Source organism: Lynx canadensis, chromosome A1 (genome assembly GCF_007474595.2).
Source record: "Lynx canadensis isolate LIC74 chromosome A1, mLynCan4.pri.v2, whole genome shotgun sequence".
Classification (NCBI taxonomy): Eukaryota; Metazoa; Chordata; class Mammalia; order Carnivora; family Felidae; genus Lynx; species Lynx canadensis.
Genome location: NC_044303.2, coordinates 221,901,674 through 221,973,762, shown reverse-complemented (window position 1 = coordinate 221,973,762; position 72,089 = coordinate 221,901,674).

Below are 72,089 nucleotides of genomic sequence, written 5' to 3'. Positions count from 1 at the left end.
TCCAATAGTTCACCCTACGTTAAAAATTCTCCCACCTTTCTTTTCAAGGAAGTTGGATTTAATATCTCTTCTCTACAGCAGTCGTCTTTAATAAAATCTCCCTTGCCTATTAAACTTGTCCAGTGCAATTTTTCTTTGATAATACACATGTAACAGAGACTCACAGGATTAATTCTTTAATACGTATATTTTCACATAACCCAAGAGAGAAGGACTAAGTTAAAAAAACAGGGATCGATGAGAGAAAAGCACATTTCTTCCTTATAAAAATTTATAAATATATTGAGAGATATATAAGAATATAACAATTTAATTTCCATAACAGGTCAAGAGGGTGGCAGATGAAACACAGCGTATTCTGTGGAGAGAAACCATGATGGCATTGCCCAGGAGGTCCTGCTAGAATGGAAACTTGAACAATGACTGTAATTCTTTTAGGTGACCATACCAGAGAAAGGCATTCTCAGCTTTTCTGTCAAAGAAAAGAGGCATCTGGGAGGTGCCCAAGTGGCTCAGTTGGTTGAGCGTCTGACTTTAGCTCAGATTACGATCCTGTGGTTCATGGACTTGAGCCCCACGTTGGGCTCTATACTCACAGCCTGGCTCAGAGCCTGGAACCTGGTTCAGATTCTGTGTCTCCCTCTCTCTGCCCTTCCCCTGCTCTTTATCTTTCTCTCAAAAAGAAACATTAAAAAATTATAAAGAAAAGAAAAGAGTCATTTGGAAGTGATCATCTAAACCAACAAATAGAGGCTCTGGGAGAATGAGAAAGGAAAAATTAACAAGAAGTTGAATGTAATCTATAAAAGTCAATTTCAGTTGGGCAATCTCTTCTTAAACTTAGAGAAAGCTCTAGTCAAGGTTTCATCAGCATTATTTTCTTTGGGTCTAACTTGAACTATAGTTAACAGCACAATCATTGAGAATGATATATCTTAATATTTTTACATAAATGGCAAAAAAGTCAATAATATACCGAGTTAGTGGCTTGCATTATGAAGATTAGCTGACTGTACTTGAATTAAGTTAATTAATCTCAACCTTTTTTGGGGGGGAAACGGAATTGATAGTAACTTTTAAGTACATAATTTTTTATCATGCAGATTGTAAATATTTTTTTGAAGATTATTTATTTTGAGAGAGAGAGTTTGAGAGCTGGAGGAACAGAGAGAGGGGGAAAGAGAGAACCCCAACCAGGGTCTATGCTGTCAGTGGGGAGCCCAAGATGTGGCTCAATCTCACAAACTGAGCCAAAATCCAGAGCTGGACACTTAACCGACTGAGCCACCCAGGCACCCCATGTAAAGTAAATATTTTTGCTAAAATTATTTATGTCCTAAAAAAAAATTAAAGAACTTCAAAGTTTGCAATGGTGGACTGAACTTATTTCCACTTATTCCTAAGAGATCACTACAATTGCAATAAAGGGAAAACATTGGTAAAAACCAATAATCATGAGGAGAATTAAGAGACATGACAAGCAAAGATTTCAATGAGCTCATGGAAGAGATGGAATGATCAGTGGATGCAATGATTAGCCAGGACCAAGAGCATATGCAAAGCGTTAAAGCAGAAGTTTCTGCAAAACAGAAAGATTTTTAGACACATAAAGACAAATACTGTGCGATCTCACATATATGTTGAATCTAAAACAGTCACACTTACGAACAAGAATATAATCATGGCTGTCAGAGACTGTAGGGTGTGGTAAATGGGAAGATGTTGGTTAAGGATACAAACTTTCAGTTTTAAGATGATTAAATTTTGGAGATCAAATTTACAGCATGGTGCTGATACTTAATACTATTGTATTGCATACTTGAAATTTGCTAAGACAATAGATCCTTATTTGTTATCACCACACACACAAAGGTAACCACATGAGGTAATGTCGGATGTGTTAATTAAATCGGCCGTGGCAATCATTTCCAGCATATACATCTACTATATCACGTTAGTACACTTTAAAAAATAGCACCTTGTACAACCTAAATATATACAATTTTATTTTTCAGTGATATCTCAATAAAACTGAAAAACACACAAACCAGAAAGGCTTTTGCATTAGAGGTAGCAGTTACATGAAAAGGTGGAAATGATGCTCTTAAGAGAGGGATTAACTGAAAGTGAGTGATTGGAACTGCAGATATCCGAGGGCCTAGCACTTACGTCAAAGGAATAAAGAGACTGTTAGATGACGGGGGAGGTGCAGACAGGGAAGGGGCGGGGAGGAGGGGTGCTTACAAAATACATTAAAAGAAATACTTGGGAAAAAAGGTAGCTGTGGTGTGTGAAGCCATTTTCTTCCAGCATTTGGGAAGACCCCCAAGGATACGACTGGCTGCTGATTTGCCAAGTACAAAGTGAAGTCTGCAGGGGACAACTCTCACCCCCTAAGGGTTAGCCTTTGTGTGGCTTCATTCTTAACTATAAAGAGGGAACATAAAGTGAATAGGGATCCAGAAGACCTGCAATATGAAATAAAAACACAAAAATAAACAAAGAGAGAAAAACCCAGTACTCAAGGAAATGAGGCTAATTTAGGAAACTGAAGAGAAATTTAAAATCTCTCACTAATCATATAGTTAGTGGCACGCAATTAATATGTCCAAAGCTTGGAAAAGAGAAAGGAATGAAGAGAAAAGAAGGATTGCCCTTATTTTAAAAATGGTGAGTAGAAACCATTTTTTTTTAACGTAATAGGGAAGGGAGAGGTGTAACCAAGATAATCCTTCCTCTGAACCATGGGAAAGCAATGAACAATATGTAGAGTGATAGGAATATTACCTAAAGAAAGGATCTTCAGTAATGGAGAAAGAAAAAGAGAGGCCAGTCCTCACATGTTTGTTTGTTTTTTGAAGGCTGAAGTGACTGCCTGCACTGCGTTCTTTCTCTCCCTTGACTCCTGACCACCCCCCTCTCAGACTGCCTGAAGCCCTAAAGTTCTGAGGACTGGGAAACTAGCTGTAGATTTGTTGTTCAAATAAAAATAAATAGGTTATTCTTCTAGTCCTGATAGTGAAGCTGGCAGATAAGTAACTTTATCCCATAAAACAACTTAAAGGTCATAGGGACTACTGGCTAGGTTGTATACAAATCCCAATAAAATGGAAATCAAATAACAGAAGCGAAAACAACAGCAGAATAAAACTTCTTGACTCTGTTGCACTTCGCTTCGTGAACATATATCAGAAAAATGCCAAACTACATAGATTTTCAATTCAAAATTATATAAACCATTTTGAAATGGTTCTGTGAATCCTTTTATTTTATTCCAAAAAATAAGAACCAACCAAATACTCACAAAAGAGAGGCGTTTATTTCTTTGTAATTGCTTGCAATATTCCACATGGATAAATATCTGTGTTTTCCTCTCACTACTTTTGTAAATTTTAACACTCTAACAATTAAGACAGTTGCGCATACAATCACAAAGGAAACACCGAAAGACAAGGCAAGCTAGCATTTGCTACTACCATCTCATTACATTTTTTGACAATAGTGTTTCTCAAGTATTATTGAGAAATGATAAACTTAAACTGTGTCACATTTCTAAGTTATTAGTCAAAGTGGCTTTCATATTTTTATATATTACATCACATATGATGCAATCCATAAGGATCTTTTAGCCCCAAATATTTATTTTATTTTTGTTTTCTGAAGCAATGCCTTTTTGTCCTTTATCTTTCATTAAGTAGACTGTTGGAAATGTAACTCAGAAATATGACCTTGAAGTATTATTCACTACTTATGTGTATACCAGCTACTCTCCAGGGTCATTGGCAGTGAGAAGCTGTACTTTTTGTGATTACTGATGTGGGTGAAGGAATCTTTAAGCTGATAAAGGTATCTTCAAAATTGCTTCAGTTTTCTTTATTTATATAGACTTAATTGGAACGTTTGCCTCCTCACTTACCATATGGTTAATGAAATGCTGAAAACAAAAACAATAACAGCATAAATTTAAGATTATCTGAGAGGCATCTAAAAAATAAAATAAAATCAATTCCTCTAAGAACCTTCCTAAAATAAGAAGGAAGAAAGGATGTAATGTGTTGCAAATGTCAAGTTTGGGGTTATCTCCTTTATAAAGATGTTTAATTCATTTTATATTAAAGTGTTTTAGGAAAACTCTTGATTTTTACACCTTATATAACATTGTGGACTTTCTAAGAGTAGAAAATGGCTTTCTTTATTTAGAGTTGAACCACAAAGCGAATTACATGCTTCCTAGAGCAGAATGCTGTTTTGTGTACAACTAAAAGTCTTTTACCTGGTGCACCATAGGTGAGGCTCCTTGGCATTTTGCTGTGGCAAGAGACGCAGAAGATGACAATGCTATATTTTGCTATTTGTTACATCTAAAATCATTCTTCTTTTGCATTAAAAAAGGAAGAAAAAACCAAACTCAGGAACATTTATTTACTCTAAATTCCTAAGTTGAAAAATAAATTTCGTTGTTTGAAAAACAGAGGTTTTAAACAATGCTATTTGTCAGTATTTTTGTATCTTTTTCAAGTTCCAAAGTGGCTTTGATCAAAGCTGTCATATTTGAAGACATTCAACATTCAGAAAGTGCGGTAAGTCGGCTAAGCTGCATAAACGCTGTAGGTATCTTCGACAAAAACTAGTTAGCTAGGAAAACTTGTTCATCTTACCCACACATAGGCACAGTCCCTTCTTTATTCAAATATCCAGGTCCCTTCATCATTTCAATGGTGCATATGCTAACCTACACATATTTATAATTTATTATAATTTAATTTGAAATAACTATATAGAATTAAAACAATTATATATGTATAAAATATACATAAATATGTATATATACAAAATGTATGTGTGTGTATATATATATCTATATATATACATATATATGTGTATATATATCTATATATATATATATATATAGATATATGTATATCATATATAAATGTAAACGAACTAATACTGATTAAAGGCAGAGCTAGGTCTCCAAAAAACAATCAATCCATGATTTTTTTTTCTTTGTATTCTTTTTAACCTCAGGGAGTTGAAAGTAATTCTTTATCCTATTTTTTCAGCCTGGTGGGGATTTCACATTATAAATGAGAGTTTCCAGAATATGAAGGCTACCTAGTACATATAGGCAAAAATTCACATCCAACTTTGAGCTAAGTGAGTTATAGAGAAAGATGAGAATAGCAATTTTTGCCAAAGGAAACGGAAGTCAAGAGGGACCTAAATAGAATCTGGAATGCAGGATCTCTAAATTGCATACAGAGCATAAAATTTTAAGTTAGCAGTATGTCACTTACTGCATAAGAATCACATCTGTGCGAGCTTTCCTAAGGTAAGAACTGGGCATTACCCATGCTTTGATCCTACTATATACTATCATGAATGGTAAACATTAAAGATTTATTAAACAGAAACATCTTAAGGTAAATGGAAACATAAATGGATTAATCTCATTATTAATGAAAAATAGGCAATACAGTGTTCCAAAATTGAAATCATAGGACAGAATAATGCAGTATAAAAAGACACTTTTTCAGTATAATTTAAATGTTGATAAGAAGTAACAATGCAAAAACAAATGGGAATTCTGGGAATAAAAAAAAAAAACAAGCCCCATTTATTAAGGTGAATATGACAAAATAAAAAACAAAATGAAATTGACAAGGCTGGTCTTCCCTAACCATCAAATAAATATACAGATTCCAAAAAAAAAGAAAATAAGAAAACCCTGTGTCAGTGAAGAAACCTGACTTTCTGGAAATTGGAAACTGGGAGGGATTGATTTTCTTTTTTTTTCATTTAAAAATAACAGGCATAGAAAAAAAAATTAGAATATAGAGATTAAAGTGGGAAATGTTTTTACTTTCTCAACAGAGGGAAGATAAGCCAGTTATTCACTCCCTCTTTTTAAATAAATTAGTAATTGAGGAATACCTGAAAAATGTCAAGATAGGCATACAAAAAACTTGGCCCCAGAGGAAAGAGAGGTAATAGAGGATGAAGAAGGTAATTATATTTTTAACCTAGTATGTTAAGAGGTATTCCAGAAGAACGCTCCTGAATTAAGTAATCATTTCTTAAGGATTAAAGTAAAAATGTGTAAAACAATGAAAGAAAAACTAAAGTCAAAGAAACCTGGAAGACAGAACAATGAACAGAGGCGTGGAGGGGCCACATTTGTGAAAATGAGCAGGTAGAGAGGGAATGGTACCCATCCTCATTCCGTCAACCAAAACTAACAACCTGAAAACTGAGTATGCAAAGTTATGAAGCCACATGCATTGTTTTCCATTGTTTAGAGTATACTCTTAGTCATAGTGAAATCAGATTTTTTTAGGGGTGCTACAAGTAACCTAAATATTACTCCCAGTGATATTGTAAAAATAAAAGTGTAATTGAAAAATTTGAAGGGGAAAAAACAGACACATTTCAGAGAGGTAAAAAAAAAAAAAAGGCACCAGGGGTGCCTGGGAGGCTCAGCTGGTTCACCATCTGGCTCTGGATTTCAGCTCAGGTCTTGGTCTCACAGGTTCAAGCACTGTGCGGGGCTCTGCGCTGACAGGGTGGAGCCTGCTTGGGATTCCTGCTTGGGATTCTCTCTCTCCACCTCACTGTGTTCTTCCCCCTCTCACACAGTGCACTTGCTCTCAACATAAATAAAAACACTTTTTAAAACATTTTCACAAAATAACGAAAAAGACATTCGCATGCACATTTTTAATGTTATTCAGATTACCAAGAGAAAAATAGGACTGACAGAAATATCAAATTTGTATTGAATAAGAAAGGGGGAAAAGATTATTAAATAAATCTTTACATTTTTCATCTGCAAGGTTGACTCGTTGGAGGTTTATAAATAGATATATGTATGTACATACATTCAAAGTTATGAAAATAATCACCAGTAGCAATTTAAAAAGAATTGTCAGGGCACCTGGTGGCTCGGTTGGTTGACCATCTGACTTCAGCTCAGGTCATGATCTTGGGGTTCATGAGTTCAAGCCCCACATGAGGCCCGCTGCGATCAGCATAGACCCCACTTTGGATCCTCTGTCTCCCTGTTTCTTCCCCACCCCCTGTTCACGTCGTCTCAGAAATAAAATGTATTAAAAAATAAAAATAAAAAAAGCATTGTTTCAAATGTTTTTAGGCATGAACTCCTTATAGTTTGCATGCTATTTTTAACTCATTTACTTCAATAAAAAATTTACAGTCTTGCAAGTATATGACACAAAACAACAACAACAACAAATTTATAATTAGCTGTCCTCCAAACTGCTTTGATGATGTTACCCAATGATATGCTTTGATTTGTTACCCAAAACACGTAAGTTTTCTTTGCTTTAGAGAAGAAAGGGAAGAAAGAAAAGCCATATTTAAAGAGCTCTTATTGAAGCAGCTGGGTAGTTCAGTCAATTGAGCATCCGACTTTGGCTCGGGTCATGATCTCACAGTTAGCGGGTTTGAGCCCCACCTCAGGCTTTGTGCCAACAGCGTGGAGCCTGCATTGGATTCTCTGTCTTCCTCTTTCCCTGCCCCTCCTCGGCTGGCACACTCTCTCTTTCTCTCTCTCAAAAACAAATACACATTAAAGAGCCCTTATTGAGTGCAAAACTCTCTTCGAGGTATTTGCATATGCTACATCACTCACATGTGACAACACCCTGACTTATCAGATCAGAGCTGACAATAGCTATGGCAAGGCCAGGCACCTAGTGGAGAGAAGTGGTCCACAGAAGTGGACCATCTGAACATCAGAACCATCTGAACATCAGTGGTCCACAGAAGTGGACCATCAGAACAGAAGTGGTCCATCTGTTCTGTAGTCTCCATGTTCTTTGACACTGCTTCAGTATCTTTGGTGATTGTGAAACTCACCGTTTCGTATTGTTTTCCATGATTCTAAACTAGATTTCACTCTCCATCAAGACACAGAGATGACATTCTATGAAGCAGTAAGTAAGATGGAGCTTTAAAAAAAACCAAAAGAAATCAGGAAAAGATGAGATCTTGGATCTGGATCACTATGGATGCCTGTTCCGAAAGTTCCACTATTTTGAAAGAAGTCATTAGCCTCCATGGTTTCCTTTCCCTATTTGTAAATGGAGTGCGTTGGACTGATGCCTGAAGTATGCTCCAACTTCCATTCAGGGAGCAGAGCAGATGAATGACAGTATTTAAAGGAGAAAAACCCAAAAGAATAGGTTTTATGAGCAGATTGCCAAAGAGAGATATTAAAGAGAAAAAACTGAAAGTATTTGCACAAGTTATGTGTCTTTTAATTAGTTGTTCTGTAACACAAACATAGCTGTGATTCTCATAAAAGCAAAAAAGGAGGCTTCTCAGGATCTTTTTTTTTCCTTTTTTCTTTTCCTCTCTCTGCTTTTCTGGTCTATCGACAAGCAAAGTGAACAGATGTACTTCCAGAATCTAAGCCCTAATTAGGATATTTTGAGATACTTACATGTCAAATTAATTAGTAAAAGTATTCAACAGTTTAGACCCGGGGCGGGGGAGGGGGGGGAGTGGGAAACACTGTTGGATAATAAGATGCTGTAGATGTCTGCTACACTGTTGCCGTTCTTTTGTGTGTTTTAATAACACACTTGACAGGAGACATTCACAAGCAGAACATTCTACGATGTGCCCTACCTTGCTAAGGCTGTTTCCTAAGTAACTTTGCCTATGACTCTGACCATTGTCCTCACATTGGTTTTGGGACACACAAGTACTATGTCGTGACAGATGAGAGGTGACTAACGCACTAAGCGAGGGGACTGCAGAAGATTTAATCCATACAGTAAGTATGGCCCCTATGACCAAAGGATATTTTTTAAATACAACTTCTGGTATTTTTTAATATAATCGTTGTAACATTGAAGAGTAATCATTTTCAAGCTAACTGTAACAGCTACGTATCAAAAAATCTCCTCAAGGATGCCTCCATCAGCATCATTATTCCAAGGTTTTGAGTCGTCATGTTATGTCAAAGTCACTTGGAACCACTGTGCAGAAAATGTGCTAAAGAGGTACCAATGTAGGTCATAATCAATCCGTAAGTCCATTTTGAAAACCTAAAACCAGAAATACCATCTCAGAAGATTTTCAAAGCAGTGCTGTTTGCTCCACAGCAGGTTGATCAGCATGGGCATCTGTCCCTTGTCAGGGCTCATTTCCCAATGTCAGTGTACAAGGCAACCTATTCCATTTAATGGGTACCTCCCAATTTTCTCACATCTTTTTAAAACCACATAGAGTTTAGGGTGATTTTTAAGTGCTTTCTCAAACAATTTCTCAAGGCTTGGAAAGTTATTTGACCAAGTGGTACTTTATGGAGAGATTATATTTTCTGTTACAATTGATTCTCCTTAGTTACAATAATCAAATGCAAACCTTTTCTTTCTTTTGTTTTCCCTTTTTCTTCAAGTGCATAAATGGCAAGTGACAAAGTCTGCTTTGATAACTATTGATTGAGCAGATTCTATTTGCTAAAATTTGGATTAGTTACCAATTGGCGATTGGTACTTAGTAAATACTTGTGTGTGTACTTAAACAGTCACAGGTATACTATCAGCATACCTTATATATTGTTAAGCACATTTCCTAACAGTTATGTCCTATGTCATATTTGGACTTATTCTTGCCATCATCAGCCCCACTGTGTACCTGAGTAAACCTAACATGAACAGTAATTCCCTGTTCCTCAACACAGATAAACTATCATTGCTTAACTTCTTCACTGTTTATAATATACACCATTTTGCAAGAATGGTGCACTTTATTTCTATGTAATTTTATATATAAATGTTAAAATGACAATGTAATGTAAAAGGCTTTGACTTATTTCTAAGGCATTGGGGAAAAAATAAGTGGATTGTGCTCTAGATACTAATGGCTCTTTGAACCCTACATAAATCCTTTTGGAATTTAAGATGCTTAAAAACCTATGCTAATGAGCATGTGCTGTCAGAGTGTCAGCATAAGATTAAAGAAATACAATAAAAATGCTTTATCCTATAATTTTCCTTTAATGCACTGTTTACTTTATTTGAGAACTTATTAAATTTATTTGAGACCCAAGCTGTCAATTGCATGTCTGGCTAAGTGCTTCTAAGAGTTTTATGATTCTTTAAAGGTGGCAGCATCTCAGGGGTAGAATACATGCAGAGTAAACCTGAGGACAGAATGAGACTAATTTTGCCTGCAGTTTTGGCTTCCTTGTCCTTAGATTCAGCCAGAATTGCTTCAAATACTTGTAAACGGGGAAGACAATCCCTCTCTACTCTGACGTGACATGTAATTTTGCGTGTTAAATAGTAAGTGTATGCACCCAAATTCAATAATTGCTAAGTGATATAGGCAACAGAAAGTTATAGAAAGCTCTTAAGACAAATACTTTTTAAATAGATTCAATGCTAAGAACACACGGGGTCCTAATAACAAAAAGTAACTAAATAATAAATACCTTAATAATTAAATTTAAATAATAATTTAATATGGTATCATCTCTCATAGGAATACAGTCAAGGGATTGCCATATAATACCCTATCGTGCCCTCCACACCTACCTTACTGAACAAAATCAAGATGCTGAAAGGTCTAGTATATAAAATGAGATATAAGGTCTTTTTTCTTTAACATTTAATGCTAACATAATTACTGGCGGTACAATATTTTTCTTCCTTGAAAATTTATTTGACAGAAATATGCCAGTATTAAGTAATTAAATCAAAGGGACTGTCTCTTCTCATTACTTGAATATAAGAAAACCCATACTTATTTTATTCCTTTCACAAAAGCATTTGGTGGAACATAATTGTGCACACAAGGGTCCTTTTCTTTTCCCTCTAATTCCTTTTCCCTGGGGATTATTATTTTTTTTTTCAGACAGTAACAAGGTTTTCAAATCCTTACTTTGAACTCATTTTAAAACTGTAAAAAGCAAGGATTGTCATATTGGATTTGTAGACGTCTCAGGTTAACATCAATTCCATTTAGACATTAGCATACAGAGAAAAAGACACTTGTTTTTCAATTAAATAGTGTGAGAGCTAAGACTCAGAATTTCCTTCTTCTCATCTGATTTCTAAGTAAATTCTGTACCTTACTAGTTCTGGAAGAATAAAGGTAGATTCAAGAAGTAGTACTATATTTTTATTGGGTGTTCTATTAAAAGGACCTTTCTTTACACAAATCCAGAAACATATCTAAATGCTATCCTCATTCATCTCTCAGAGACACAGCAGGTGAAAACAACTGTTTTACATCCTCAGGACTGTCACCAGGCATCGATCTATTTTATTTCACCCCCAAGTGGTCCCACACAGTCTTGAAAACTGAAATGCTTTGCATTTTTAAAAAATGACTAATGAAAATAGAGAACACAAAACTGTGATGTTTATTTTGCCTCAATGCAAAATGTCCCTCTCCAAGATTCATGAAATATCTTGTTTTGCTGATGTGACAAATTTTCAAAATTTGCAGTACTGGTGTAACGTGCGCTAACAAAAGGCAGATTTCCTATAGGAGCCACTAAAAGCTGTTTTATTGCTCCTTTAATACAAAACACAGTGTTCTCATCGGAATGTTATTTGAACACAGTTTTTTGCAACATGATCCTCTTGTTCATCAGTGCATTTATGTATGTAAAGATGTATTTATATAGTTTTATAATACACACCCATGTGCACACACACACACACAGACACACACAGACCCAAGTATGTTTGTGTGTGTGTGTCTGTGTGTGTGTGTGTGTGTGTGTGTATGTGTGTGTGCGTTTGAATGTATATCTATATTTTTAAAATTCAGTTTCCAGGTCTCAAAGACTTCTTGGGAGTTTTAATATAAAATTGAAGGTTGTAAGTTCAGTTTGGGAGAGGATTTCCCCAAACTGAACAAATGAATTAAAGTTTATTGAACAACATTTAGATATAAATCGCTGCTCAAATATGCAATTGGTGTCATACATGTTTAAAAGAGGAAGAAAGAAAAGAAACAAGGAATAATGACCAGAATAAATTTTGACTGGAACATATTAACTCGAATTGACTTTTGAAAGAAAGAAATCACTTCTAAAAATTAAAAGTTTGGCGTAAATAATTCAGGTAAATTGTGATGTTACAATGCTATGACTTTATTTGAACAGACTATTTAGCCCTATATATTTTACATGTGCACACACACACACACACACACACCAAGACATTTATTTTTTCTTCAAATGTTTATGTTTATTTCTTAAGATCTCTGATGAGCAAAACATTAGATAGGTTCCTTGATATTGGGGATTCTGTCTCCTCTCCCTAAAATCCAAAACATGTGCTGGACTGTGGGCTATCAATGCTTACTGTTAAGATACACAGTGTGCCCTGTCTAAGCTGCTGAAATAGAATTTCTGTTTGGGAGAAACTAGATTCTCCAGTAAAGTGTCACAATGAATGGGACTGGGCAGTGGTAACTCTCCTTGAAGTACAAAAGACACTTTTTATACGAGTTTCTTAGGTAATATTTGATAAAACTTTATAAGCTCTGCCTTTCCTCTTTCCCCTGCTTCCCTTTTTTTCCCAAAATTAGAAAAAGATTCTTGGACACTATGCCCCCAACAGTATCCCCTCACAGAGGAAAGGCAAAGTCAATGAGAGAGGTCACTAGGAAACTTTCTTAATTCACATTTTCTATTTATTCACATGGAAAGCCTTAAAGGTAAGGAATTAGGAATTCCTTAGGTAAAGGTAAGGAATTAGGAAAAAGGAATTAGGTTCCCTAGAATAGAAGGTTATGTCAAGAAAACAGAAACATTAATTAAAAATAAACTACATCATAAAACTATCATTTTTCCCAAAGCACGTTTTTGTAATATCAATTCCTATTCCAACCTTAGATGACAAATGCTATCCTACGCTTGTCTTCAAACTGCTTCTGGCTAGATCAGGGAGCTCCTTTCTGACTTTTTTTTTTTCTGTTTTCCATTTAATAACACACTTAGTGCTATCTCTTTATTTATGGCCTATTAGAAAACATAACGCTTACATAGTGGGTTAAGTATAATTAGAGGATTTGTTGTTGCTGTTTTTATAAATATTTTTTGAGAGAGATATTTGCTATGTGTCTATTTTTGAACGGACTATGCGGGAATTTAAAACATATTTAAACATGGCTTTTCCCCCCTATGATCCATATTACTTGCCATCTTACAATCTGTGCTGCTGCTGCATTTAAACTTGAGGATTTACTAATACGTTAGTGAGTATAAACCTGTGTGTAATTTTCCTTGACAGGAAAATTCAAATCATTTCCAATCTCTCCCTACAAAGATTATCATAGCTAAAAGTTTGCTGGGTCTTTAGATGATTTAATGTCAAATACACTTGGGCACACACGTGGTATGCTTATAAAACACAGTGGTAACTTCTTGCACTTAGAATAAAATCCATCTGAATTCCTCATGATGGCCTTCAGAAGGCCATGTGATGTGATTTCTTTTCTGAACTCATTCCCTCACTTTTCCCTTTGTTCTCTCTTCTCTAGCAACACTGGCCCTGTTATTCTGCAAGGACATGCCCCACCTAATTCTTCATCCTCTTCCTCTTTCGCATCCTTCCCTAAATGTGAGTTGATTGCCTTTTGTGCACTCTGAACTGCAGAGATGAGCACAACACTTCCTTACATTTTGGTAAACAGCCACTGCCCAGAGATTCTCAAAGTTCCCATCCCATTTGCCATTCCCCTGAGACTGGCAAACTTGAAGTGGATCTACAAACTTAAAGTGCAATGTCTGTCACAGCAGGGGAGTCTTGGACCCCGTTTCAGTGCGGAAGCCGGGATAATTTCTGATGGCATGACAGCCACGTCCAGCCACCCACTGAAATATCCCACCAGTGGGTTTGTGGGCTTCACCACTGTCTTCTTTCTCATATCTTAGGAAGTCAAGACATGTACACACACACCCCTCCAAATTTCACCCTGTTCAGAGAGGCTTGGAACATGGACTGGTTGGAGAAGGGAAGGCGATCTTCAGGCTGGTATTGTGTACCCAAGCGCATATCCTCACCACCAGTTGTTAGAAATTTTGAATAGCACACCAGAAGGCAAGTGAATAAGAGATATCTATTACCTTTATAGGAGTGGAGAGAAATAGATATGTAATAACGTACTTGCTTCAATGTTATGTTCCATACTGTTTTGTGTATTAAGCAGGTTCTTTAACCCAGCCTTAGAAGTAAAAGAAGCAGAAGAAATATCCCTTAAGGATAGTCCTGAAGGCAGCAACCAGGAAAGTCAGGTGTGGTATGGAGAGGACAGAGGGGTCATCCTATGTAGGGCTCCCAGAGGATCATGGTCCTAGAATCTTGGGACAACAGACAGTGGTTCGGTGGAGCAAGCACTGGGATTAGAGGGAAAGCGTGGAGGTGGAAGTGAGAATTGGGGTGTGGCTTCCAATCTTTTCTCCAGGTCTCAGCAGTGTACTTTCTGAAACTTGATTCAGTCCCTGAACTTACAAGCTGTTTCGGTTACTCCTCATTTCCTAAAGGTCAAATACATGTCTGCACCTGGATTTCATTAGAATAATATGTACAAAATGTTACTTTTTTTTTAATGTAGAAGGACTGCCGTTCTTTCTACCTATCATAACATTTAAAAGGGTATATTATGGTAGTAGGAGCATTGACCCTGGAGCCAGGCAGCCTGGAGAGGATTCTAGGTTGTGCCCCTGATTAGTTCTATGATGTAAAAGTTACTCAACCACTCAACTCTCATCTATAAAACACAGATAATCATAGAATATGCCAAGTGTGGAGGAGACCGCTTGACCCAGAGCAAGCATTCAGTACATGTTAGCGACCACTGATTTTAGTTAAATTACAGAACGGTACCATGGAGATGGTTACAAAGGAAAGCCATATCGTATTTTTTTTCCTGAATAACTATTTCATTGCAGAATAATAACTCGTTCCAGGTACTGCACGGTGTGGACAGCCTGGAAGGCAGGAAGTTATGAGGGCTAAATTTAAAGTCATGTCAGTCAGGCAAATTAACATATTTTAATAACTTCCTACATCATAGTAATAAGCCTGAAGCAGCTCCAGAATGTGTAGGCTGAGGTGGGGAGGCAGCCCAGAAGGAAACTAGATAAAGCGTAAACAATTCCCCAGATTATCGGCAGTTAATAGAATGGTGAGAATAAGATTGTATCTTCAATTTAAGAGGACACCCGGAGATAATTTAGGTAAATTAGACAGTTAGCAACTATGACCAGGTAACAGCAAACATATTGAAGTGCTGACATAATGCCAAGTTGTTTCTATCTTCAGAATCATCTACACAATGCTCATCAAGGAAAGTGGCTGTGTTCATAATAATTTGTGACATGACCTAAAATTTTCTTTACTGCAGAGAAAACTTGATTGCCTCACAACCTAAAAGGAACAACTAACCTAAATTACAGCTGGAAAACTGCTTCCCTATGTAGTCCCAAATTAACCTCTGTAAACAGTTTAGTATGCTCAAATATCACAAGGGACATAACTCTAAACTCATTTAAATGTATTAGCTTTTGTAACAACCCAGCTAGGGGACAGAAGTATGTACTGTGTAGCCCCATATCAGGAAACTATAAAGTCTATCAAATTTTCTCATTTTTCACTACCTTTACATATTTATTACTAACTGGAGGCTTTATTTCAGCTTCTTTTCACCTATTTCTAATAAAGGACAACCAATCAATCAACTAATAAGAAAAACTTCCATAGCCATTGCCTGAAGTATCAATGTTTTCACTTGGGATTGTTTCTCATGCATTTGCATCTTAGGATTGTTCATGTTCCAGAAGGGACATGAAAATTGCACCTTCTAAGTCTGCATTACTTTTGTCTAAAAGCCTGGTGTGAACTATCAGCATTTTTCTTTAATGAAATGGGAGGGGCATGTTCTCAGTATATTAGTACAAGTTAGTAATTTAGCCACTATTATGCTTTTATGTTGTAGCAATTTAAACTATGTGCAACTGCTCGTAAAAAAAGTCTCACTTTTTTTTATAGAATATGGTGTCAGATTATAAATACGCCTAAAGGCTCAGCGAAGGGTACTGACTATAAATTTACAAGAAATAAATAAATAAACCAGTTTCCATTTCTTCCAGAAATTCAAAATCGCTCCTTTTTAACAGCTCTGAGTTCAGTGTGTTCAGAAAGGAACTAGAACATACTAGCTATTTGTTGTTCTCCTTCCTCATCTTTTTTTTTTTTTTTTTTTTTTTTTTTTTTTAAGAAATACGGCTTGAATACACATTTCTCCAGAAGGGAAATTAAACTGCTATTTAATTTGACTTGATCATTTCTGTCCTGAATTGTTCCTTCTCTTGTATTGCTGTATTTTAGGTTCAGAGTTCAATTAGGCGAAATTATAGTGTTGTTCTCCCGTGGTGAGTGCCTTTTAAATAAAATGATTTAACCAAGAAACTGCTTTGTGAGTGATAAAATTTATCTCAGCATGCATTCTGGTTTTCTCTGGTTTAGACAACTAGGGACATAACAAAATCCTAGAACTTCCGTCATTTCTACAAACTATAGTGCTCAACATCAAGCATTTAAACCCCTAACCCCCTCACCATGTAAATGTTCCCGTTCCTGTATACAATTTATAATTATGATGTCCACCTAATTCAAAGCAGGGTGCTTAAGAACAGTGGTTTCCATTTGCTTGTGTGCATGCCTTCCTGGGTGACACTGTCTCTAGTTCAAGGATACATTTAAAAAATGAGAAAATAAATCTATCCATACATGTCTGACATTATATATAAATATATATATATATTTATAACCCATATATATATATATATATATATATATATATATATATAACCCATTCTTTTGCTTATGTATTTTTCTGTCCTAAGAAAACTCAAGATCTGGGAGACATAGTCCAACGGTTGGACTGGAGACATTCTGATTACATTTTTCAATCTTCTTACCAAATTACTATGGAAAAACAAAATAAGTATGGGCTGACATGTCCATTAAAAAATAGGGGAAGTGGAAGAGTTTCACCAAGTTTCGTTCCTGAATTCTTTTACTAGCATCTTGAAAAAAAAAATTTTTTTTTTCTGAGAGCATTGAAATTCACAGCAAGTTTTATGAGAGCAAGATGGGCTGGTGCCTATCAGGCAACAACTAGAAATGGGGAAATATCAGAGACATTAAGAAGAAAATAGGGTACATTTTACATATGAGCTAAGCTCAACTTTTATTCTGAGGAACATTATGTGATGCCTTAGAAGAGATTAACACTTATGACATTTAGAAAGCAGTAATGACTAAAAGAAGCTATTCTCATGCCTGACTAAATTTCATTTCTTTTAAAAGTTATTGTGATATTTAGAGTTATATAAGTAATATGCATGTATAGCCTGAAGATTAAAAAACAACAACAACGGATACATGTGCCTACCATCTGGCCACAAAAACAACACCCCCCAGAGACCTTGGAAATTCCAGTGTCCTCTTCTCCCCCTGTTTCTACGGATGCCTGCACCCCCCCTTGTTTGCCATTAGCTCAATCTTTATATTCTATATTATATTGCAGTGTATATATGTACTTCTGAATTTATTAACCAAAGCTATATATATTTTCTCTTTAATGCAAATGGCCTCAAATTTTATCTATTCTTATGTAACTTTCTTCCTATTAACTGCATATTCCATTACCGTAATGCAACCATAGTGATACAGGAAGCAATAATTTATGAATATGACAAAATATATTAATCCATTCTAATGTTAATATCATTTGAACAGTTTCCAGTTTTTTCCCACTAACAATAATACTTTGAACTTCGTTGTACATGCTTCCTGATCAACGTATGAAGTCGGTACATACAGGGCTTGAATTACCGAACGACATGGAACCTGTATTTGGAACTTTAACAAATAGTCCTAAATTGTTCCCATGGAAGTGTAGTAGCATTTCCATTGTCCCACATCTTCAGTAACATTTGTTATAATCACACTTCTAAAATGTATCTTATCTGTTAGTGGCATATTGTATTGTCAAATCGCATTGTGGTTTTAATTCAATTTCCTTATCAGTATGATTTCTTTGTAAATTACTATTTAACATTTTAGCCAAAAGAAACATTGAGCATACTTGTGCATCCTGAGTTCAAACAATCCACTGCAATTCTCTTATGTTAGCTTGAAAGACAGGATAGACAAAATGTCATTTGAATTTGTCAAACTGGAGGTAGGAAAAGTGGGTTTTATTTAATTTTTTTTTTCAACGTTTTTATTTATTTTTTTGGGGACAGAGAGAGACAGAGCATGAACGGGGGAGGGGCAGAGAGAGAGGGAGACACAGAATCGGAAACAGGCTCCAGGCTCTGAGCCATCAGCCCAGAGCCCGACGCGGGGCTCGAACTCACGGACCGCGAGATCGTGACCTGGCTGAAGTCGGACGCTTAACCGACTGCGCCACCCAGGCGCCCCGGAAAAGTGGGTTTTAGACTCTTGGTTTTGTGTAGTTTTTGTTTGTTTTGTTTTGTTTTGAATCTCTACACCCAACGTGGGGCTCAAACTCACGACCCTGAGATCAAGAGGTACATGCTCTTCGGACTGCCCCAGCCAGGAACCCCATGGACTCTTGAATTAGTTATTGGCTATGGGCCAGCATGATATGGAGCGATATAGTCCCCTAAGAGTGACATTGGCCCCTAGTAATGAAGCTTGGGTTTCTAGTGGGCCATCTCCCCTAGAAGAGTAACAGCTTGGCTGTTAGAGGGAAACAGACAGATTGAAACAAGCAGAGAGGTACACAGAAATAGTACCAAGAGTTCCCAGGCATCTGAGCCCAGCACCAACAGCGTCCTCTACAGGTGATTCAGGGAAGCTTGCTGAACTGGAAAGAGGTCCTAAGCAGTGTCCTCAACTGAGAACGGATTCTCTGAAGCTCTCTTTTTTTTTTTAATTTTTTTTTCAACGTTTATTTATTTTTGGGACAGAGAGAGACAGAGCATGAACAGGGGAGGGGCAGAGAGAGAGGGAGACACAGAATCGGAAACAGGCTCCAGGCTCTGAGCCATCAGCCCAGAGCCTGACGCGGGGCTCGAACTCACAGACCGCGAGATCGTGACCTGGCTGAAGTTGGACGCTTAACCGACTGCGCCACCCAGGCGCCCCTCTGAAGCTCTCTTTATGAACCCTGTTCTACACCCAGCTGTAGTCAACATTTTGATCAATCCATTTAGTGAAGGCATAGAAACTATACATATAAAATACGAAGATAACTTCAAACTGGGGAAGATAGCAGGTCAAAAATTGGTCAACGTGAGATTCCAAATCATCTCGATAGGCGTGAATGGCAGTAACCAAGAAAACAAATTTTAAAACTATTATTGATATTTTTAAATTTGCCTACATAAATACAGAAAGGAGAATTGGCTTAAGAGAAATTGACGAGTTTAGCTCAGCAAAATTGCCTAGGTGAGTCAAAACTATTCTGAATTGGCTAAAATAAAGTGATGGAATAATCAGATTCCTTTAGTGGAAGCATACTATCTAAATCAATTCAGTTCCATTGTTCTGTTTACATTATACATTATACTGAGGTGGTAATTTGTCTTGGGGTGCTATGGCTTTTCAGAAATAATATTAAATAAAAGTCAAGCAGAACGAAGAGTGGCATGAAAACAGTGTTGAGATCTGGAAAGAGGTTACAGGAAGAAAAAAATGTCACAGAACCTGAGGATATTTAACTTGGAAAATAGAATTATTAAGACAGAGGACTCTTCTTGGGGCACCTGGGTGGCTCAGTCGGTTAAGCGTCCGACTTCGGCTCAGGTCATGATCTCGTGGTTTGTGAGTTCGAGCCCCGCATGGGGCTCCCTGATGACAGCTCCAAGCCTGGGGCCTGCTTCGGATTCTACATCTCCCTCTCTCTCTGTCCCTCTCCCGCTGTCACTCTGTGTGCATCTCTCTTAAAAATAAGTAAACATTAAAAAAAAAAAAAAGGACTCCTCAGTAGTTTCCAAAAAGTTTCATAGCTTTCTTTTTTTTTTTTTAAGTGAGATCAAGAAGGAAAATGTACTGAGCTGTTATTGTGAAATTTTACAAAAATTAATCAACACTCTTAGGTTGTGTAGACATGTCTTATTCGTGAAATACAATATTATCAGCTTCCAGTAGGAAATACAAGTGTGGCACATCCCAATCAGAATGGACTCATTTCTCCTAGAGTAAAACATATGCTAATATTTTTTTTCTGGTTCTGCACTAATGTATCCTTAAATAACACTGTCTCATTTTTCTTAATTTTGAATTTTATATAAATGGAATCATACTGTGTTTCCTTTAGAGATTTATTTCTTTCACTCTATGCTATTATTTGTTAAAGATTATTCTTTTATTTTTTAAGCTATAATTCACTTATTTTTATTGCTATACAGTTTGCCACTTTAAAAATAAACTATAATTTACCTATACATACTAATGTGGATTGGCATTTCAGTTGTTTTGAATTTTTGCTAATTGTGAAGGGTGCCATCATAAATATTCTCATTTGTGTCCTGTACACATGTGCAAGGAGTTCTGAGGGTATATAACTAGAAACAGATCATCTCACTTTGTGCATTTGATTCATTTTGGTCATGGTGTTTCTCTACAGCCTTTCTTTCTTTTCCTCTTATGTCCTGATTACTTTTGTCATTCCGTTCTTTCTCTTCTCTGTTAGTGATAAATTCTGTTAGTTTTCATTTAATAGGTAGCTAAAAAAGAAAATATGCATAGTCGACTTATAATAGCTTAATGATCACCATTTTACCCTCCTAACAGATACTGCAGCAGCATAGATTTTTAACATCATTTAACTCCTTTGATTTGTGAGATATTGTCATTTTTTTTAATTCTGCCATTTAAAAAATACTTGTAAGAGAATACTACTATTTAATCTAGCCATCTTTCACTTCAGTTACAAACATATATGGTTTCTTTCTTCAGGCTTCATGGACCCCTCCATTTAGGGTCAATTTTTTTCTTTAGTTAGGATCTTCTAATAGAGCAAGCTTCTCATTTTATTGTTTATTTTTGTTTTGTTGTTGTTCTTATAAAAGTAGCATCATTTAGGGGCACCTGGGTGGCTCAGTCAGTTAAGCTTCCAACTTTGGCCCAGGTCAGGGTCTCGCAATTTGTGAGTTTGAGCTCCATGCCGGGCTCTGCTGATAGCTCAGCCTGCTTCGAATTTTGTATCTCCCTGTCTCTCTGCCCCTCCCCTGCTCATTCTCTCTCTCTCTCTCTCTCTCTCTCTCTCTCTCTCTCTCTCTCTCTTTCAAAAATAAACAAGCACTAAAAATAAGTAAAATAAAATAAAATAAGCATCATTTAGTCATTTTTTGAAAGACTTTTCCAAGTACAGAATTCTACACTGGAGGATATTTTCTTTCAACATCCTGCCTGCTTAATCCCACTACCTCATATCATCCAGTGTTCATGTTGTGATATAAGAAATCTTTCTAACTGCCATGTTCTGGAAGGTACTCTTCCTTCATTTTCTTGGTACTTTTAAGATTTTCTTTTTGTCTCTGATTTTCTGCAGTATTATTATGATTTGACTGGGCTTGGAAATCTTCTATGTTTTCTGTACAGGATTTGTCAGGCTTCTTAAATCTATGGATCAGTGTCTCTAAACAATTCTGGGTAATTATTAGCAATAATCTCCTTAAATCCTCCCTGTGCCTTGTTCTCCCTCTGTTCTTCTGGCCCCCTAAGTAATACATGTTACATCTCAACATTCTATTCTCTCAGTCTCTACACTTTTTCGTGAATATTCAATGCCACTGGCTCTCTATGTTGCATTTCAAAACTTTCTTCTGACCTGTCTTTTAATTTACCAACTGTCTCCTCAACTGGGGATAATTTACCTTTAAATCTGCCCAGTGATATATTCATTACAAATTTTTCAACTGTTTTTTGTTGTTATTTCTCAAATCTGCTTTGTTCTTTTTTGTAGCTTTTTGGTCTCTACAGATTTATAACATCAAAATTACTTTAAAATTCTTTATTTTAAACCATAAAGTAATTATTCTTCAACAGAGGTATGGGAATTTAGAAACAAATTGTTCATAACCAAATGAACAATTACCTATACCTAACGTATACCTATACCTATTACCTAACGTAACCTATAATTACCTTAAACAATAAGCAAATAAAGAGTTTGGCCCCTGCTCTGCTGGATATCTCTTATATCAATTTTCCACACTCTTCCATGATGATTTGAGACCCACTTTGACTATTTCAGTGGGGCTCTATGTTCACTGACTTCCACTGTGTTTGTCTAGTTAGAGGCTTTGGAAGGCGCTAAGAGGGCAAAATGAGAGGCAGGCTGCAATATTCATGGTCCTGGGTCTTCTGTTCTATTTCATCAGAGGCTGGATGTGACACTTGTAGGAAGGCTAATTAATACTCTTGTCCAACAAACAGCCTGTACTATAGCTATAATCTCCAAGATCTGGTGATGGTTGTATCCTTTGCCTCTTGAGGCCAAGAGCTGATACCAGTTTCCTTGTTGCTGGACCTGCACACAGAAGCAGTACATGTGACCTCAGCTCTCCTCATACCTTTGTAACCACTCATTTTATTAAACTTCTTTAATTACTCATTTTTCTTTACCATTTGTTTTCTGCTGAGACTGATTAATGTGGATCTAGAACACATTATTTTTGTCTTAATCAACATTGAATAGGTACTATCATTTTAAAGAGATCTACTGTCTTTGATATGCACACAATATATATATATATATTTCACTATTGTATATAATATAAAATAATACATAATATATTTCACTATAATATATAACATGGTATATATAATATATGATATGTAATATTCTATAATATTTTATTGAATACAAAATATAAAATATGTATTAAAATATTATAACAATACACTAATAGTGTGTACTATTTCACTCAGAGGACCTTTCATTTCATTAGGTTAAGTTATACATATGCATAATTATATTGTTTACAAACTAATGTATAGAAATGCAGAAGATAGAAAATTGTAATATTTCACATGAATATGTTAAAATCATGAACGTGTTAAAATCAATAAATCCAGATCACTTGCTAAATGTCATTTTATATAATGGTCATGATAATATAAACTAGGATTTCATTCATCCCACACAGACTGGTGAGTTGAGAGTAATATTAAGAAAAATACGGAGAGAAGATAGAATACCTATATTTCCTAATCCATTTCCATATGCTCTCTGAGGGGTCAGCCAAATTTGCCACTGAGGCTGTCTAGCAATATGACAATATGACCTGCAAGGGTTGAGCATACATGAGGGAGATGAAGGCTTGAGGTACTGATTTGGGTTTAATTTGCATAGATGAATGATTGAAATTATTAATAAGTTATAACAAGAAAATAACCTGGTAATAGAAAGGCTACAAATACATCATTATGGAAGGGCAGAAGGAATAAGAACAAGACAATAATATAGGCAAGAAAGAAGATAAGAGATTTAACTGTAAAAGAACTACCTTGTCAGCTGACCACCAATCTCCTAGCTTGCCCAGGTCTTACTCATACTGTCTTCTCTCTTACCACAGTGTGTTAATTGTCCCACTCAAACTCAGCCTTTTTGTATTTGCACTGGATTACGTCCCTTCTTACTTCCTCTAATAAACCTAGCTCCTACATTGTAATATTTCCCCTTCCCTATAGAATCAGTCTCATTAGGACACGATCATGCCATTACATTCCAAAGTGTGGGGGTGGGGGTGGGGGGGAGTTTACTTGATATAATAGTCCTGTGGTAGATTTCATTATATTTTTTATATGAATCTTTAGTACCTTCTACAGATTTGGCTATGAACATTTCCCAGCCCTGTTCGTATTAGGCTTGGACACATTGCTCTGCCTAATGGAATGCTAATGGATGTGACATAAGCAGAAGCTTTAAAAATCTCTTCTGTCATTGTGCTTGCTCTCTTGAATTCCTATGAGGTCACCTAAGAAGCACATGTGATATTTAAATGCTGGACCTTCAGCCTGTGCCCTAGAATGAAGACGTACAAAACAAAACTAAACCCATCTGGAAGCTTGGAGTCTTATCAGGTCAAAAATAGGACTGATACAGGGGCTAATGTAGCTAGCTCAGAGGCTGGACCCTGCCTCAGATTCTGTGTCTCCTTCTCTTTCTGCCCTTCCCCTGCTTTTGCTGTGTGTCTCTCTCTCCTTCAAAAATAAATAAACATTAAAAAAAAAAAAAAGAATAGGACTGATTTAAGTATCAAATAAACCCAGCATACCTCAGCAAAACACAACCAATATGTAGACACAAAAATAAATGCTCGGTGTTGTAACCCATCAGGCTTTTAGGTACATTACTCCTCAGGTTAAATCAGTAGTTACTCTGTTTCCTTTTCTTGCTGTCACTTTTTCACTTTCCTTTTTTCTTAGTAATTATATTGACATCATTTTCCGAAACTACTCAGGCACAGGTCATCAAGGACCACTATTCTGACTAATCTGAAGGTTGATCAGCAGCTCTCTTCCCTCTCTTCCAATGCATTGCTCACAAACTTCTTCAGGGAACACTTGGCTTCCAGGACATTCCGCTACTTAGTGGTCTCCTGCTCCGCTACCACTAATTTTCCTTCTTCCCCTTCCTGGCATCTCAGCATTGAAGTACTCAAAATTTGGTTCTCAATTCCCTTCTCCTCCCCACATACACTCAACATTTTTCTTTCCTATAAAACTCACCTAGATTATTTTACCTTATCGCAGATTACCTATCATCATTTTGATAATGACTGCCAAATTTGTAGATTCATCCCACATCTCTCTTTGAGTTTTAACTCACTATTAGCCTTCAGCTATTAGGTGAGATTCTAACAGGCTTCTTGAGTTCACTGTTATTTATCAATTAGGACAAATGCACCATACTCATATATGGATTTAACACAGAGGGAACTTGAGGTTGGTGTATATAGGAACTCTCTGGACCACCTTTTCAACTTTCTATAAATCTAAGACTACTGTAAATCTAAGACTACTACTTAGAGATAAAATGTTTAAGAAGATGAGACCCTTCTTCCTTAAGGCATTTAAATGATATTTGATTTAACACTGGCAGTGAATGCGGTTATATCAGCTTTAAGGTAGCAGAACAGGCCATCTCCCTAAATGTGTAGCCTTTTCCTGTTTTAAATGACCACATCTGAAGATCATGATCCACATAAAATAAAAGCAGAAAAAAAGGGAAGAAAATGAAAAAAAATAAAGCCCTCATCCATTAATACCTCAAAATGAGCATGAATTACACAATCCTGCTTGAAATTACCATTTGATATATCCTGTGATTTAAAAAAAAATCTCAAATTTAGATCTTTTAAGGATTATAATTTTCTTCCACAAAATATGCAAATATTTAATATAACACTGATCACAAAGTTGAAATTGCTGAACACTGCTTTACAGAGAATGTTTTCCTCATCAAATATTCTTTAGTCATTTTTAACAAATCCAAGACAAGCAAAAGTAAAGATTCATCTGTATTATGTATTTAAAACAGTAAGAATCCCAAAGATCTAATATATTTACTTGTGTGAGAAGAATGCTTATTCACTTACTGTGTTTTTTTTTTCCCTAGGGAAAAATATTTACTTTTTATTAATAGCAATTAAACATTATATTTGTGGTCCAGCATCTACATATTTTCAATACAGTCCACTCCAGTAAGGGCCTATTTGCAGTTCTGTTCTATTGTATCATGTTTCCGTGTTTCCTTCGCTTTTCTTCCCCTCAATTTCAACTAAGTCTCCCTTTTGTCTCATACATTTCTCTTGACACTAAAGCTATGTATTTTATTCTATCGGCGGCTTGTCCCGAGGATAATTGTAAAATCTGTCTTTTTCCAATTATGAGAGGTGTTCTATAAATTCTTTGGGGTATATTCATTTTGAGATGTGTGCCCATAACTCCCATTAATGTTGCCCATTTAAACTTGATCTATTGCTTTCCTTTTCTAAGTGACTCCAGCCTCGTGTTAATGCAGTTTTGTTTATAATCTCTAAACTCCCCCTTACCTATGTGCAATCTCTCACAAATGCTTTGCATGTAGGTCATTTATCAAATTGTATAGCACAAAGCAATATAAGACCGACTGCCTTTCTTGAAAGGTGGAATATTATGGCTTCTTTTTTGGTTGCCATAATCCTACATTCTATAAAATATAATATTTAAGCGTAGTCAACTGAAAAAAAGTAGTATTGAGCTAAAGTAAAGTTAGGTTTAAAAACAACATGTTTAGATTTCTCAATGAAACAAAGACCTATGGTAATTAATATCACAGAAGTTAGGTCCTAGATAATATTAAAAAATGACATACTCCTCATTTTATACTTGAGGATATATTACTAGCTAATAAATCTATTTATTACTGTGAATATGTGGTAAAAATTCTTTTTGATACACATTCTCTTAAATGTGGCCAATCTGTGAAAAGTTTCTGTTCTTCATATACCATCATGTTCTTATTTTTTTAATGTTTATTTATATTTGAGAGAGGGAGAGAGAGAGAGGGAGGCACAGAATCTGAAGCAGGCTCCAGGCTCTGAGCTGTCAGCACAGAGCCCATCATGGGGCTCGAACTCACGAACGGCAAGATCATGACCTGAGCCTAAGTTGGACACTCCACTGACGGAGCCACCCAGGTGCCCCAATATCCTATCATTTTCTTAAACTTTTATTTTCTAACTTCCAAAATACCTCATAATATACATATTTTTTTAACGCACACAGTTTTAACTCATTCGCTACCCTAGTTTCCAGAATACTACTCCCCATCATGACCAATGAATTTCAATTCTATTCAATTTAACTTTTTCAATTTAACTTTTCTATATTATGCATTGTATTATAAATATTATATAGTATTATTCATCTGTAGATGCACTCAGATATTGTCATCATCCAGGATATACAACTTTTCAGAACTGGACAGTGGTGTCACACACTTACCTAGATCTCCCTCCTAGCTAACCGTGTCCTTTGATGAACCTGGCCTCCCAGTGTCCTGTGCCCTCTTATTTCACTTCACAAGCTATTCAGCTTGAGTCTCGTGCATAATGTCGACCACTCAACCACGCCTTTCGCTATCAGCCTTAATTATTTGCCACTCTGATTTCCTACCACAATCGTGTGGCCAAAATAAGCCTTAGGTAGCCCTGACCATTTCATCTCTCAGATCTTGCACTGGAAGCTCAGGATGATTAAGAGAAATATTCTCAGAAAGTTTCCATTACAAACACAAGGTTCCTAGCTGTCTGTGGAAATACAGTTACATTCATACATTAGTTCTGGGGTTCGTTTGTTTGTTTTTAATTACCTGTGGCCAATTCATCTAGGCCTTTTTCTATTTTCCACTATGGCTGTTTTGAAACCTCAAGTCCCTGATCCCACCAGCCTTATTCTCAATTTATCACCTAGCCTCCTGCTCACCAAAGTAAACAGTACTTTTTTTTCTTCTCCTTCCCTATCTTCTATCGCAGAACTAATTTTCGTCTTCACTTTGTCTTCCCTCCAGGCTCAGGTGAAACTACCCCCTATCTTCTCCCGGGGTTGTAACATTCTGCCTTCTCCAAAATCGTGGACAATTTAATTTCCTTCTTTGCTGTGTCTTTAATCTTCTGTCATCTTTCCTCTTCTTTCACTTCCTCCTTGTCCCACTTTCATGAATTCACAACAACAATTTTAAGTGTTTTTAATATTTCCTAAATCATTTTCTGACACGCCTTCCTTTAAGTATCACCCTATATAATGCTTTCCTTCCACTGCCAGGTTTATTTAAAAAGATGATTTGACTTTGCTGCCTTCATTTTTAGCCCCTATTCTTTCCAAAATCTACTGCAGTTTGATGATTGTTCTCCCCATTTTACTGTTATTATTGAAAATAATATTGATGGCATTTAACAAGCAAGGTCTGACAATTTTTACTGACCCTCACTCACTTAGCTTAAACTCTATTACTGACTTTACTTTATCTCAAACTTTTCTGTAGGGCTCCCTCTTCCCTTGGCAACTGGGACACAAGTATATTCGAATTGCATTGAAACACTCGTTTGCCAACTCTGTTAACAAACCCTAAATGTATACATTTGGGGTTAATATTTTCCCTTAGTATCAGAACTATATGTATAATACTTTCTAAAATCCCACATTAACTTCAAATGGGTAAGTATAACCCAATGCTCCTGATGAAATCGTCACTCTTAACTACCCAGAAGCCATGCCATCTTTTGTTTTCCCTCTTTTCGTTACTGTCTTTGAAGTAATAATTACATTTCTTCCTTATCTTCAAATGTAATCATTATATCCTTCCAATTTTATGTCAAAACTCTCTGCGTGCTTTTACTTGTTCTCCTAATTCAAGTCCCCCCCCCCCATATCTGGTTAAAAAATTATACCTTAATTGTTTTTCATAGGATTATTTTAATTAGCTGCAATTTTTCAGTTGAAAATGGCAAAAATTTAATGCCAGTGTGTGTGTGTGTGTGTGTGTGTGTGTGTGTGTGTGTGTGTGTAGTTTATTTTTGAGAGAGAGAGAGAACGAGCAGGGGAGGGGCAGGGAGAGAGAATCCCAAGTAGGCTCCATGCTGAGCATGCCAGGCTCAAATCCACAAACCATAAGATCAGGACCTGAGCTGAAATCAAGAGTCGGACGCTTAACCAACTAAGCCACCCGGGGCCCCTAATTCCAATTACTTTAAACACACAAAGAAGAAAGAGCTGGGTGGGTCAAGTGACTTCAGAAATGTCAGCCTCAGGCATGACTGGATCCAGGCATGGAGACAACATCATCTGTTATCTGTCTCTCACTACACTTCAGTTTTGCTTCCCTCTTTCTGTTTGTTCCCATCATGGCGCTCTCAGGTGTATTTTATCAATTTAGTAATGCAATCAATGCAAAATGATAGTTATCTGATAGTTATGACTATTATCTGATAGTTCCAAGTAATTCGTTACCTAGAAATATTTGATTTGTTCTTCGCCTCATTAGAAAGACCAGAGGAAGGTGTGTTTGAATTGGCCAAGTCTGAGACTCGTGCCCATCCTACAGTGAGGAGTATGTTGTATCTATTCAATGTACAAGAACTATGAACAGAGAGGGCTTGATACCCAAAAAGGAAAATGCTTGACAAGCTAAATAGTGGATGCCTCTTATATCTAACATACAAACCTGATACTTGATAAGTACAGCCCGTATTCTTGAATATGGCATTCAAAGCCCACCACACACTGCCCATCCTGCATTTCCGCTTCAACTCTCACCAGCCCCTGGCTTCCAAGAGCTCAGTCCTAGCCACACTGGGACTCTTGGCTCCCTGAAGTACAAGCCATAAATGACTTGCTTTTTAAGTTTTCAGCATTGGGCATAATGCTGAGAAGAGTCTGCTGGCAGGGTATGAGCTCAGTAAATATTTATTAATTCAAGTCTCTGTTAGCAGCTGAACCTGTGCAGGGAGTAGCTGAGATGAGCATTTAATTTACTGATGCATATGGCAGAGGGAGGGGGGGAGAAACTGTGTATTTAAATGGACCTAATTTTTATAGGGACAAAATGTTTTGTCTATTGCATTTTGATATTTGAAGTTTATTTCAGGAACACGTTGGTGAGGGAGACAAAAAGGACTGGATGTTCTCTATTCTCTCTGAATGCTTCTAAAATTTAGTGTAAAAGGTACTTTTCCATCAGCCTTCCCTAGGTTAATGATCCACAGCTACTCTGAACCAGCTTCTCGCTGTAACACTTTGGCATGGTTTTCTGCTATGCAGAACACGGTAATTTTCCAAAGGTGAAATAATCCCCTCCACCATATTTTGCACACATAGCTCTGCCTCTCCCCCCAATTTTAAGAGAAAAAAATTAAATGAAAAAGGCCATTATATTTTGAGTGAAAATTCCATGCAAAAAAGTGACATTAAAAACTGTCACAAAACACAATAATCTACTTTATAAATCTGGTTCAACACAAGTATGCTTTTTTCACAAACCTGTATTTTATATATGATGTTGGTTCTTTCTGATGTAGGAAATTCATCTTGATAGCTTGATTAATGTAGGATACAGAATTGAATAGAGAACTTCACATATGATCTCAGAAACCACTAAAAGCACATCTGACAGAGCTTGGGCATCTATCTGTAGGTCATATCTAAGTCAAACACAGGTACACAGATATTTTGGCAGATGATCTCAAGGAAAAATGTCTGGAATCGTAATAGATGTTCTATTGCAAAAGTTGATATGCCAGGTTATGATGAGCCTGAGATCAATTTACCTTTCACAGTCATTTTTCCATTATCCATCCATCCAATGAAAAAAAAATACCTAGATAAATAGGGGTTAAATGGGAGTGATGTAAGTATACTTATTTTCTACTCAGGATAATATGAGTCATGGCTTCCATGACTTTTTCTTATTTGATGTTGTAACACGATTTTACCTACTTTACACCTGGGATTTGATATTAACAGTATGTGGAATTTATGAACAGGTTTCTATTTCAACAGCTATTTGTATCTTCAAAACCCTCTTTAATTAGTGTGTCTTCTACTTCACAAACTGGCGATCAGACAACCTGCAATTTGTATCTTCTACGATAATTGTTACCATGCTTCATCTGACAGTACAGTCATCAGTGGTTGCCAAACTTCGGTGCAATTAAAATCATCTTGAAATGAATAAAAAGAATCCACAGGCCCAAGCCTAGTGAAGTGAGATAAAACCTAGGCCTCTATTTTTAGCAATTTGCCTGAGTGATTCTGACCCACACCAAAGTTGGATAATTGTTGAATTAGTCTTTCCATTAATATGGAGTTAAACAACAAAAACCAAAGCAACAACAACAACAAACAACAACAAGAGTCCCCACTATGCATTCTTTGCTCTAAAAACTTACATATCCACAAATCAAAATCACTCTCTAGGGTTAAACAACTTTATCCCATATTTAAACGTTTTCTCCCTCCTCATATTACATGTTATATTCTATATCAACATAGTTTAAGAAAAATGTATAAAAGAATAAAAAAAACACACCTATCTTAAGAAACTCAGATTAAATTAGCTAAATTTAAGTCTAATAAAACATGCAGTTTATGGGCAAAGTAAGCCACACCTTTCTAACTAACCAAGCTCGGCATGAGAAATTGTATTTAAAGAGCTCGCGTTTTGTTTTGTTTTGTTTTGTTTTGTTTTGTTTTGTTTTGTTTTAATAATAGGTGCACTTGTCTCAACACTCCACTGCACATACTGTACCCTGGTCTTTGTACCTCTGATCCTTATGCCTGGACTCATCCCACCCCCACTCCCACTAAACCATTCCATGGCTGACTCATCATTCATGACCTAGCTCAATAGATTGTCTTCAGAGCATTTATTACTATCTCAAGTTTCCTCATCTATTTTTTTAACTTGTGTTTTGCCAATCTCTTATGTCAAGAGCATTTGTTCCCAAACACCTAAAATAGTTCCCCACAAATAATAGGTAGTCTATATATACTTGTTAAATGAATAAACAAATAAAAGGATAAATGAATGAATAATTCATCCAAGAACCATCTTGCAATAACTAATACAGATTTTGATAATATGCAAATGTTTTCATGTGTAGTCTTTCAGCTATAGTAGGCATTTACTGTAAATAGGAAATTATTTCTTTCATAAGAGTAACTTTACAAAATAAGAGTACACTATAAAGATTTTTCTTTAAAATGGAAAATATTTGATAAGCTAACTGCATGAAGTGATTAGGAAAGAAGAAGTTTGGGAAGAGCCAGCTCTACTCCCAATCAATTGACCATTTTCACACTGCATAAATTTGAGCACTAAACTTCAGATTAGGAGAACTGAATTCCTTTTTTTTTTTAAGTTTATTTATTGATTTTGAGAGAAACAGAGACAGCACCAGTGGGGGAGGCACAAAGAGAGAAAGAGAGAGAGAGAGAGAGAGAGAGAGAGAGAGAGAGAGAATCCCAAGTAGGCTCCATGCTGCCTGTGCAGAGCCTGATGCAGGGCTTTGAACCCACGAGGCCACATGATCATGACCTGAGCCGAAAACCAAGAGTCGGGTGCTCAACTGACTGAGCCACACAGGCACCCCAGGAGACCTGAATCCTAATTGTATCAATAACCTAAACTAAATTTGTGTTTTCTGTGTGTGTCTACAATTAAGGGCTTAGATGATGTAATCCTGAAATCCATTTTGACTTTAATGTTCTGTGAATGAAATGAACTTCAGGAAGAAAAGATAACTTTGTCATATCCCTGTGAATATAAAGATAAATATGTATTGCTCAGTGAATTCATAAATTCCTGAGTTTTTTTTTTTGCAAAGTAGATAAAGCTTATAATCTCTCCTGTTTATATAGCATTTCAGTTATAATTTACCCATGAGTTAGCAATTCATGAAGAAATTTCACCTACATTATCTTAATTGACCCTCAGAACTATACATATATATACATGGCCCTATGTGTAATCAGAGATGGTATCATCCTTCCATTTCCCCTCCTCACCTCTGCATCCCCCACAGGAAGGTAATTGATGTTTAGAGAGCTTAAGTGATTCACCAAAGTGTACACAGCTGGCAGTCATTGACTTTTTTTTTTTACTAAGTCAATATTCTCACTAATAATATCAATCTATTTCCTCCTTTATGCTGGATCTGTCTGCAGCCAATTATGCTATATCTGCTCTCATCTGTTCTTAAACTTCAATGCCAAAAATCAGAATCTTTATTGTTTAGATCTCTCGTAAGATGCAGACCCATATATTCAGTAGCCTATGGGATATTATAAATTGGTTATCCTGTAGCTACCGAGAAGGCGACGTTTCTGAACATGTCATTCCTAAACCAGTTTAAACATAGTCCCTGACACAGAAAATGACACGATCCATTATCCAGTGGCCTGTACTAAACACTTGATAGTCATCCTTTTTACCATTCAATCGATCTTGAGTAGAGGAAAGAATAATCGTGAGATTTAATAACGGGCAAAGTTGGTAGTAGAGAGAACAAAAGCACGTGGAAAATAAAACAACAAGAAAGACACTACGTATCCCTCTGTTCCTAATTGACAATTTTTCTTTTTGAATATTCCTAGTCTGGGTGACATTAATATCACTGGATAGAAAATTAGGCACTTCCTGTAAATTATGGGAAATTATCTCTTTCATAAAAGTAACTTTAAAAAATAAAAACATACAATTGAAGCATCAAAGAAATAAAAAAAACATATTTGACCAAACATTTGATATTTGATTTCTAGCCCAGAAAAATCCCTTCTGGTCATTCCCCCAATGAATCCTTGTGATATTCTGATAAATCACAGTAAAAATATATCTTCCTTTTTTTTTTTTTTTTTTTTTGGAATTTGGCTACGTACCTTATCATCTGAATCTTATGGTTTGGGATAGAGAAGGCTTTTTCATTTCTGCCAACTCTATAAAATGAAACTATTTCTGGATTATTAAAATACTATAAAAACATACCAATTTAGAGTCAGACACCACTGGGATTGTATGAAAGGCTGATACAACTACTCAAGAAGAAAACACACAATCTGGTCAAGATGAACATTGGTTCATTAGAACCTAATAAATATCTGTATATAAATATAATATGTATATTATTTTATTATCATTAGGGTATGTATACTGCACACTGTCTTTTGCTCTTAGTAAGTAAACAAAGAGATCCCAATAGAATTGTATGTTGTACATTCTTTTCTCAGAAGATAACACTTTGGAAAAAGTTCATTGCTATGATTCTTATGGATTTTGGTAGCTCCCAGGCACATATTACGTTCTTGGTTTTGACTTTAACCCATTTTTAAAACTAGTATAGTAATAAAAGTAACTTGAACATCACATGGACTTCAGGCTTTGTCTCAGTAATGAAGAACATAGAAGATGTTTTGGGTTAAATCTAGGTTCTGTAGGACTAGTTGTGTAACATTGGGCAGACTCTTTCATTTGCTTAATCTGTCTGTATGATGGGAGTGACAGCAGCATCTGTTGTATGAGGTGGTTATGAACATTAAATGAGTTACTATATGTGAGACACTTGAAACAGAGTCTGTCACACAGTGCTATTAAATGTCTGCTGCCGTACTGATTTTGCTGCTGCATCTACCTATTTAATATTCTTCTATTTCATCCACTTGCTTCCACTCCACCCATACGAGTGATGACTGTAGAGGTGACTGGGTGGCTCAGTCAGTTGACCACCCTACTCTTGGATTCAGCTGGGGGTCATGATCCCAGGGTCTTAGGATCGAGCCCCGCGTGAGCTCCACACTGAGCATGGAGCCTGTTTGAAAGTCTCTCAATCTCTCTCCCTTCCTCTATTGCTCTCTCTCTCTCAAGCAAAGTGACGACTATAAAATGTTTCTAATTTTATCTTCTTTATAGTCTTAGCAGATATGCATGTGTCTCCAGTTTTAACAGGTATGTATGTATTTCCTTTTTCTACATTTCTGTTCTTCAAAACTGCTGCATTACTATATGTAGTTGGCATAAAGTTTTTGCCACTCTCACCGAATACTTTTTCTAGCATTGCCTATAGTGTTGATGTAGTTTATTGATTTTCACATTTTATATTATTAGTTTACTCCATGTGTCACTATAATATAAACTAATGTTCTATTCTCTTATGAATATACATTTGGTTTTAGTGCTATTTTTAAAATAATTACACTGCTGGCTTTCATTTGGTAATTTCTAGAGGTTTTTTTTTTTTCATTTTTTAATTACACCCTTTACAAAATTGTGTATTCTAGTGGACAAAGCTGGAGGTCCATTTATGCTTGATATATGTGGAAAACACAACCCATAATACGCAGGATTCACATCTACTACAAACATTTGGACTTTCAAATATTTCAATTCCAGAAGATTTACTACAGACAAAATTATGTCTTACAAAATCTTCCCTCTAATAATATGTACTATGTAGAATTAACACATACAATATGACACAACTGTTTATATTTAATATTTGAAAATGAAGCTATATCAGGGTAGGTATGGTCACTGAAGAATTTTATTGTGAATCTGCAATGCGACCGGAACTCTGTTGAGTAGATTTTTTTTTCTTTTGAGTTTTAAGTGTTATATAACATTTCTATTGACACATGGCACACATTCAGACCAGCCCTAAAAATAAGAATAAAACATAAATTTAAGAGAAGGAAGACTTACTGTGTTCGGAGGCTCTGAAATGAGAAAGTTCAAGGCAAAGGCGTACAAAGAAGTGATACTAAAGTATAAATGTAATAACGTATGAAATATTAGAAACAATGTCTCCTGATGTGCCAAGAAATTGAGCTAAATGCATATTGTTATGTGTTTACTAACCAAAAGATTTAACTCCTTTTGGGGGAAGTTTTATCCCATTTTAAAAGAAAATTATCTTTTGTAAGCCATTTGTTTACAAGTCACTCTACTGGATAGTTTCTCTATATTTGTGATCACTTTTAATCCTTATATCTCACAGAGGTGTAGTTAGTACATTCAACAGCTGTGACAGACAAATGATGGTACAGACTCCAAATTTACATGTAAAATGGGCAGTTATTAAGAGACAGAGATGGGGTCAAAATGCAGGTCAACCTTACTCTGAAGTAATGTTTTTACCTTTTAAAGGAGAAAATGAGTTACTATCTTAAAGCCCATTACCCTATTATCAGAAATTTTCTCAAACACACACACACACACACACACACACACACGCACCAACCTTACACCAACTGTACAATCAGTATGCAAGATCTCTAAGAACACTCAACATATATCATAATCACTATGTATGCAAATCAACCATTAAGTAAAGATTCAAAGTAAATATTTTCCTTTTAATATTAGCATTTGAATAGGATGGGATTTAAAATAACTTCTAATTATTTCCAACTATTAACTAACTCATAATTTACTGATGGATGTCAAAACAATTAACTGTCAGAAGACAGAAAAGCTTGTGTTATTCTTTAAAACAGCAGAACTTCTCTCACTATGACCTGTTTTGATTTTGTTGATTCAAATAAGTGCCAGACGTTTTCATTCAACCAAGAATTCATGTCTCTTACAACTATCAGGATGATGGACTCAGTGTGCTGCTTAATCTTGCCATTCTACTAAGATTAACCATGTGAAAGAAAATAAGCCCAGCATGTCAGAATAATTCAACAATTAAGGGAAAGTATTATTACCTTATAAATAACTAAAACGAGTAGTGAACAAAAGGAAAGCAAAACAAATCTTGCTTCTTGTTTCATTACTTGCTCCAGATTCAAGGTCAACTTATCAGCAATTCATTGTCTTCCTAATGTAATAATCAAGCCTTCCATGGAATGAAACCATAAAAGTCATGCAGAAGATTCAAGAAAAGTGCCAGGTGAGAGAATATTATGAATAAAATGATCAAATAGGAATTAATTAGAATATCATATTTTTTCCAAAATATATTGTTCCTTATGGAGATGACAGGTAATACATTCTCATGTCAATAAATGTGCATTACTATTACTGCTAGCTAAAAGCCCTTGTCACTCACAATACACTGCATTATATCTGGCATTTTGTGATGCCAGTTCCTTTGGGATTACAAAAAAAAAAAATAATAATACCCTCATTAACAGAGTGATAAGTATTTGAATGCTGTGCCAACATTTAACTCATGTCTGCCAATCGAAACAGGAAAATGTTCTTTATTGATTGGAGAAAAGATCTTGTTTGAAGATAATTGACTCTGAGTCTTTCATTGACATAATACCACCTCCGGAAGAAACATATGCTCAACTTAGAAAACAAAGGTTAGATGTAAGAGTCTGATCACTTTCTCCTTACTCAAGCACAGCTCCTATTGACTTGAGTGAAAATTCTGTCTGCCTGCGAATCAAAGGATTATAGATCATCTGGTCCACTTTAGAAGCAGAAGAATGGTCTTCAAATAAGAAGCTTATACAGAAGCAGGGCTACAAAATATAGAAAGGCAGGATTCTCTCACAGAAAACCGCAGGTAAAGGGTGGGGTGGCCAAGAAAATAATAACTATTCCGAAAAAGGACACACTCACACAAATAAATACTGTACTAAAATAATCACTGCTGAAATGTTGGTACAAATCAGATGCTCAGTTTTGGAAATGTTAAGTTTGAGATACCGATGAAACGTCCAAATAAAAATGCCCAGTGCCCAAAGAATAAAAAATGTTATCGAGTGTTGAGGTGGAGAGTGGAAATAAACATGTATACCCCCCACACACAGCTACCCAACGGAAAGAAGCCTTAACGATGGAGTGCCCGCCAGGCATTCAGGGAGTGAATGTCGGGGAAATCGGATGTATCAGCAATCAAAACTGAGGCACAGTGGGAAGCAAGGTGAAAGGGAAACCGAGGTGACTGCTGACCCAGAAGCCAAGGCGAGAAATGCTCCAAGGAGGAGGCAGTGAGGTACTGTTTAAAATGCTGCCAGGAGCCAAATAGAGCGATCGGAACAGACCATGTGATTCCACAATACGGCTCTAATAAAAGCAAGTTTGGTGAAGTTATGAGTACGAAAGTATGATTTTATGGGTTTCCAAAGAGAATGGGAGGTGAACAATGTTAGATACTAGGGACAGCACTTTAAAGGAGCTTTCCTGTAAAGCAGAGCAGGAAACTCGCTGGTCAAATGGCCTCGTGAGAGGGATTTTGTGCTAATAGAAATGGTCACAGAGGGTGATGCTGGTAAGGCAGGAAGGATGACAGGAGAGGTTCTTGAGTAAATGAGGGGCAAGAGAATCTAGTTCACAGCTCGGGAGACTGGCATCACTAGGGAACACAGGTGATTCACTACAGCCATGGGATGAAAGAAAGCATACGCGGGCCATGTCCTAAAATGTAAGAAATCCAGAGTCTGTGGATTGGACACATAAGATGCATCTACCCAAGTGACTGTGAGCATGACAGATAACAATTATAAAGTTACAGATATGCAGTGAATTTTTACAGGTGGTAAACATACCAACTTTTTTAATGCATATGCTAAGTACCATTAAACCTATTGAAATCCATTAAACCCATTAAGTAATGGGCTCCCTTGTGCCCAGAACTTGTGGCTAAGAGGACCAGAATGGCCAAGGTTCTGCACACTTTCACAAAGCTGCTGTGATCCCTAAGTCCACACATTCCTTAACCCAGAAATCAACACACAGTGAACTGTCCTGAACCACCCATGAGGCTGCAAAGGATCCTGACTCTTCAGCTGCGGCTGCTGCTTCCCTTCCCCAGATGAACAATCAGCAAAAGTAAACTTTAAAAGGGAAAAGCATTATCAGAAAAGAAAACAAACAGCCGTAAGATTTAAAAAAAAAATACATATACTGAAATCAGCATCATTAAAACCAAAATGTCACTTATATGTTTTAAATAAAATATGAAATAAAAATATTGCATTTTTTAAAACCCTCAAAAAGGGTAAAACTGTCACAGTGCTCTTATGTTATAGATCAGAGGGTTGCTAGCTTGACCTACGGTGCTTTGGGGGACCATGTGGCAGTAAGGTACCTCCCTGTCCCTACTCACCTTGCTGAGTAGGTTCAAATATAATAGGAGACGAGGTACACTTTACTCCTGAGGGCTCTCACCATACCTAGCGTGGCCACGGACCCTGGATCACTTTCCTCCACTATCAGCTTTAGCTACTAACTTCCAGGAAAGGGCCGGAGGTAAGGACATCCTCTTTCTTCTGGGCTCCTTGAACACCTGGATGGAAGTCTAAGGCCTCTCATTTACTACAGTATTCTTAAGGGCCTCACACCTACATTCCCAGAGCTGTCTCTCCTGAACACAAACCCAAAAGGGGCTTTTCTGGAAAGTACTCTCTCTGTCTCTCTCCAATCTCTCACCCTTGAAGGGGAGGTGCGAAGGCCAAGGTGAAGGCCAGGCAGGAAGTAGTCAAATCTCAGGGGTGTCCCCCCACAACCCCATGGAGGGCTTCAGGCTGACCAGGGAACACTGGTGGCTCCTCCCCTCCTCCCTGGAGGACCAATGGGTATAGAGAGAAATCTGGGGCTTTTCTTTTTTTGGGGGGGCACACAATGGCCAAGGGGCGATCTCATTTAGTCCATATGCAGCGGGTTGGGTCCCAGCATGTGCTTGGCAAGGCCAGGTTCATCCCAGTGCCTGAGAAAGCTGACATCAGTGACAATTTGCATTTCTCCTCCCTCACACCCATGCCCTTGACCAACAGGCTGACCAGCAAGAAATGCAACTCCAAAGGCGCAGCTGTTGGCAGGTGCCGTGGACCATGGGTAAGAACATGTCTTCTGAGGGGGGGCCTCAGAGCATGGTATATCCAGTTGAGGATGCCCAGCATGTGTATCAGTCAGATGCCTTCCTCTGTGGTTCCCAGGGGCCCAAGGGAATCTCGAAATGCAAGAGAGCCTCCTAGCTCTGGGGTCAGTTTATCAGCAGTCAGGTGAGTAGAATCTTGCACCCGCCCCCCAAAGACTCTTGCAGCAGTCGTGGAAGATGGCTGTTCTTTGTCAGGTCACCCAGGAACATCAACACGGAATTCAGGAACATGACCTGGCTCTTCTTGTTGGACTGGTAGAACCCAGGTGATCGGGAGCTGGTTGGGGGTACTGCTTGAAGCACGGGAAGATGCCAGGAGCTCAGTGTACATGTAGTATCCACACCCTACCCATCTGGGTGAGCTCCAATGCTCTCTCAGCCATGGCACTCCACCGCAAAGCAGAGACTAGCAAGGAAGCCAGACAGGGCACAGCCACAGAATCAAGACACATACCTGGTCTGTCCCAATACTAGAAGAACCGCCAGATGAGGGTAGTGGTCGCCTGTTTCTCAGCTTTGAGAGGCACGTACTTCTTACTCTCTTCAAGGTGTCAATATCTTCTCTTTTTTATTATGGTCTTTAAGGTCTTATCTCAGCCATGTACCCCAAGATAATGTAGGCCCTCTCCTCCACTTGCTCAACCACTCTCACTCAACCACTCTAACTATTGCTCAACCACTTGCTCACTAAACTATTTTAGTGCTTCATTCACGCCATTCCTTAAGCTGGGAATTTTTTTCCTCCTCTTGGAATCTGAGGGATGCCACCCCTAATATGGAAGTTCCCTCTTCGTATTCTTATAGCACTCATAAGACACTTCTGTTGTAGTGCTTACGATATTTACTAAAGTTTCTGGCCTAAGTGTTTGCCTTCTCTGCTAGACTCCAAGAATAGCTGTTATATATTATGTATCTTTATATTTTCAATTCTTAGCTCACTGCTTAGAATATAAAAGTTCAAACATGCCTGCAAAATCCTACATGTGCAGAAATATATGTATAAGCAGCCACATGGATATAGTGGCAATGAATGCTAAAATGTAAGCATAAAATCAGAATTCCTTTTAAGAGAACCGCCTTTGTTTAAGAAAATGTTTTGATGGGGCGCCTGGTGGTTCAGTTGGTTAAACATCCCACTTCAGCTCAGATCATGATCTCACGGTTCTTGAGTTGGAGCCTTGCATCAGGCTCTGTGCTGACAACTCAGAGCCTGGAGCCTGCTTTGAATTCTGTTTCTCCCTCTCTCTCTGCCCCTCTGCTGTTCATTCTCTCTCTCTCTCTCTCTCTCTCTCTCTCTCTCTCTCTCTCTCTCTTTCTCTCTCTCTCAAAAATAAATAAACATTAAAAATTAAAAAAAAAAGAAAATGTTTTGATGAACTGTTTTTGAGTGCAAGGAGTGATGCTGAGGGTGGGAAGGAAAAGACCATATTGCTAGAAGACAGAAGGAGACTCCTTCATGCATCTTATCCTGGAGGATAGCCTCCCACCAAATGGAACACCTATCTTAGATTTCAGGTAAGCAAGAAGTAAGCTTTTATTCCATCTGGATCATCATACATTTAGAATCTTAAGGGAGGCAGGCAAATATATAAGAGTTACTATCAATGCATATAAGGAAAATACTCGATTTAAAAAAAATAAAAACAATCCAGTTCCTACAGATGTAGGGCAATACAGTTGTTATACTACTCTACATCCTAATTACGTCAAAAATCTCAAGTGATCTTAGTTTATACTTTATGCAATCTCAAGAAGTCTGCTACATGTTCATTTAAGTAATGAGAATAAGGTCTCCTATGTACTATTGTTAGTGTAGAAATGAAAGTCTTCATCATGTCTATAACTGCAATCAACTCAAAGAAACATTAGGTATTTTAATTTCCAATTTTAATGTCTTATTTTAACTTTCATTTTAGTTTTTCTCACTTGTTATGCTAGTATATTGAATATACATTTAATAAACTGTTAATAATTGGACCCAATTCTCCTACAAGGTGGAGAGAAGAAAAATAGTTGTTGGTTTGTTTTTTTTTTTTTTTTTTTTGATCACTTACAATGACTCAGACACTGTGGCAAGTGTTTTTATATAGATTTTAAATTACACTAGTATTATTACAATTCTCCATGTTACTCTATTTGAGCTATGAGAGTAGACAGGAACTAATGACTAATTTTCCCAACATTACACAGAATTCAAATCTAACTCTGTGATCCCATACCCAATCTCTTTAAATGTCAGCTCTAGTATCTAGCCATCTCTTCAGTCTTCAACAACTATATTGTGCTCATTGTTGATGAAAAATTTCATCGCTCTCATAACTTTACATCCTATATTTTAATGATGTGAAAATATATACCTTTATCTTAAAGATCTCATTTTCAGATACATATTTCTAACCATCTCCTAGATATTGAGATATGGAAGATACTGTGGCATCACAAACTTAATCCCAAACCAAATCTATTTTATATACACTTAAATTTTCCACTCTGATATTTAGTCCTGAGTCAGTTGCTAAACCATTCACAAACTTGAAAATCACCCTCAACTCATGTAGCTATTTTGCTCCACAAATTTGACAATTGGAAAGTTCTACCAATTCTGCTTCTGAAATCCTTCTTGGTGTTGCCCGTGCATCTTGAACTCTGTGTGAGGTGGGGTGCCATGGGGAAACAGGTTGATCACTAAATCTGCTACATTTGGATTAAGACAGGTTAGGGCAGGATTTAGGGAGGTCAGCAGAGACAATGCATTATCCCCAAACTATCAACCCTAGAGTAGTTCTTACCACTACTCACGGAAAGAGAAAGGAGAGAGAACTTACCAGAAACCAGAGAGGCTATTAACACACAGAGGGTGGCTTGATACAAGTATAACCTAGGAGGGATACAGCTAAATAAATAATTATTTTTACCTGGCTCCATGCCTATTGCCAAATTTCCTACCACTACTTCCCACTGGCTGAACCCAGAATCGAACTGGAAATTAGAAGACCACAGAATGCAACCCACTTAACAGAATGCAACCCACTTCAGCCTTCTAGGGAGAAGACTAGGATGTAAAATGGTGAAGAGTAGATCTTTGTTTGAGTTCTCATCTCTTTTCCTGACTTCTGCCCTAGCCCCTAATTGCCATTCCAGGTTAACGTCATGCATTCTTTCAAAATGGGAAATCTGATTTTTATTCTTCATGACATTAAGTTCTGAATGGAATCCCTGCATCCTCAGAGAAAACTACAAAATATTTAGTAATCTATAAAAGAACTGTTTATTTCCAACTCTCAGTTTCGGCTCAGGTCATGATCACATAGTTCATGAGTTGGAGCTCCACATAGGGTTCTACACTGGCAGCACGGAGCCTGCTTGGGATTCTCTGTCTCTGTCTCTCTCTGCCCCTCCCCTGCTCACTCTCTCTCTCTCTCTATCAAAATAAATAAACATTAAAAAATATATTTTAAAAAACTGTTGAAATTTGTCCCCTCTTTAAAATGTGTTATAGCTCTCACTTTATGGTCTAAAGCCATGATATTTTAATCTAATTTAATTTAATTTAATTTTATTTTATTTTATTTTATTTTAATGTTCACTTTTGAGAGTGAGAAAGAGAGTGAACAAGTGGGGGAGGGACAGAGAGAGAGAGAGGGAGATAAAGAGTCTGAAGCAGGCTCTGAACTGACAGCAACAAGCCTGATAAGGGGCTCGAAGTCATAAACCATGAGATCAGGACCTGAGCCCGTCAGATACTCAACCGACTGAGCCACCCAGGTGCCCCTAAAACCATACTATTTTAAATAGCCATGCTATAATAAATCCTCTTCAATACATTGTTTCTGGTGAGCTCCTTTTCTTCTTTTACTATCTTGCCAAAAGTCATTTCTCTGTGAACCTTCCATTCATTTTCAGCAAAAAGTGATGCTCATCATTTACATTTCTGTATGTCTTTGTACATTAACACTTGTCCTATTATAGCCTGATGTATGCATATCTGTAAAATCTATACTTTATTCTCCTTGAATTTGGGAACACTCTTAGTTACTGTGAGATATCTTGTACTTGGTACATAAGAGATATTCAGAAATATGGTGGTTGGATGAAACTAAGAAAAGAAAAACATCGTGGCAATTATTGGTGATCCTGTGTCTCTCTAAATACATTTATTTTCACTTACAAGTTTATCTTTCTGTCTCTTCATTACTTCCCTTTTATGGAACCATGTTATGCTAGCAGTGGATGCAAACATAAATTTCAGTGGTCGAGCCTCCCCATTTTGTATCATAAAGTTAAGGTGCTGTGAATTTAAGTTATGTGTTTAATATCACACATATTTAAGTATTCGAATCAAGATTATAACTCAGTATTTCTGACTGCCTGGTGTGCTCTCCACTACACTCTATTATAGATCTCTGTCCTTCTTTGCCCTTCTCTCCTGTTTATGTGTGAGATTTTCCAGTGCCACTCAACAATATCCACAGACTTTTCTGGAAGCAATCAAGGCAAAAAAATTTACTCCTCAAACCTGACATACTTTATTTAAAGGTTAGATGACCAAACTATTGGGTTTATTTAAGGTTAGATGACCAAATATTGGCCAGTTTAAGGCATAGAAATGATTTAGAAGAAATGAAGTTACAGAAAGTTACAAACAATAAAAATTGAATATAGCAGGACATAACTTACTTTATTCAATTTATCTATAGACTCTTCCATATCATCCATAGTCTTTCAGAGTATAGATGAGGTAAGAAGGGACAAGTGGGTGATAAGCATCTTAATGTGATGGCATCCATAAAATCTATATGTCACATTTAATCCAAGAGCTAATTTTCCATTTGAATTGTGAACGTCTGTAAATAGGAGACAGAAGTGGAAAGCCTGAAACATCTACACTTTTGACCCTTGGCTGATCGAAATGTGAGGACCTCAAACAAAAATAAGTTTTGGTTAAGTTCCAAACTAAATTGTCAGATAAAGGGATGATAACATTTTTAAATACAGTAAATGTAAATATTAATATTGACTTTAATGCATCTCTATTGAATCACATGATGTATACAGAAGTATATGTAAAAGTTATTTTTAGGTGACTGTAACTCTGTACAGCCAGCCACACAGTAGATATCCCTCTGCAGGCTTTCACAGCAACAATGAAAGGCAAAATGCTCAAGTGCTCTGACAAGGGTGTGATGATTTATGCAACACAAATCTTTCAGTACATAGTAAATAAACCAGTGCTTTAACCTACATATTTGAAAATACTTAGTATAGATCTGCAATTGCCAAAACATCTTCACATGCTATTTCCAAAGTGTTACGTATGTATTTATGCATGTCTTGGCTTGTTCCAGAAAGGATTAAATGCGATCAAAATACATAGATGACAAAATAAAATATACTTTGGCAAGGATGAGTGTGAATGCAGTGCGGAACGATACAGAGAGGTGACTGCTTTGATTAAGAGTAGAGGCATATTTTGGCTAAATATCTTCTTTTAATTCACTAGGAATGGTATGTATCACATATGCGGAAATAGACTCCCAGAATGTAAGAGTATAGCTGCAAAACTTTCATTCAGTATCTTTTATTAGATTCACTCTACATTTTAATTATGAAAAAGAATATACTTCTTGATTTTAAAAAGTCTAAAGCAGACATAGAGGAAGTGAGAGTCTATCTCCTCCCTGATGTTATACTCTGCATATTTTGTAAAGTATAAAATATGGAGTAGGAATCAGTGTAGATGGAAGGTCAGGTTCCACTGATGTATTCAACACACATTTATTACATGTCTATGATTCCCCAGGCTCTCTTTTGGGCTTCTTGCAAAACAGTGGTGAAATTGTCACATTCCCTACCTTCTGAGATCTGGGAGGGGCAGGCACACATTATCCAAATGTACTAACAACTATGTCATTACATGTTCTGGGTAGACACCATGCAGGAGAACAGCAGGCTACAAATAAAGTTGGAGCCTGACCTCACCTGAAGCATGGGGTTATTTGGACTGGAACCATTATGGATAAGATCAAGTATACAAAGAAGACAGTGGGAAAGGGGATTGTGGAATCATTAGCTGAGGGGGAAACAGCATTGCAAAGGCTGTGAAATTGAAAAGAGATAAATTAATTTGTGAAAATCCAATTGGGAAGACACTAGTTAATTTAGGAAAATCTAAAACACATCAGCATGTTTTAAGTGTGGAATAGAGGGTTATGAAAAGGAGTTGACAGAGATGTAGGAAAAGACCAGATCATGCAGTGGGAGACGGGCTGTGGGCGCTTCTGTTGTTTGTACTTCCTTTCCTGGCTAATCCGTTATAGAATTTCATTTAGATAAAATGTAAAACCCAGACTCTGATTACATGCAATAACAGAAATTCCATGACTCTCTCATCACATTATTCGATTAGGTCCTTACATTAGCGTACTGGATGTATCTCAAATTAGCTAACCACCGTTTTGAAGTTCTTTAAAATCTTAATTAATCACTGAAAATAATATATTTTTGATTCACTACTTGTGTTAGGCTCAGGTAAAATGCTTCTTTGTGGTCCTAAACTGTTTCTATATCTACCTATCTACCTAAAGGAAATATCACTCATTGTGCATTAAAAAATTACCAAAACCTTTCCCACTTTTGTATTTGGAAATATTCGGAGAAGAAAGTTTCCAAGTTCTTTGGAAATGTAACGTCATAGCAGAGATTTCATGGGTGGGGACTTATGCTACTCTCCCTGTTGAGCAAAACTTCTATCCTGAGGATTAAAAGGAAAGACGTAGCCAAACAAACAAATAAATAAACAAAAGATAAAATAAACTAAGAGAAAAAAGCCACAATTAGAAATGATTATTATACTTACATTCTTACTCTAAAAATTTATAAATGAAAAGAACTATTTGTCCTGCCTTTCCTGCACAAACCACTTTTCAGATTAATAAAATAGCTTCACTGATGAGGAAAAGTTCTTTATATAAGAATGCCAGCTCATGAATGTGTGGTGAATGATGAGACTGGAAATTAATTTTTAGCTTTTGAGGAAGTGGATAATCCCGGCATACTAAAATCTTCGTGTGAAGGATTAATGGAGGACCAGATATTCACATGGTATCCATAAGCTCAGAGCTTATGTTTTTTGATAGGTGAGGTTTTCCAGGGATCTGGTTACCACTGCATTGACTGATGATTAGTCTTGGAAACATTATAGGTGAGATGGCCAGAAATTTGGATGCCTTGTGATTTGAAATATGTAGGGCACAAAATTCCCTAAAAAGTATGAGTGTCAAAGACATTTAAACTGTATTGAATAAACATCTACATATCAACTCAAGTGTGTCTTCAGCAAATCAGTGTTACAGAAAAATAAATAAATAAAGAGAATTAAGAGTCATAGCAACAAAATGTAACCTGTAATCCGTGCTTGTGTCTTTTTTTAAACAAAAATGTATAAAAGAGATTTTAGGAAAAATAGGGGATGTTTGAATAGGAACAATGAGTTAGATGGCATTAAGGAAATAGTGTTAAAGTGCAATTGTGAAATGTAGGATCCCATTCTTATTTTTTAGAGGTGAATACTGAAGTATTTGAAGAGTATTTGTCATTATATTTAAAATTCTTTTAAAAAATAGATTAAGCATATCTAACATTTGATAATACTTTTATGAATTTTAAAAATATTTTCTATTTACTTTTCTGTATGTCGGAAGTTTTCCAAAATAAAAAAAAAAATAGAGAAATCTTCAAAGAATATCAATAAAAACTACCTCTTTTTTGTATTGTGAAAAGAAAGGAGAAAGGGAAGGGGAATGAAAGAAAGGGAAGATCATACATGTAAGGAAAACTTTATATTTCTTTATAGTGTCTAACAGTTTTCCTAAGGCTTTGGTCCATAAGTTCCAAGCATCTTTGCCTCTGAGGTCTGCCCGTTACCATATTTCTGCTTGGTACCTGTGGTTTTACTTTTGCCCAATCCTGTTATATCTTCTCAGCACCAGATATTACTTTCAGAACTTCCAGTTTCAATGTCTTAACCTGATCTTGACTGACATCCAGGTTCTTCACGAATGCCCACTAAGTAGACTGTATCCTTGTTTACTTCTGTCTGAACATCGAAACTAATTCATTTCACGCAAGGAGAGCAACAGAGAGAAGTAGTTTATCCACAACCCAATTTACGTGATAACTTGCACACTCAGTTGTAATCTGTGTTTTCTAAAGCATGGGATTTGGCCAATTACTACAGTTTTACAACTACAGGAAATTGCTCTCACTATTCCCCATAAATTGGGAAAAATAAACGCTCAAGGTGATACAATAGCTAATATTATTTATAAGTACTCAATATATTATTGATGCTAAGTTGAATGTTTGAGATAAAGGATGCCTATATCACAGATGCAGAAATAGAATCAGAAGTTAACCAACTTGCCTAATAAGGTCAATCTCCTAAAAGGTATCTGAGCTGGGTCTTTTATTTCAGCTTTCTTTGCCTCTAAAATTAATGTACTTTTATATATATCTCATATTCTAAGTTAAAAAGTACTTACTTTGCAGAACTCAGAATAATATTATTATTTTCCATTAGAATAATGATTACAATATGATTTCTAGGGCATAGATAAATTCACTATATTATACAACATTTTGCTTTTTTTCTGTTACAACTGCAAGTTGAGAATAGCTATATCCTTAGGCTATTACGGACTTTTATCGGTGCATTTCCAGAAGCCTGGGCCCCAAGGCTAGGAATCCTCTATTATCTAAATTGCAGAGACCCACAGCAGCCTCAGTCAGGGCTGTGCTTGTGATAGCAATTGTGGACATAGCTCTAGATTTACATTTGGGAACTCTAAGAAGCTTCTGTCAATACCCAGGGCATCCTTCAGAAAGCTCTTATTGCATGGTGCCTGAACTTTGAATTGTGTGCTGACAACTGGTAGCAAGACTCAGTAACCGAGTACTTTGCTGTCTGAGTATTACCCTACATATTCAAAAAATCTCGAGGCGCCTGGGTGGCTCAGTCGGTTAAGGGGCCGACTTCCGCTCAGGTCATGGGGCCGACTTCCGCTCAGGTCATGATCTCGCGGTCCGTGAGTTCTAGCCCCGCGTGGGGCTCTGTGCTGACAGCTCAGAGCCTGGAGCCTGCTTCGGATTCTGTGTCTCCCTCTCTCTGACCCTCCCCTGTTCATGCTCTGTCTCTCCCTGTCTCAAAAATAAATAAACATTAATTTTTTTTTTAAAGAAAAAATCTCACATTTCTTGAATAGCAAAATGTAAGGGGTCAGTCACTGAGGGGTGATACCTGCTTCTGTAGGTTATTCAAAGATAAGTTTTAAAAAATATCTTAAACATGAAATTCTAAAGCCCTTTAATTTTCTATTATTTGTTTTTCCTATTTGGGTTAGCCAGATTTCTAATGGTAGACTCAGAAAAGATTCATTTATGTCAGTGAGAGTTTCTTTTCCTTCTTCTATCTCTCTCTATGCCTCTCATGCATCATTCTGCTTTTCAGATAAAGGTTATATATTTTATAGGTAGAACATTACCAAAACATTTGGCATAATTACTTTGAAAAGAGGCACAAATTCTGTGAGAACTTGTCTGAGGAGATTGCCAAGACCACACAGCACGTTCTGTTACTTTGATCCAAATGAATGTCAGCACCTGCTACTTTTATATTCAACACTGACCAGAGTCCTAACTACATGGGCATCTGGATTTCCAATTTAACATTTATTATCTTCTCTCTGAATCCTGAATACACATTTATGGGTAACAATTTTGTACCTTGTATCTTGTAAATATTAACCAGGATTTGTACAATTCCTTTTTTGATGTTTTAAGTCTTTTTTTTTTCCCTAATCCATCCCTTTTTAATGATACCAACACATATATACTTCAACTCATTTGACTTGTATATAATAGCAAATCTTCAACCTTTTTTCCATGCTTCTCACTAAAACCTAGTCTTCAATTCTGGTATGGAGTGAGCTCTACCTTGATATACTGAGACCTGCTATGAATTAATTCAGTATTTTCTGAACAAATAATTTATCTTCTGTTTACTAGTGTTCTGTTTCTCCCTAATGAATGTGTACAGGATAGCTTTACCAACATCGTAAATTAATCCTTGTTTGCATCATGGCATGCTCTAGAAACAGCAAAGTGCTTCTTTATTTTATCAAGAAAATCAGAGTAAATTAAATTTTTAATTTAATGTATACATTAAAATTGGAACCAAAATCTTATCCATATAGTCATTTTTGCAAATAGATATTGAACAGAATTATGTTATCTTTAGGGAAGGAAAATCTAAGAAATTATTATTTTACTCATGATGATATTTTCAAATTCTTTCAAGATTTTGGGGAATATAATATTAACCAGTGTTTTATTTTATTTTAATTATCATGAAGTTTGAAGATATGAAATGAAATTAAACTGTAAGAATGCAAGTCACAAATTTGAGTTATTATTACATCAATATGGAAGAATATATACACATAACAGTCACTCCACATGAAAGTACAAATTAGGTACTGACATACACTTTTAAAACAGATCACTAAATTAACTAATGAGGAAGAATTGTAAGGAGTATTTGTAATGAGGAAAAATAGTAAGTGAAAAATATAAAGGGTGGCTACATATAATGGTTAAAATTTTAACTTATGAGGAACATACAACTGTGCTAGATGTGTATGCACTTAATAACCTCATCTAAAAATAGAGCTTAAACACGTCTGAAATCATATACAAAAATAATTATATTACATGGGGTTTAGGATACTCATCAGTTATTTGAGCTAAAAGACAATCTTTCTTTAAAAAATAAGATAAACAAAAATATAGCAATTTAAAATAGAAAATATTAACAACTCAGTGTACTTCCAGTTTATAGAATATTGATCCTTCCTATTTTAGAGTATAATATTCTATTTACAATAGATAAACCATGAAATTCATAGTAAATGATCCAATAATAGGCCACATGTCATTAAGATTAGTATTATGTAGGCCCCTTTATTTAACCATAATATGATGAAGTTAGAAAAATATTATTGGGGCAATAAATCAAACAGAAAAAACATAAATCTGTAAAAACATGGTGAAAAGAAGACATCAGAATGGATACTGCAAAGGTTATACCTGGTAATCCTGCACTGGTTTTGGATGCAGCAAAAACACTGTATTAGTTTGCTATTGCTGCTGCAACAAATCACAACCGGGCTAGCTGCTTAAGTAACACAAATTCATTATCCAGAACGGTGAGATCTGGGGGACTGAATTCTAATGTGGGCATTACTGGGATAAAATCAAGGTGTCAGGAGAAATGCATTCCTTCTGAAGGCTCTTAGAGAGAATCTTTTTCCTTAACTTTTCCAGTTCTTAGAGGCCACTTGCATTTTTTGGCTTGTGGCCCCTTCCTTCATCGTCAAAGCCAGAAACATAGCATGTTCAAGTCTCTGACTCTCTGATTCCGTTTTCTACTTAAAACACATTTGTCATTACATGGGGTCAGTCCAGCTAATACAAGATAATCTTTATATATCAAGGGTTTATTTTTCTTTTTAATACAAAGGTCTTGAATTCAACCACACCCTTTTGTCATTTATAAGTCCCTTGTGTCACATATTCACAAGTATCAGGAATTAGTGTGTGGATATCTTTTGGGTGATATTATTCTGCCTACTACAAACAGTATTCACAGTAACATGTGACTTGTAAATGCCTGCACTGGAAAGAAAGAAAGGCTCAAAACTAATGAACTGAACATGCAACATGAGAAATCTTAGAAAGAACCTCAGAATAAACATCAAGAAATTTAAAGGAATAAAATACTAGTCAAAAATTATGAAAAAAATGTATTAAAAGCACACAAAAATCAGCAAGACCAATATTCATCTGAACACATTAATAAAATAAATAGCCCTCTGGTAAGTTTAAAACAAAAAATATGTACATAGAAAACATTAGGAATAAATAATAAAAGGACTTACTACACTGCTGCAGTTTATGCCAATGGACAACTTGGTAGCATTAAATTTTTGAAAATTTAGAAGCAATATGTATGGTACTCAAAATACAGTGTAGCAAAATTGATTCAAGGTAATTATAAAATATTAATGGTCCTGTACATGGTAAGTAAACAGGATTAATAGTAAAGCCCCTCTCCAACTCCCACAAAATAAATCAGATACTAACTCAGTCATTTCAATAACATTTCGCCAAAGATTCAAAGTTGAAATCATTTCACCCCACACTTCGATAAGAAAGTAAAAGAATGATTTATCCTCTAGTTATTAGCTGTCATCTAAAAAAAGGAGCCAAATATTGTTGAGAGAGAAAATTTGCAGACCAACCTCATTGGAGAATACATTTGCTTAGATTTTTGTATCTAGTATCAAACCAATCTTGAAATGGATTTAAAAATAAGGCATCACAGCCAAGTAAAGTTTAACTCCAGGAACAAACTTATGCAGGGCTAAATACTTACATAAGAGGATAGAAAGATCAGCAAAATTCAATGAGAAAACTCTTCAACACAAAATGTCAAGGTAACATTTAACCATGGTTGGTAAAAGATAAGAGAATGAGCTTATCAAACAAATATTTTAAATTATCCATTGTAAATATATCCAAAAAATAAAGAAACATATATTTAAAGAACTAAAGGACAGTTTATAAACAATGTCTCATCAAATAGAGAATAACAATAAATAGATAGAAATTATTTTTTTAAAAAGGAATAAAAAAGATTTGGATTTGAAAAATATAATAATTAAAAAAATATACTGAAGAGCTTGTAAAGCAGTTTTGAGCTGACAGAAGAAAGACTCCATGAACATGAACACAAGTCAATTGAGATGATCCCAGGTAAGAACAAGAAGAAGAAATAATGAAGAAAATGAAAAGAATCTCAGAGATCTGTGGGACACCATTACTTATGCTAACAAATGCATAATGAGATTCTCAGTTTTAGAGGAGAGAAAGAATCAGAAAGAATACATAAACACATATGGCTGAAATATTCCTAAGCATGATGAAAAATAATAATGTACACATCCAAGGAACTCAATGAACTTCAAAAAAGAGAAACTTAAAGAGATCCACACATAGCCATAAATGCAAATTCATCAAAGTGATAAAGGCAAAGGTAAAAGAAAAATCTTGAAAGCAGCAGAAGAGAGAAAGACATACAGAGAGAGAGAGAGAGAGAGAGATTTACTACATATAAGGAATCTCAATTAAGTTAAAAGCTGATTTCTCATCAGAAGAACCAACACTAGAAGACAGTGGGAGGACGTATTCAAAATGAATGAAGAAAAGAGTAGTCAATAAAGAATTTTATACCCAGTAAAAGGAACCTCTAAAAATGAAGAGGAAATGAATAATACCCCAGTTAACAAATACTGAGAGAATTCATTGCTAATAGACTTGCCTACAAAAACTCTAAAGGGAAAGATTCAGGCTTAAATGAATGCATACTAGATATTAACTCAAATACAGGAACAGTGATAAGGAACATGAGTACAGTAACTACATAGGTAAATATAAAAGCTATGCAAATGTATTTTTCATGTTTGTAAATCTTTTCCTCTATATTGTGAAAAAGGCTGCATAAACCAAGAGTTACAAAATCATTAGGCGAGTTTGTAATATATAACCATGTTATCTGACAATAAAAAGGAAGAAAGGGGGCTTTATTGGAATAAATCTTTTGTATGCTATTAAATTAATTTTGCATTACTTGAACTTCATTGCCTTAAATTAGCATGGTATTTGTAATCCCTAGGCATACCACTAAAAACATTAACTTAAAAATATAGTAAAATATAATCAAAATGAGATGCTAGAAATTAAACATTTTAATACAAAAGACAGCAGTAATGGAGAAACAGATGAACAAAAAATGATCTAAGAAACGTAGAATAAAAATAGCAAAATGACAGAGTAAATTCTGCAATATTAGTAATTATACTAAAAACAGATTGATTAAGCCTCCCAATCTAAAGGCAGAGAGGCAGAGAATAACAGAATGGATTAAAAATGCTTTTAAATGTTTGGTGTTATCTACAAGAGATACAACTGAGATACAATTTAAAGAAACCAAAGGCTCAAAGTAACAGGATGGAAAAAGTTATGCCATGCCAATAGAAACCAAAGGAGCAGAAGAGAAGAGAGTGGCTCTAGACAAAATATACATTAAGATAAAAAGTGTTACAATATGAAGAATATAATGATAAAAGTATCAATCCATCCTAAAACATACAAATATGAACTTATGTGAAGCTACAACATAGCCACGAAGCAAGCTTCATAGCCATGAAGCAAAAAACAACAGCAGTGAAAAGGGAAATAGATAATTAGAGAATAATAGACAGAAGCTTCAAAAACCCATTTGCAATAAATGATAGACAACTAGGAATTGGAAGAACTCAAACAGCACTATAAACCAAATTGACCTAACATATCTATACAACCCTCCACCAGCAAAAACAAATACATATTCATCTCCTGTAGGTCAAGAATCTTCTCCAAAACAGACCATATGCTAGGCCCAAAAGCAAACCTAAATAATGTTATAAAATTAGGAATAACAACAGAAAATTTGCAAACATGAACAAATTAAATAAGACACTCCCTAATATCCGGTAGATAAAAGAACGAGTCACAAGGAAAAGTAGAAAACACTTGGAGATGAATCAACATAAAACCACAAAATATCCAAGCTTATCAGATATAACTAAAGCTAAGTTCAGAGGAAATTTAGAGCTACAAGTGCCTATATCAAAATTAATGAAAGATCTCAGCTAAATAACTTACTAATCCATTTTTAGACAGTAGATAAAGAAGAGCAAATTAAACCAAAAGCTAGCAGAAAAAAAAGGACACATTAAAGAAGAAACAGATATAATAACTTCTAAAAAGAGACAAATCAATAAAACCAAAACTTTGTTCTTTGAAAAAAATCAATAAAGTTGACAAACTTCTAGCTAGATTGACAAAGAAAAATAAGAGAGAAGCCTTAATTTATCAATCAGGGAAAAAGTATGCGACACATTACAACTGACCTTATAAAATACAAGAAGGATTATAAAAGAATACTATAAACAATTGTATACCACTAAAGTAAATAACCTAGATGAAAAGAAAAAAAAAAACAAATGAAAAACCTGCAAACTATCAAAACTGACTCAATATGAAACAGAAAACAGGAATTAACCTATTACAAGTAAAAGCACTGAATTACTCATTTTATTCCTTCTTACAAAGAAACGTTCAATTTCAGATCATTTCACTATTGAATTCTAACAAACATTTGAAGAAGTAATACTAATCCTCAAAATTTTCAAGAGTAAGAGAGAACTTTTCAGTTCCTTCTATGAGACCAATATTACTTTGATAGCAAAACCAGACAAAGGCATTATAACAAAGAGGAAAATAGACAGGCATCCTTTGGGAATACCGATACATATATTATCAACAAAATACTAGCAAAATAAATCTAGCAACATATAAAAACATTTGTAGACCATGACCATGTGGGATTTGTCCAAGGAATATAATTTTGGTTTAACACCTTACTGAAAATTAGTCATTGCAATACACATTTTTAAGTAGAATAAATGGGAATAGAAATCCTCTCAATAGATGCAGAAAAACATTTGACAAAATCCAACACTCTTTCATTATAGAAATATTCAATAAACTAGGAATGTAAGGGAACTCTTTAATTTGATAAAGGACATCTGTGGGGGAAAAACCCACACATATAGCATTATATTTAGTGGTGAAAGACTGAAACCTTTCCTTTAAAATCAGGAATAACACAAAAATGTTCCCTCTTACCACTTCTATGAAATATTGTACTGGAAGTTCCAGCCAGGAAAATTAGGCAAGAAAAGGAAATAGAAGATATTCATATTGGAACGAAGATTAAAAACCCCCTTTATTAAGAAAAGTCATGATCTTTTATATAGAAAATTCTAAGGAATGTTCTAAGGAACACACCACACACACACACACACACACACACACACACACACACACATCTCTTAGAACTGATAAAAATAGTTCAGCAGGTTTATAGGATACAAGATCAGCGTACAAAAATTAGCTGTATTTCTACATGCTAACACTGTACAATCTGAAAATACAAATGAGAAAATTTCATTAAAATAGTATCAAAATGAATGAATTCCATGGTAATCTTATCGAAAAAGTTGTAAAATTTATACACTGAAAACTATAAAATATTATTGGAAGATATTTCAGAAGACCTGAGCAAACTGGAAGATATCACTTGGTTACAGATCAGAAGGCTTAATATGAAGATTACAATATTCCCTCAGCTGATCTACACATTTAAGAAAATACCTACTAACATCTCAGCTGGCTTTTTTGCAGAAATTGTCCAGATGATCACAAAATCCAAGGGCTCAGAACAGATAAAACATTCTTAAAAGTGGGGAAGAAAGTTGAAGGATTCACGTCTCCCCATTTCACAACTTCTTACTCTGCAGTACCCAAGAGAGCATGGTACTGGCCTAAGAATAAACATATAAGCCAATGGAATAAAACTGAGAATCCAGAAATAATCCCTAATGTTTATGATTAGCTGATGTCAAAAAGGATGTGAAAAAAATTCATGGGGATAGAAGTTTTCTCCATAAATAATACTACAAAAACTTCCCACATTCAAAGAAATGAAGTTGGAATCTTTCTTCAAACCATATTCAAAAATTTACTCAAAATGGATCATAAACAGAAACAGATGAGCTAAAATGTTTATCATATAGAAAAAAAGGAGTAAATCTTTGTGCACTTGTATGAGGCAACAGCTTCTGAAATAGGACACCAAAACACAAAAAAAACAAAAGAAAAATTAATAATTTGGATTTCATCAATATTGAAACCTTTGTGCCCAAGGACATCATAAAGAAAATGAAAATTCAACCCATGGAATGGGAGAAAAAATTTGCAAATTATATATCTAGTAGGACAATTTTATCTAAAGTATGTAAAAAGTTTTTCCATCTCAATAATAAAAAGAAAACCCAATTAAAGAAAAGATTGACAAAGAATTAGGATAGCCATTTCTCCAAAGAAAATATACAAATTGTCATTAAGTATATAAAAATGTGCTCAATAGCATTGGTATTTAGATAGCACAAATCAAAACCACTCACACTCATTAAGTGGCTATCATCAAAAGGAACCTCATGACAAGCATTGGTAAGGATATGGATAAACTGACACCCTTACACATTTTGAATGGGAAAGAGAAAGTAAAATACTGCAGCTGCTTTGGAACCCATTTGGAGGTTCCTCAAAACGTTGAACAGAATTATCATATGACCTAGCAATCCCACTACTAAATATAGTAAGTGATACGCAAGCATATGTCCAAATGAAGACATGAGTATGAATGTTCACAATAACATCATTCATAATAGTATGATGTATAAACTACCCAAATGTCCAAAGAACTGCTGCATGGATAAATAAGGTGTGGTATCCCTATAAAAAGGAATATTTATTCAGCAATAAAAATGGTGTCTTAATACATGCTACACTGTGGGTGAACTTTGAAAACATCATGCTAAGTGAAAGAAACCAGTCATAAAAAGTCATATAAAAGGTCTCAATAAAGTTGCTTTTAAAAACGTAAATCCAAGGGCTCCTTCATGGCTCAGTAGGTTAAGTGTCTGACTTTGGCTCAGGTCATGATCTCATGGTTTGTGAGTTCAAACCCCACATCAGGCTCTATGCTGATGGTTCAGAGCCTAGAGCCTGCTTTGGAATCTGTGTCTCCCTCTCTCTCTCTGCCTCTCCCCTGATCATGCTCTGTCTCTCTCTCTCTCAAAAATAAACAAACATTTAAAAAGGTAAAAAAGTAAATAAATAAAAGTAAGTAAACCCACTGGCCCCCTGTAGGGCACTAGAAGAGGACAAGTGAGCACAGGCAAGCAGCTGATGTATATTTCAGGAAACTGATACCAGTTTTGCTCAGGATGGTGATGCTACAAAAATGACGAAAATGTCAGAGCTATGAGACTTGCTTATTAATTGGCTATGCAGATGAGGGTCCCTAATTTAACCCTGATAGCACTGATATTTCTTCCTTTATGTTACTCTGACAGGCAGCAATTATATATCTATAAATATAAATATATTACTTAACCTTTAATGCATTATATGCTCATGTATAATTTCAGTGTATGAACACAAAAACAGGCATTCTTTAGATGTTGAACAAGACTTATTTTTTTTTAATTTTTTTGGTGGGAAGATGGCGGCGTAGGAGGACACTGGGCTCACCGAGCCTCCTGATCACTTAGATTCCACCCACACCTGCCTAAATAACCCAGAAAACCGCCAGAAGACTAGCAGAATGGAGTCTCCAGAGCCAAGCGCAGACGAGAGGCCCACGGAAGAGGGTAAGAAGGGCAGAGAGGCGATGGGCACTCCACTGACTGGCGGGAGGGAGCCGGGGCGGAGGGGCGGCCCGCCGGCCAAGCAGAGCCCCCGAGTCTGGCTGGCAAAGGCGGAGGGGGCGGATGGAGTGTGTTCCCACAGCAAACGGGACTTGACATCTGGAAGGTTATAGGCTAACAGCTCTGCTCAGAGAACGGGAGGGCTGGAGGACAACAGGAGGGAGAGTTGTTGAGCCCCGGATGACAGAGCTCAGCTTGGCGGGGAACAAAGGCGCTCGCCAGTGCCATCTCCCTCGCCCATCCCCCAGCCAAAATCCCAAAGGGAACCGGTTCCTGCCAGGGAACTTGCTTGCTCTGCGCAAACACCCAATGCTGTGCTTCTGTGGATCCATCCCTCCAGAGGGTCTAACTCCCTCCTGGTGCCGCAGGGCCCCTCCTGAAGCAGATCTCCGAAGGAAAAGCAAGCTGAGCCTGCCTCTCCCGCCCCTGTGCACCGATCCACCCCAGCTAATACGCCAGATCCCCAGCACCACAAGCCTGGCAGTGTGCAAGTAGCCCAGACAGGCCACACCACCCCACAGTGAATCCCACCCCGAGGAGAGGGGAAGAGAAGGCACACGCCAGTCTGACTGTGGCCCCAGCGGTGGGCTGGGGGCAGACATCAGGTCTGACTGCGGCCCCACACACCAACGCAAGTTATTAAAGACAGCACAGGGAAAGTGCCCCGCAGTCCCCCACCACTCCAGGGACTATCCAAAATGACAAAACAGAAGAATTCCCCTCAAAAGAATATCCCCTCCTATCCAGGAGATAACGACAGCTAACGAACTGATCAAAACGGATTTAAACAATATAACAGAAAGTGAATTTAGAATAATAGTCATAAAATTAGTCACTGGGCTTGAAAACAGTATAGAGGACAGCAGGGAATCTCTTGCTACGGAGATCAAGGGACTAAGGAACAGCTAGGAGGAGCTAAAAAATGCTATCAATGAGCTGTAAAATAAAATGGAGATGATCACGGCTTGGATTAAAGAGGCAGAGGAGAGAATAGGTGAACTAGAAGATAAAATTATGGAAAAAGAAGAAGCTGAGAAAAAGAGAGATAAAAAAATCCAGGAGTATGAGGGGAAAATTAGAGAACTAAGTGATGCACTAAAGAGAAATAATCTACGCGTGATTGGTATTCCAGAGGAGGAAGAGAGAGGGAAAGGTGCTGAAGGTGTACTTGAAGAAATAATAGCTGAGAACTTCCTGGATCTGGGGAAGGAAAAAGGCATTGAAATCCAAGAGGCACAGAGAACTCCCTTCAGACATAACTTGAATCGATCTTCTGCACGACATATCATAGTGAAACTGGCAAAATACAAGGATAAAGAGAAAATTCTGAAAGCAGCTAAGGATAAACGTGCTCTAACATATAAAGGGAGACCAATAAGACCCGTGACGGATCTCTCTACTGAAACTTGGCAGACCAGAAAGGAATGGCAGGAGATCTTCACTGTGATCAACAGAAAAAATATGCAGCCGAGAATCCTTTATCCAGCAAGTCTGTCATTTAGAACAGAAGGAGAGATAAAGGTCTTCCCAAACAAACAAAAACTGAAGGAATTCGTCACCACTAAACCAGCCCTACAAGAGATCCTAAGGGGGACCCTGTGAGACAAAGTACCAGAGACATTGCTACAAGCATGAAACCGACAGACGTCACAATGACTCTAAACCCCTATCTTTCTATAATAACACTGAATGTAAATGGACTAAATGTGCCAACCAAAAGACATAGGGTATCAGAATGGATTAAAAAAACAAGACCCATCTATCTGCTGTCTACAAGAGACTCATTTTAGACCTGAGGACACCTTCAGATTGAAAGTGAGGGGATGGAGAAATATTTATCATGCTACTGGAAGTCAAAAGAAAGCTGGAGTAGCCATACTTATATCAGACAAACTAGACTTTAAATTAAAGGCTGTAACAAGAGATGAAGAACGGCATTATATAATAATTACAGGGTCTATCCATCAAGAAGAACTAACAATTATAAATGTCTATTTGCCAAATACAGGAGCCCCAAATATATAAAACAATTACTCACAAACACAAGCAACCTTATTGACAAGAATGTGGTAATTGCAGGGGACTTTAATACCCCACTTACAACAATGGATAGATCATCTAGACACATGGTCAATAAAGAAACAAGGGCCCTGAATGATACATTGGATCAGATGGACTTGACAGATATATTTAGAACTCTGCATCCCAAAGCAACAGAATATACTTTCTTCTCGAGTGCACATGGAACATTCTCCAAGATAGATCACATACTGGGTCACAAAACAGCCCTTCATAAGTATACAAGAATTGAGATCATACCATGCATACTTTTGGACCACAATGCTATGAAGCTTGAAATCAACCACAGGAAAAAGTCTGGAAAACCTCCAAAAGCATGGAGGTTAAAGAACACCTACTAAAGAATGAATGCGTCAACCAGGCAATTAGAGAAGAAATTAAAAAAATATATGGAAACAAACGAAAATGAAAATACAACAATCCAAACGCTTTGGGATGCAGTGAAGACAGTCCTGAGATAATTTTTTTAAATATGTATTTATTGTTGGGAGAGACAGAGCATGACAGGGGAGGGGCAGAGAGGGACACAGAATTGGAAGCAGGCTCCAGGCTCTGAGCTGTCAGCACAGAACCCGATGCAGGGCTCAAACCCACGAACAGCGAGATCATGACCTGAGCAAAAGTCAGATGCTTAATCGACTGAGCCAGCCAGGCACCCCAAGATGTTGAACAATATTTAAAATAACACATTACGTTTCTATTTTCCTTGCAAAACATCAATGCATATTTATTTGAGTCACAAAAAGTTATAATTTTGTTATACCAAAAAAGAGACAGGGTGCCTGGGTGGCTCAGTTGGTGAAGGTCTGATCATGATCTCACAGTTTGTGGGTTCGAACCCCGGGTCGGGCTCTGTGCTGACAGATCAGAGCCTGGAGCCTGATATGGATTCTGTGTCTCCCTCTCTCTCTGTTCCTCCCCCACTCGCACTCTGTCTCTATCTCTCTCTCTCTCAGAAATAAATAAACATTTAAAAAATTTAAAAAGAGACATACAGGATGGAATATTATTTTGCCATTAAAAAAGAAGGAAATCTTACCATTTGCAACAACAGGGATGGTGCTTGACCCTAAAGGGCATTATGCCAATTGAAATACTTCAGACAGAAAAAGACAGATACCTTTGACCTCACTTACATGTGAAATCTAAACAACAACAGCAACAATCAAACTCACAGATCCAGAGAACAGACTGACAGCAGAGGTGGGGGTACAGAGTGGGTGAAATGGGCAAAGGTGGTCAAAAGGTAAAAACTTCCAGCTATAAAATAAATAAATCCTGGGAACGTAATGTACAGCATGTAACTATAGTTAAAAATATTGTGTATTGTATATTTGAAAGCTTCTGAGACAACAGATCTTAAAACTTCTAACAAGGAAAAAAAAAAGCATAAACCTGAGTGGTGACAGGTGTTAACTAGACGTATTGTGAGCACTTCACAATATATACATATATCAAAGCATTATGTTGTACACCTGAATGTAACATAGTGTTATAAGTCAATTATATCTCAATCAGAAAAAGAGGTATTAGGACACATCCTAAGCATTACTGACTGAAACAAGGGAAGGTTATGCTTTTTTCAAAAGTATCTATAAAAGGTGATATTACTGACAGCAAGTCAACTTTTCTGTTAAATGACATTCTATGACAAATGTGCAAAGAAAACTCTTTGTGCTGATGTCATCTCCAGGAAATTCCAACCATCCCCCACCCTTGAGGTGGCTCTTAGCCACATATCATCAGCTACACGTTAACTCTGAAAAATCCTTCATTCCACTTGTGATACTCATTTCAAAGAAAGATGAATGGGGAACCGAAACAGAAACGAAAACATCTACTATGACAGGCACCAGATGCTATAAAGTGCGGCATAAGCATGGGACAAAAGTACGGAATTTCAGTCAGGGAATAAAGTACAGTAAATTGCCTAGCTAGAACATCAGAATGGGACAGATTGTGCTTCCTCTCTCGTAATCAGCAGATGATTAAGGAGCATGGTTTCATCAAAACTTCTTGCAAAAAAATCAACAAACTGGTATGTTTTTCTAGTTGCCGTAAGAGTGGTTTATCTTCTTAATTGTAATTGGTTAAAAGTCTCAATCATCAAAGCATATTGAATATACTAATGAAGACGTATTCCTCTTTGGTCAGTTACGATGGTATTCAGAGAGGAAAAAAAAATAACAGTTAGCAATATCAACTATGTAAACCAAATGGAGATTCTGTACAGTACTACTTTTTCAACTTCAAAATGTTGTGATTATTATCTATCTTGTAAATTTCTCTGGCAGAAGACATTTTAAGAAATAAGACCTGATGGAAGAACCAAAGGGTAAGGCTCAGACTGATTCTCTCTCTCTTTCTCTCTCTCTCTCTCGCTCACACACACACACACACACAATAATAATAATAAATAATAGTAATAATAATAATTTTAAAAAGATAAATCATGGATCAGTTTCTATATATCAGAAACTATATTGAGGTTTGGATTAAGAATAGCCAATACAGGGCGCCTGGGTGGCTCAGTCAGTTAAGCGTCCGACTTCGCCTCGGGTCATGATCTCCTGGTCTGTGAGTTCAAGCTCCACATTGTGTCTCCCTCTCACTCTGTCCCTCCCCTACTCGTGCCCTGTCTCTATTACTCTCAAAAATAAATAAAAAACAGGGGCGCCTGGGTGGCGCAGTCGGTTAAGCGTCCGACTTCAGCCAGGTCACGATCTCGCGGTCCGTGAGTTCGAGCCCCGCGTCGGGCTCTGTGCTGACTGCTCAGAGCCTGGAGCCTGTTTCCGATTCTGTGTCTCCCTCTCTCTCTGTCCCTCCCCCGTTCATGCTCTGTCTCTCTCTGTCCCAAAAATAAATAAACGTTGAAAAAAAAAAATTAAAAATAAATAAAAAACATAAAAAGTTTTTTTTTAAAGAATAGCCAATACAACAAAGAAACAGAGAGTCTAGTGGGAGAGCTTAATCCATAGATAAATATATGTTGATGCTAGAGATATGTTCAGAAAGTTACACAAAGGGTACTGAGCGCCCACCCTCTCAGGAGTGATGGTTGTCAGGTAAGAATGTCTCGAGAAGGAGACAGCTCAGCCAAACTGTCCATTAATGAGTAGTAGTTACCTTTAAAGAAGATGAAAATTATGGAAAGGGCATTTCATGAAGTGAAAATAATACAAACCAAAGTAAAGGCTGAGCAGTAGTGAAGAGAGAAATTACCAGCAACCCAGGACATGCCATGAGGCAGAGAACAGTGCAGGCAGTAAAAGTTGTATCAATTCATGCTCCCAGAGTTATACACTGTCGCATAACTGAAGTCCTTTTCCCAACATTGCCTCGAATTACTATGGTGCCTGGGAAAACTTTGAAATCTTTCTGGGATGACATCTAACCTTTCTTTCAAATCCCCAATGACTGAACCGCAAATCACATGAAAGCGGCCATCTTGGCCCTGCCACAACCATCGTGAGTCAACCTGCAAACTGCCTTAACCAGCAACAGAGACCCAGACTGTCATCAGGCCACCAAGAGTTCTGAACATGCTAGTTTATGAGATTTAGAAATAACTTTTTGATTTTCACTTTCAAAAAACTAAAATCTCTGTAAGTGAACAGATCATCTCATTTTCAGTTGTTTAAGCTCAGTATTCAGACTCTGTCTTCACTGAATACCTCCATTCTGGTTAGCGCTCTGTGTCCGTGTGGACCTGCCTCAGTCCTAGAACATGACACATTTGAATCTGATTTACCTCAGGACAGCGGACTCAGGATTTTGCAAATATATACCACTTCAGGGTCTCCAAGGATTCATACGTAGTCAATCCATTAATCTGGAAGACTTAGCTGAGGTCAGTCTTTTACATAATTTCTGCAAATAAAACCATTGTTGCTGCTCTTCATTCTTTTCAGATAAAGACATTAATTAATTTCTCAAATGTACGGAGTTCCAACCATATGTCAGATTCTGTTCTTGGTGCATGGAATACATCTGTGAGCAACATGGATAAAAACATCCACCCTCTTTAGCTAATATTCCAGTGGAAAGGGGGAGGCAGAAGCAGAAAATAAACAAGGGGATTTGTAACAAAATATTTTTTAATATCATGCTGTTTTGTGGCTGACAGCCACACAGTGAAAACATATCTCCATTTGATTCTTTTGATATGGGTCCTGCCCATCACACCTTGCCCAGAAAATTAGAGTTTTGCCAACTTGCAGTTTATCTTTTTGTTGGCATCCCTTGTGAGAGAGGTTGTAATTTCTTTTTTCTCTGCCTCCACAGTATAAGCCAATGTAATCGTGTATGTAAGAAGCCTTTGAAAACCATAAATAAGTATAAAGAATCTAGGGGCAGCTGGGTGGCTCAGTCGGTTAAGCGTCTGGCTGTTGATTTCGGCTCAGGTCAGGATCTCATGGTTCGTGGGCTCGAGCCCCCCATCGGACTCTCTGCAGGCGGTGTCAGAGCCTGGCTGTGGTTCTCTCCCTTCCTCTCTCTCTCTGCCCCTCCTCTGGTCACCTGCTCTTAAACATTTTTTTAATCTAGTATCAGTTTTTCTATTATTTTAATAATCTTATAAAACATGTATTCTCTGTATTCCTAATTCCCTCAGGCTATGCCCAAACTCCTCAGCATAATCACAGCCCCATTCTAATGACACTGTTTGTCTCCTTCTTCTCTACTCTTGGTTCTCATCACATTGGAGCACCCAGAATGATCTGACCACGATAGCACCATCCTTGGCTCATTGCTGTACCTATAATTTAACATCCTATGTTGGCTGCTGCTGAATTTTCAAGAGTCCAATTGTAATTTCCTATGGGAAATACGTTTTCATTTTCCTCCCACAACATTAGTTGATCATTCTGTACTATGCCAACAACATTTAAAACTGTGTGTTTTTTTTAACTTTCTCTTTACCTCACACACCCACATCGTAATCAATGAGCAAAACACAAAGTCCACCTACTTCTCATCTTCACGATTACGTAAGCCCTGTTCTGTTTTGCTTGGACACCTGTAACAGTCGCCCTGCTGTTTTCTTGTGGCATCATGCATACATCCTCCACCAGCTACCAGAATCATCTCTGTAAAATGTAAAGCAATCATTTCATCCCTGGCTTAACATCTTTAGCCTCCACTTGAAACTGGGTTAAAACCTTTGATTTTAAAGCTATTCCTGACATGTTTCCTGTGTACCACACCTCCCCCCCACCCCCCCCACACACATTTTATCTCACCATTACCTGTTCTGCCTCAGCCATACTGGACTTGTTGACTTTCCTTAAAGACACCGAGTTTATGCTTTTTCTTTGTAATGTTTATTTTAATTTTGAGAGAGTGAGAGAGAGAGAGAGAGAGAGAGAGAGAGAGAGAGAGAAAGCAGGGGGAGGGGAGAGAGAGGGAGCCAGAACCCCAAGCAATCTTCACTCAGTCCTCGCAGAGCCTGATGTGGGGCTTGAACTCACGAACTGTGAGATCATAACCTGAGCTGAAACCAAGAATTAGTCCTACACTTAACTAACTGAGCCACCCAGGTGCCTGACACTGAGGTTACTCTTGCTGTCAGACCTTTGCACTAACTAAAGCTTCTGTTGGGTTGCCCTTCTTTTTTGTTGTGTGTTTGTCTACTTGTTTTTGTTGTTTTTTAAATTGTTTAAAATGTTTATCTATTTTTGAGAGAGACAGATGGACATAGCGTGACCAGGGGAGGGGCAGAGAGACAGGGAGATAAAGAATCCAAAGCAGACTCCAGGTTCTGAACTGTCAGCACAGAGCCCGATGTGGGGCTGGAACCCGCAAACTGCGAGATCATGACCTGAGCCAGAGTCGGATGCTCAACTGACTGAGCCACCCAGGTGCCCCAACTTATTTTTGAGAGAGAGAGAGAGAGAGAGAGAGTGAGCAGGGGAGGGGCTGAGAGGGAGGGAGACATAGAATCCGAAGGAGGCTCCAGGCTCTGAGCTGTCAGCACAGAGCCCGACATGGGGTTCGAACCCATGAACCGTGAGACCGTGACCTGATCCAAAGTCAGATGCCTAACCGACTGAGCCACCCAGGTGCCCGTCTGTTTGTTTCTTAGGATATTCTTCTCACTGATAGTAACTTGGCAAGCTCCTTTTGTCATTCAGGGATCAGGCAAAGCATTGTCTCCAGAAAGATGCCTTCCAAAACACATGATCTCATTTCTCACACTTTAAAATTTACTTGTATTTGCTTATCTATTTCCTTACACTAGAATATAAACCACCCAAGAGAGAAGGTCTTTCTCGGCCTTGTTCACTGCCGCATCCCCAGTGTTTTGAATGATGCCTGACACGGGAGGAACTCAATGCATGTTCTGGTGAATGAATGGATATAGTTATTTATTTATACAGCCCTGTCTCCTGTGTTTCCATCTTCATAGCCCAGCTTTATGCACAGGATCTGGGATGCAGTAAGATTTCAAATATTTCTCAGATAAATATCCATATAAACTTACTGCTCATGAGAGGAAAAAGCAGTGTATCATTTACCAGTGTTATACCAATAACAGCAGACTCATGCAAATAATTTCAAATACTTTTTTAAAAAATGATAATTTGTAGCTTACCCTTCCCCCATTCATAAATAAAATATTACATAAAAATAAGTAATTTACCATTCATGGCTCACTCTTGAGCTAAATGACGTATAAATATTTCATGTCCCTAGGCTACTAGGATAACACAATTTGCTCATTGGCATGAGGATAAGGCATTTGGGGAAGTTACTTTAGGAGGCATGATCTCCACATCTTTCTGTTTCATTTGCTCTGATTTTCTGTGATTCCTAAGTTTTCTTTTCCCTATGACCTTGGAATGACATTCATTTGAAAAAGAGTCAGGTGGATTTAAGAGTGAAATCCATGGCCTTGATATTAAGAGGAAGATAGCTGGCTCATAAGAGAGTAAAGTTCATGCTGTTTATGGTACCAGGTTAATCTCATTTGTGAGCATGGTAGCTATGAATGAATATGAGAATGACAGAAATGTTAAGTTGTAGCACTAGAAGGTTCATCGAAAGACCAAGTCAGAATTTTCATCATTTGGTTATATTTTATTAAAAACAATTTTGAAGCGAATGTAGTTTACTAAGATTTACATCATCAAAATACGGCTTTCTAAGGGTTCCTCGAAAACATCTATTTACTGAACCTTCCAAAGCTGAAGTGAAACAATTATATAAAAATAAGTACAGGTCAAAATTCTACATTAAAAGGGATAATTTAATGGCTATACACAATCCAATTTCATCCCACACTTATTATTTGAGTTTTTGTCTCTAGAATTGACTTTTCTTTTTGTTACTGTGCAAGTGAATAGGACTCTCATTGGAATTTATGTCCAGGATGCCCCATAATTCCCACAGGTAATAATGGAAAAATAAATCACTTTACTTCACAATGTGCCTATGAAGCTTTTGTATTGATGCTTAAATCAAATTAAAGTAAGGTCACAGAGATACCTGACTCTCCTAGCATTGGGGGAAAAAAAGGGCAAGGGAGATTGAAACAGACTGCAAATATTTTACAATATTAAGACTTGATGAAATAGATCCAGCATTTAATGATGACTCCCAATCGTTTTCTCAGTCTATAAGTCTGTATTGTAATAATGTCGATTATTCGCTCTGGGAAGTTATCTGGTTTCACGTTAATGTCTACTTGATATCTTGATTTACTTTTTTGGGGATCCTAATTGAGCTCCTAAATTTTGTGTGATCTGCCTATCACTGGTTAAAAAGAGAGTGTCCTTTTGCCGCAAACACTATTTCAATAAATCAGTAACAGTTCAGATGAAGGGAAAAGAGGATTACTCTAAATCTCTTCTACCTTTTTTCATAAATACATGTTTGGATACTTATATGTGAATGTACAAGAAACCTAAGTTTTAATTGGCACAGAATTGTGGACAATGTCATGCCTACAATGTATTCAGCACCTTATTGGTGATGTACACAAACAAATTAATGATAAGTTCTTGCCAAAAGAATTTAAAGTTGAGCACATTAAACATTCTAAGAATTGAAACAGCTTCAGCAAACTTGTAAAAGGAAATAGATCAGAGAAATAAAATAAAAACAAACTCCAAAACCTTCTGCGTTTTTAAAGGAATAGGTTGCTCCACCCAGAGAGACATACTTTGTAAACACAGTCAGGAGATGATTTGCGTATGTCTTTTATGCATCCCTTGATAAAAATAAAAGATATTGATTATGGAAGTGGAAAAATCCACATTAGAGTGTACTTCTGGTCTTTTCTCTCAGAGAAGAGGGATGGGCTAAGTGAGAATACAATTGCTGAATATCAATCAATCACTTAATCAATCAGCCAATCAATTCTTCTAGTTTTTATACATGCCCTAAGAATTAAGCAGTAGGTTAGCAACTCACGCATAAATTGGGTATGATTTCAATTCCTGAAGATGAACCGCATGATCAGTAAAACAGTTCTGAGTTGTAACCGTGCTCTGACCGTGATGAGCTATGTAACTAAGTGAATCAATGCATCGTCATCTCCATTCCCAAAGGAGAGGATTAACTACTTATTTTAAAAGTATCTTTCAACAGCAGAATGGCAAAATATGTGGGTTAATTTCTCCTCTCCTTTGATTCCCAACACACTAGCAATTATCAAAGTAAACAGTAGTGCAACATTATAGATTTGAAGGAAATCTGAAATAATTTGCGTGGCTCAGGTCATGATACTAGTTAGTGAGACAAATGCAGGGCACTGAGTCCCCTAAATTTTAGTTAGATGGCTTTACGCCACACTAAAGTGTAAGAATTGGAATTTTTTGCCAGATGCATTTAGTGCATTTAGTGTATTTAACTGCTTATGAAAGTACCATGATATCTATGACTGGATTATTTTCTTTTTTAATTTTTTTAATATTTATTTTTGAAAGAGAGCAAGTGGGGGAGGAGTAGAGAGAGAGAGGGAGGGAGACAAACAGAAAATTTTAAGCAGGCTCTAGCTGTAAGCACAAAGCCCGACATGGGGCTCGAATCCAGGAGCCCATGAGATCATGACCTGAGCCAAAGTCAGATGCAACCGACTGAGCCACCCAGGTGCCCAAGTGGTTTCTCTTCTTAATAAAATATATAACACTTTAAAAACTAGTCACACATTCGATTTGGTGATTACAAATAAGTGATCGGTTAGGAGAAGTAATGAAACTAATTTTCTGAAACAGAACTCATAAATTACTCTGAAAATTTGGTCTTTTCAATTAACCCAAGAGAACATTCCAAAAGTAAATATTTTAAGTAAAGAAGGCATTACTGGAGGATAACTTCACAACAGGAAAAATGTAAAGACCCTCATTCACTTATAAGAAGATAGAACAGATTGCCAGATTGCCTAATTTAGAGACTTGTCTCTCCCACATCCAATGTGTGACTGATTTTGGAGATGTTACTTATCTTCTCTGTATCTCAGGTTCCCCAATAGTAAAATGGAGAAAGTAATGATGTGACCTCATATGAGTAGTGACTTGTGCTTTGTTAAAATTCAATAGTGGTATATTTATTAATATGTAAATCCTGTAACATTTTCTAGTATGAAAACATGTTTATCGTGTTCTCTATAATAATTTATTTCTCTGTTAGTTTGCTTGGGGTGCCATAGCAAAGTAACATAGACTTGGTGACTTAAATAAGGGGAATTTATTTCTGAGAGTTCTGAAGACTAGGCAATCCAAGATGAAGGCACCAGTATAGTCTGTTTCCGATGATGGCTCTCTCTGTGGCTTACAGGTGACTACCTTCTCCCTGTGTGTTCACGTGGAGGGGAGACAAAGAGATCTGGTCTTTCCTCCTCTTCTTTCATAAGGACAGCAGTTCTTTTGGATTAAATCCTTACCTTGGTGACCTTATTTAACCTTAAATACCTCTGAAAGGCTCTGTCTCCAAAGATAGTCAAATTGGGAGTTAGGGCTTCAACATATGAATTTGTGAGAGTCATAATTTAGCAAATATCAAGTTCCTACCAAATTTTCTAATGCTGATGTTACTATTTTCTATTATAATTACCATATTTATTCATCAATTAATTCTAACAGATATTCGATCAAATTTCATTCCTAGGCAACCCCTGAACTTAAATTTCTATGGAAGGTCTCACTTCATATTGTCTTACAAGTGCTTCCTTTCTTCTAAGTTGAAAATGAGCCAATATTAATGTAAGTGTGTGCATGTTTAACAATAGACTTTGTTTTAAGTACATCGGAATCTCTGATTAATCCACATTTTGAAAGCTCATTTCTAACTCTGAATTCTTAATTAACATTTGTGAATTGTCGGTAATTTACTTTATAATAGTTTGTAGTGGTTCTTAAGCTTATTTGACTTTCCACCATAATATAGGAACAGAGAATGAATTTTGACAAACATTGATACAAGTAGCTCTTTTTGGTTTCAGTGCAACTGTTCACCTAAAATATGGAATTTGGTGTCAGAAATAGCAGTGTAACAGTTGACCTTTGATTACATATGAATTGGCTAATTATAATATGTCACTAATCTCTGTAGCCCAGGTAAACACAAATTTTCCTAGATAAATGGAGCTACTTCACAAACTGAAATTTAATTAGCTCACCGCATACGTTTGCCTCCAGCACTTCTGGTCCCTTAGAAATATGGACACTCTCCACCAGGTATCCCTGGGCATTACCAAGTAAGACACATCTAACTCAAGTACCGCGATTCTTCACCCCATGATCTCCTTAGCTGCTTTTTCCCCATCACATTCAGAGTCCTTCTGATTCATGGAGTACAGCTCTGACATCTTCCTCAAGACTACACAGCAATGTCTACTGCAGTGATTTACTACATATTGAGTAGGTAAATTCCTTTTTATACATATTTTTTAAGTTTATTTAAGAGACAGAGAGAGAAAGAGAGGAGAATGTGGGGAGGGGCAGAGAGGGAGGAAGAGAGAGAGAATCCCAAGCAGGCTCTGCAGTGTAAGCACGGGGCATGACATGGGGCTCAAACTCACAAACTGTGAGATCATGACCTGAGCCAAAACCAAGAGTCGGACATTTAACTGAGCCATTCAGGCGCCCCTGAGTAGATAAATGCCTATACGTTTTTTGGTCAGCTCCTACCTTACGACTCACACAGGTACCAAAGGGGCTGGGTACCGGAGCCAACTACTAGCAACTACGTTCTGCCCCAGTGACTAGGGTTTCATGCTCTCTTGAGCTCATTGTTTTGGATTTAGGAAAATATGGCTGTATTTTCTTCTAGAAGATCCCTTGGGCTCCTCCCAGTGCCTTTTGACAACACTTCCTACCAGTTTTTCACACATGATCAGGAGTAACTGAAACCTGGCAGTTTAATTTCATTTTATGTTGATACAGGCCAGACTGTATGATTTTGACCAAACACGATATTCAAGGTATTCAGAGGCAACGTCTGTCAGTTGGAGCTGCTTCTTGAGGGGCTTATTTGACCCACCATTTCAGTGCAGGGTCCAATGTTCATGCAACAGAAAAAGCTAAGTTCCGACAACTATCTTTTACTCTTCCAAGAATTACATAATGTATCCACGATAGTTTCCTCACTTTAAAATGAGAACTTTTTCCTGCCAATTACTTTATGTTAACAACAACAAAAACCTATGAATCAGAAAAAGAAAGACAAACGTGAAAATACTGAGACTTGGGCTGTACATACATTATTCAAAGGAAGGCCAGTTATGAAAATAGGACACTTTTAATCTCTAAAGTGGAAAATTTACCCAATGATGAAGCTCTCCGTAGAACGATAATACAAAACCAGAAAATGAAGGGCAATGAAACAAGAGATTATAGCAGAAGCTAACAGGTAAAATAAGAACTGAGGTCTTAGAAATGAAGTCCTCACAATAAAAACATTAACTACCTTTTATTAACTGATGAAAATGGATCAGGCACTCTGCCAGACTTCTGAGTACAATATCTCCAGTGTTTACAACAACCATTATTATGAATAGGCTTTCTTACTTTTCCTTTATAGATGAACTGACTGAGTCAATGAAAGGTTAGGTGATCACCCGAGGGTAGGAGAATTCTCACTCAGATGGATGTTTTCCTTTGCCAATGACAATT